Consider the following 62,973-nt stretch of genomic DNA (forward strand, 5'->3'; position numbering starts at 1 on the left):
CCTTAAGCCATTTGCCAAAACTTTGGATGTATGCTTGGGGTCAGTGTCCATTTGGAAGACCCATTTGCGACCAAGCCTTAACTTCCTGACTGATGTCTTGAGATGTTACTTCAATATATATATCCACATAATTTTCCTTCCTCATGTAGCCATCTATTTTGTGAAGTGCACCAGTCTCTCCTGCGGCAAAGCACCCCCACAACATGATGCTGCCACCCCCGTGCTTCACAGTTGGGATGGTGTTCTTCGGGCTTGCAAGCTACCCCTTTTTCCTCCAAACATAACGATGGTCATTATGGCCTAACAGTTCTATTTTTGTTCTATCAGACCAGAAGACATGTCCCCATGTGCAGTTGCCAACCGTAGTCTGGCTTTCGTATGGCGATTTTGGAGCAGTGGCTTCTTCCTTGCTGAGCGGCCTTTCAAGTTATGTCGATATGGGACTAGTTTTACTGTGGATATAGATACTTTTGTACCTGTTTCCCCCAGCATCTTCACAAGGTCCTTTGCTGTTGTTCTGGGATTGATTTGCACTTTTTGCACCAAAGTACGTTCATCTCTAGGAGACAGAACGTGTTTCATACCTGAGCGGTATGATAGCTGCGTGGTCCCATTGTGTTTATACTTGCGCACTATTATTTGTACAGATGAACGTGGTATCTTCAGGCGTTTGGAAATTGCTCCCAAGGATGAACCAGACTTGCGGAGGTCTACAATGTTTTTTCTGAGGTCTTGGCTGATTCCTTTTGATTTTCCTGCAATGTCAAGAAAAGAGGCACTGAGTTTGAAGGTAGGCCTTGAAATACATCCACAGGTACACCTCCAATTGACTCAAATTATGTCAATTAGCCTATCAGAGGCTTCTAAAGCCATGACATAATTTTCTGGAATTTTCCAAGCTGTTTAAAGGCACAGTCAACTTAGTGTATGTAAACTTCTGACCCACTGGAATTGTGATACAGTGATAGTCATTTTGCACAAAGTAGATGTCCTAACCGAATTGTCAAAACTAAAGTTGGTTAACAAGGAATTTGCGGAGTGGTTGAAAAACAAGTTTTAAGACTCCAACCTAAGTGTTTGTAAACTTCCGACTTCAACTGTATATTATATTTGAAGTAATATTGTTATTATGTTATGATACAATGACCAAAAAGACGCCTGGATTACTATCTTGTAGATCGGTATTGATAATAACTAAAACATCACCAGTAAAATATTGAAGGTCTCACATTCAAGCATTTATAGCCTATTGTTACTTATATCTTGCAGAAATAACTGTACTCTAGCTCTGCTAATTTCCTTCTGGATACAGTATCATATTGCTTCCAGTAAACCCAGAATTTTGAATCAGGTTCATTTTAGGTGTGTTATACGGACATTGAAAATATGTAACTTACTGATGTTAAAGATACGTATTTTACAGACATTGAAAATAGGTATTTTACAGATGTTGAAAGACGTCCTTTTTTGGTCATTGTTCCTATGACAATCTTTAAATCATACATACATTCACTTACATTTATACTGAACAAAAAAATAACGCAACATGTAAAGTGTTGGTCCCATGTTTCATGAGGTGAAATAAAAGATACCAGAAATATTTCAGACGCACAAACAAAAAAATTGTCTCAAATTTGGTGCATACAAATTTGTTTACATCCTTGTTAGTGAGCATTTCCTGCCAAGATAATCCATCCACCTGACAGGTGTGGAATATCACAAAGTTGATTAAACAGCATGATCATTACACAGGTGCACCTTGTGCTTGGGGACAATAAAAGGCCCCTCTTTTGTCACACAGCACAATGCCACAGATGTCTCAAGTTTTGAGGGAGCGTGCAATTGGCATGCTGACTGCACGAATGTCCACCAGAGCTGTTGCCAGAGAATTTGATGTTAATTTCTCGACCATAAGCTGCCTCCAAAGTCGTTTTAGAGAATTTGACAGTACATCCAACTGGCCTCCCAACCACAGACCACGTGCAACCATGTCAGCTCAGGGCCTCCACATCCAGCTCAGGACCTCCACATTCTTCACCTGTGGGATCGTCTGAGACCAGCCACCCAAACAGCTGATGAAACTGAGGAGTATTCCTGTCTGTAATAAAGCCCTTGGTGGGGGGAAACTTATTCTGATTGGCTGGGCCTGGCTCCCCAGTGAGTGAAATCAAGACCAAATTTGAACCAAAAATGGATGTCTATAATTGGTTCAGATTCGGTCCTGTCCGGAAGTCTGTGGACTTTGAAATCAATACCGGTCTGGACAAAAAAAAAACTACATTTGTGGACGTTAAAATCAAGGCCAGGGCCAATTGACCAAACGCATATGTCTTTTCAACGTCCATGGACTTCTGTACTCACTGGGTGTAATATCTTTGGTTTCACCATGCTCAACATGATGGTGGACGGCTGCGATTTACGATGTGTTTCCATGACCAAGTTTGATTTCATTCACTTCTGGGCGTCATCGATTCATATTCTATAGCTTGTGTTTAAACTTCACTTTGATCAAAAAGACGGGGAAATGTCAGATGACAACAGCACACACGTTCTCAACATGACCGCATGTGAAGGAATTAACCTTCGTTTTACGCACAGATTTTTACCTGCTGTGTTCATGCTGGTGTTTGTCGTCGGGACATTTGCAAACTTCTGTGGGTTAAAAACTGTTTGTACAAGCTGGAAGAAAATTGGGAGTATAAACATATTCATTCTCAACCTTGGAATAGCTGACTTGCTGTACTTATTTACCTTACCATTTTTGGTTGTCTATTACGCGCTAAACAGTAAATGGATATTTGGACAAACATTCTGCAAGATCACCAGATTCTGCTTCAATTTGAATCTCTATGGCAGCATTGGGTTCCTGACATGCATTAGTATCTATCGATACCTCGGTATTGTGCACCCAATGAAAGTGATGGGGAAAATCCACACTCGCCACTCAGTGGCAATGAGTTTTCTTGTCTGGATTTTGGTTTTCATTCAGATACTTCCCGATATGTTATTTGACAAGACAGCGCAAAATTCTTCATATTCGTGCTATGACTCAACAGCCGACGACTTTATCAAGGATTACCTTCCGTACAGTATTGGCTGGACCATTACCGGATTCGTTATACCATTACTGATCATTCTGGCTTGCTATGGACATATAGTAGTGGTCCTTGCCACCAAAGCCAATGTAAATACTTTGTTGAAACAACGATGTCTAAAACTAGTCATCATCTTGACTGTGTTGTTCTCAATTTGCTTTATCCCTTATCATGTTTTGAGAAATCTAAATTTGAAAATAAGGATTTTGAAAATGGAAGGCACCTGCAAAGCAAGCTTCGATGATATTTATGTTGCTCATCAAATCAGCCGCGGTCTGGTTTGCATGAATAGCGCAATCAATCCGTTAATTTATTTAGTTGGAAATGATGATTTCATCATGCGTTTTCATAATCTCAGCAAACAAGCCAGGATGTCTCTTGTTCAATGGACTGGTGCTGTGATTTACCGCAATACACCCGAGGCAGATCCAGCAACAGAAGAATCTTAACCAGTAAACTTTGACCAGCTAGTTATTTAAAACCTAAACTTGACTGTCAGCTATTCTAGTATTTGATGTTGTCTACGCCATTATTGTACCAAAGGCCTGTAAGTATGTACATATGCTATTCTTTACACTTTATGTATCATTCTCAGAGTATTTTATTGTGTAAACGTGAGATCCTTTTTGTGGTTGAATGCCCTTGTGTAAAGTGAAATCATGTGCCATGCATTTAGTCAGTGATATGCAGAGCTAACTACTGGTTTCCATAACTATCTTAGATAAAAATGTGTAAATACCCTTGTGTAAAGTGAAATACTGTTCCATTCGATTAGTCAGTGATATGCAGGGATATGTCACTGAAATAAACATAAACTCAATATGCATTTCAGATATTGCATAATAATTCCATGCATTCCAGCAGTTTATTACACATAGCCTACCAGATGGATTATTCATCTCTGTTGTCCATAAATAATAAAAAGGTATCAAGCTCAAAGGACTGTCCATCCTACCTTGTGCTTGAGATAATATCTACTCCTCCACAAGTATTGTCTTCCCAGGGGAAACAGAAGATTTGAACTCATTCCCTTAAGGGGAACAATCCCTCAACACAAACATGCACTGGAAATGTATGTCCTATATGTTTATTCATGTCATATGACTGGTCAGGTGCTTTTCAGGTGCGGGTTACAGAATGGGGCCTTGAGGCTCACTTCATTGAGAGGAATGAGCAAACATAGTGTTAAAAAATAAAATAATAATTAAAACCTAATGGCAAATAGAGCAGTGAAAATAAGAGAACAACTACTAGTTTCCAGAGCTATCTTATATAAAAATGTGTCTACTCTCTCTTAGCAGACACAGACATTTTTTCTCTCATCCTTACATAAAAGAGGGAGACTGTTTGACTGGCTAGGATGATAGCAGTTTATACCCTGGATAAATAACTTTCATGTAAGAACAGTTAATAAAAACAAAACAAACCACAAGTATGCTAGCATTCGAGTACAAGGAGTGGCTTGTCAGCACAAAACAAGTCTGTTTTTTAGGCTAATGTTAGTGGCATTGTCCACTTAGACTTATGAGCAGGAGTAATAGTAAATAGTGAATGACTGAATCCTCCAAGTCAAAGTTAGAGATTGATGATAAATAATCTAATTTAATCCACCCAGGCGTATTCAGAAGTCTCATTCTCCAGCAGCAAAAGCATGCAGTGATATTTCTCTCCACTCTGTCACTTTCACAGACCACTGAGAGAATTTCTGAGGACGCTGGGGTTGACATTAGTGCAGGCCTAGTGGATGACTGTTTGTGTTATGAGAAAACGGTGCCAAAATAAGTCTAATTTAATTTGAAGTCTGCAGTGCAATGTCTGGAATCTACGGCATAGATCATTTATAGCTAGGGAATGACCTCACCAGGTCAGCAGGTTAAGAAAACCATCAACCTACGATTTGCTATTAAATCAGATCAAAGTTTATTGGTTGTGTACTCAGTTTAGCAGGTGTTATCGTGGGTGCAGCAAAGTGGTTATGTTACTAACTTCTAACAATCTAGTCAAATGTCAAACAATTCAAATGAAGGGGGCAGAAAATCAAAAACGGAAGTACCAATCTGATTAACTACCCAAATACACTGTAGCAGTAATCAAATGCAATCTACATGTACAGAACCAAACAAAAGTTTGAACACACCTACTCCTTCCAGGTTTTTAAAAATATTATTCTTACTGTTTTCTACATTGTAGAATAATAGTGAAGACATCAAAAATACGAAATAACACATGTGGAATCATTTAGTAACCAAAAAAGTGTCAAACAAATCAAAACAGATGTTATATTTGAGATTCTTCAAAAGCAGCCACCCTTTGCCTTGATGACAGCTTTGCACACTCTCTGTCCAAACTTTTGACTGGTAATGTATGTACACCGAGGGAATTTACACAAGATCAGCTAAGAATAACAGTATGACAATGAGTGAAAAGGAGTTGACATGATAGCACAAACAGATCTGTGACCAGGCTAAGGAACTTCTATCAGTCACACATACTGTACAACAGAGTTCAATGTACTCATTTATCTAAAAAACACTTGTTAAAGTGGCGATCAGCAGTAGAAACAATAACAAAGTGTACTCCACGCCCATATTTTGGTAAAAAGCTGAGGGATGTTGCTGTAGAACATTTCGTTTGTCACATGCTTCGTAAACAACAGGTGTAGACTAAGCCAATAGCTTCATTTAATGTAATCACTCTTAAATTCATAGACATAGCTATGGATGCAAGGACTGACCATCCATTATATAAAACCTGTCTTTTTAACCATGTTTGAGGCTATATTGTGTTTGTTTACATTTACTTGGTGTAAACATTGGAGTAAGAAGCTTATATTTGGGGTTTTGACGGGGTTCGATAGTTGAACTATGCTCATGAGGCATTTATACGTTATATTCTTCAAGAATCGGTGGCTACAAATCGTTAATTTAAGTCCAGAAATGTATGTAGCAACTGCTGATTGCCCTTTTAAAGCCTTACCACAATACACCAATTTCAATAATACACTGGACAAGTGCCAAGGACAGAGGCATGCTGTAGAGTGTGTACAGTGTACAGACTCTATGTGTTTCTTGATCAGGGCTGGCCATGCAAGACAAGGGAAACTCCAAACACCTGCTTGTCTCCAGCGGTGACTGTAAATAAAAGTCTAAATGGTATTTTCATTTCATCTGAAATTAAAATGTCCACCATTTACAAGAACAGACCTGATAAAATCTGTTCCCCTCACAACAGCTGTTCTGGTAAATAAAACAAGCAACCCCACCCTTCCCTCCAAAACACATTAATCACACAAAGTAAAACAGGAAAGTGTGTGGAGATAATGAGGGGGGGAAACCCATAATGACTGCAAAATTGTCATTCATTCTTTTTTACTTCTACAGCATCTCTGTCATATAATTTGTCCTGTCCAGTAGACCTGGGTTCAAATGCTTTTTGAAAATCAAGTTAAAGTATTTGAAAGTTTTTGAATGATTTCAAAAAGCATTTGAACCCAGGTCTGATGTCAAAGCCATGGCAGTTTTGACTACAGATGTAGGATCTTACTTTGTTCACTATTTTGTTGCTGAGAATGTTCCTGCACAGCAGGAAATGCAAATTTATAGTGTATAGATAGATACACACATGGCGAGGCGTGACTTAACGTCATTCTATAAAAAAATGTGGATATGCTTGGTTGGTAATTTTTATTCAGCATAGCTAGCAACATGATTCACATCTCTTGCTAGCTAGCCAAATGACACCTGCATCTCTAGCTGTAGTCACCAAAAAAAACGATATGAGGGGAAAAAGTCGGTTGCTTACCCACTCCTCCAATGACATGACATCCTCCCAGCAGATATCTAGCTCGCTAACGTTAGGCCCCGTGTTTCTAGCTTGCTAAATAAATAGCTAGATACATAAATATATACGCTAGCCCAGGGGTGTCAAACACAATCAGTGCAATGGCCATATTGAAAGCCTATTTGGTTTTACAAAATAACGTGCAACTACGACACAAACTGGCCATTGTTTTATTAGAAACAATATGTTCCTTTATAAAGTCCACTTACTGTACCTAGACCAGCGTCACCAACCTTTTCTGATTTAAGATCACTTTCTGGGTCAAAATGCAACCCAAGATCTACCGCTCAGATTTTCTTAAAAAGAGGACTTAAGAGGACTTAAACATTGCAACATTAACCAATTAAAAATAGTTCTGCAGAAATGTGGTTTGCGTAGTAGGCTATCACTACATTATCACTGCATATTGGCTATGCTTGAATTGCCCTTACCAATGTTGTTATTCTCAGACCATTTTGAAATTATATTTACAAATGTTAGGTATATGATCACACTGGAAATAGATCATTTGTTGTATTTTTTACTGGACTGATGGCCTGCATCTGCTGGTCAGTCTGAGGGGAGGGTGCAGTGGTGAGGCTGCCTCTCATCCCACTCACCATCCCTCCTCTCTCCCTCTCTCTCTCTCTCTCTCTCTCTCTCTCCTCTCTCTCTCTCTCTCTCTCCTCTCTCTCTCTCTCTCTCTCTCTCTCTCTCTCTCTCTCTCTCTCTCTCTCTCTCTCTCCTCTCTGCCTCTCATCCCATTCAGCATCCCTCCTCTCGTCCTCTCTGCCTCTCATCCCACTCACCATCCCTCCTCTCCCCCTCCCTCTGCTGAGGGGACACAGTCTTCCAGCTGATGGAGAAACTTAGTCACACTGCATTATTTCTGCCTCGTGCACCAATTTATGTTGTTACTCCTATGACCAGAGAAAGTAAAATATTCCTTGATATAAAAAAAAGACATGACACAAATTATAACAACACAAGTTTATTGAAACACTTTGCTATCATTCATAGCACCTGCTGTTCTAGTTGTAGCGTGAATGGAAGTAGGGAGAACACGCATTTTATGGCATATAAAACTGTTGAACAAAGTGCTGACAGTGCTGAATAACAAGTTAAATATTAGCTTACTCATATAAACAGCAGCTCATTGCCGTATTCATTGAGTCTCTCTCTATTCATGGTTTTAAAAGTGTCCTGTGTGTTCAAGACTTATTTTCAAAGTCTATGGCGTGACGAAACTGTGCAGACAGCTATCTGATTGGCCAGCGGTAGACCTATAGGGGCACTTGATTAGTCCTCTTGGCCTGCCGGGTAGGAAGAGTTCTACCTTCAGACACTCAGCTGGCCCATCCCTGGATTTGTGTTAAATGCTCTACAACAAAGCTTTCTTAGTGTCCAACAAGTTTTCTCTGCCCTTAACCTTGTTCTGAACACCTCCAAAACAAAGGTCATGTGGTGTCATGTACATAAACGGTTTCTATCCACTGGATGTGTACCAAACTCACTAAAAGTGGCAGTAATAAAGCCTCTCTTGAAAAAGCCAAACCTTGACCCAGAAAATATAAAAACTATCGGCCTATATCGAATCTTCCATTCCTCTCAAAGATTTTAGAAAGGCTGTTGCGCAATCACTGCCTTCCTGAAGACAAACAATGTTTCTTATGCTTCAGTCTGGTTTTCACCCCATCAAAGCACTGAGACGGCACTTGTGAAGGTGGTAAATGACATTTTAATGGCATCGGACCGATTCTGCATCTGTCCTCGTGCTCCTAGACCTTAGTGCTGCTTTTGATACCATCGATCACCACATTCTTTTGGAGAAAAGATGGGCCCAAATTGGTTCACTACACGGACAAGTTCTGGCCTGGTTTAGATCTTATCTGTCGGAAAGATATCAGTTTGTCTCTGTGAATGGTTTGTCCTCTGACAAATCAACTGTACATTCGGTGTTCCTCAAGGTTCTGTTTTAGGACCACTATTGTTTTCACTATATATTTTACCTCTTAACTTGTTATTCGAAAACATAATGTAAACTTTCACTGCTATATGGATGACACACAGCTGTACATTTCAATGAAACATGGTGAAGCCCCAAAATTGCCCTCAATGCTAGAAGCATGTGTTTCAGACATAAGGAAGTGGATGGCTGCAAACTTTCTACTATTAAACTCGGACAAAATAGAGATGCTTGTTCTAGGTCCCAAGAAACAAAGAGATCTTCTGTTGAATCTGACAATTAATCTTAATGGTTGTACAGTCGTCTCAAATAAAACTGTGAAGGACCTCGGCGTTACTCTGGACCCTGATCTCTCTTTTTGAAGAACATATCAAGACCATTTCGAGGACAGCGGGGGAGGAAACGGGCGAACTTTTTTCCATCTACGTAACATTGCAAAAATCAGAAACTTTCTGTCCAAAAAATGATGCAGAAAAATTAATCCATGCTTTTGTCACTTCTAGGTTAGACTACTGCAATGCTCTATTTTCCGGCTACCCGGATAAAGTACTAAATAAACTTCAGTTAGTGCTAAATACGGCTGCTAGAATCCTGACTAGAACCAAAAAATTTGATCATATTACTCCAGTGCTAGCCTCTTTTACACTGGCTTCCTGTCAAAGCAAGGGCTGATTTCAGAGGTTTTACTGCTAACCTACAAAGCATTACATGGGCTTGCTCCTACCTACCTCTCTGATTTGGTCCTGCAGAAAATACCTTCACACGTACGCTACGGTCACAAGACGTGTTGGCCTCCCTAATTGTCCCTAGAATTTCTAAGCAAACAGCTGGAGGCAGGGCTTTCTCCTATAGAGCTCCATTTTTATGGAACGGTCTGCCTACCCATGTCAGAGACGCAAACTCGGTCTCAACCTTTAAGCTCGAAACATCTTTGAAGCACCTTTCCTGATCTTTACTGAAGACTCATCTCTTCAGTGGGTCATATGATTGAGTGTAGTCTGGCCCAGGAGTGGGAAGGTGAACGGAAAGGCTCTGGAGCATGATACAATGCCCTTGCTGTCTCTGCCTGGCCGGTTCCCCTCTTTCCACTGGGATTCTCTGCCTCTAACCCTGTTACGGGGCTGAGTCACTGGCTTGCTGGGGCTCTCTCGTGCCGTCCCTGGGGGTGCGTCACCTGGGTGGGTTGATTCACTGTTGTGGTCGGCCTGTCTACAAATCATGCCCCCCCCTAGGTTGTGCCGTGGCGGAGGTCTTTGTGGGCTATAAACTCGGCCTTGTCTCAGGATGGTAAGTTGGTGGTTGAAGATATCCCTCTGTGGTGTGGGGGATGTGCTTTGGCAAAGTGGGTGGGGTTATATCCTTCCTGTTTGGCCCTGTCCGGGGTGTCCTCGGATGGGGCCACAGTGTCTCCTGACCCCTCCTGTCTCAGCCTCCAGTATTTATGCTGCAGTAGTTATGTGTCGGGGCTAGGGTCAGTTTGTTATATCTGCAGTACTTCTCCTGTCCTATTCGGTGTCCTGTGTGAATCTAAGTGTGCGTTCTCTAAAATAAAACTCCTTCTCTCTTTCTTTCTCTCTCTCAGGAGCCTGTCGAGCCCTTTGAGGACCTTGTCCCAGGACTACCTGACATGAGGACTCCTTGCTGTCCCCAGTCCACCTGGCCATTTTTGCTCCTGCTCCAGTTTCATAATGACCTGAGATTATACTCCGTGCCCCAGGACTACCACACATGAAGGCTCCTTGCTGTCCCCAGTCCACCTGAACAAATGCTGCTGCTCCAGTTTCAACTGTTCTGCCTTATTATTATTCACCATGCTGGTCATTTTTGATGAACATTTGAACATCTTGGTCATTTCTGTTATAATCTCTACAACTGCACAGCCAGAAATACTGACCCCAATAGCCCGGTTCCTCTCTAGGTTTCTTCCTAGGTTTTGGCCTTTCTAGGGAGTTTTTCCTAGCCACCGTGCTTTTACACCTGCATTGTTTGCTGTTTGGGGTTTTAGGCTGGGTTTCTGTACAGCACTTTGAGATATCAGCTGATGTACGAAGGGCTATATAAATAAATTTGATTTGATTTGATTTGATGTGGTGTGATTACCTCTTAGGGTTTAGAGCTTGAGCTTGTCACCTCATACAAGTACATGGGAGTGTGGCTAGAAGGTACACTGTCCTCTCAGCACATATCAAAGCTACAGGCTGAAGTTAAACCTAGACTTGGTTTCCTCTATTGTAATTGCTCCTCTTTCACGCCACATGATTCAGATGACCATCCTACCCATGCTAGATTACGGAGACGTAATTTATAGGTCGGCAGGTAAGGGTGCTCTCGAGCAGCTAGATGTTCTGTCATGCCCTGGCCTTATTTATCTTTGTTTTCTTTATTATTTTGGTTAGGTCAGGTTGTGACATGGGGGATTTATTTTTTTGTCTGGTCTAGGGGTTTTGTATGTTTATGGGGCGGTTCTCCTGTGTAGGTAGTTTTGTATGTCTATGGTTGCCTAGATTGGTTCTCAAATAGAGGCAGTTGTCTATCGTTGTCTCTGATTGGGAACCATATTTAGGCAGCCATATTCTGTGGGTACTTTGTGGGTGATTGTTTCCTGTCTTTGTGTTCTCTGCACCAGATAGGACTGTTTCGGGTTTTGCCACGTTTGTTATTTTGTATTTGTGTAGTGTTCACGTTATCGTCTTTCATTAAACATGTTGAACACGAACTACGCTGCATTTTGGTCCTCCTCTCCTTCGACGGAAGAAAACCGTTACATGTTCTTTACCATTCGGCCATCAGATTTGCCACCAATGCTCCTTATAGGACACATCACTACACTCTATACTCTGTAAATCAAATCAAATTGTATTTGTCACATACACATGGTTAGCAGATGTTAATGCGAGTGTAGTGAAATGTTTGTGCTTCTAGTTCCGAAAATGCAGTAATAACCAACGAGTAATCTAACCTAACAATTTCACAACACCTACCTTATACACACAAGTGTAAAGGGATGAAGAATATGTACATAAAAATATATGAATGAGTGATGGTACAGAGCGGCATAGGCAAGATACAGTAGATGGTATTGAGTACAGTATATACATATGAGATGAGTAATGTAGGGTATGTAAACATATAAAAGTGGCATCTCTGTATACCCGTCACAAAACCCACTGGTTGATGCTTATTTATAAAACACTCTTAGGCCTCACTCCCCCCTATCTGAGATATCTACAGCAGCCCTCATCCTCCACATACAACACCGGTTCTGCCAGTAACATTCTGTTAAAGGTCCCCAAAGCACACACATCCCTGGGTCGCTCATCTTTTCAGTTTGCTGCAACTAGTGACTGGAATGATCTGCAACAAACACTCAAACTGGACAGTTTTATCTCAATCTTCACTCAAAGACTCAATCATGGACACTCTTACTGACAGTTGTGGCTGCTTTGCGTGATGTATTGTTCTCTATCTTCTTGCCCTTTGTGCTGTTGTCTGTGCCCAATAATGTTTTGTGCTGCTACCATGTTGTGTTGCTGCCTTGCTATGTTGTTGTCTTTGGTCTCTCTTTATGTAGTGCTGTGTTGTCTCTCTTGTCGTGATGTGTGTTTTGCCCCCCACAGCAGGCCTTTTGTTAGGCCGTCATTGTAAATAAGAATTTGTTCTTAACTAACTTCCCTAGTTAATTAAAGGTTAAATAAAATAAATGAAAAGACACGTGGTTAAAAATGGGAATACTTCACCTTCCCAGCACTATGGCTGCTGAATCAAGTGCCCCTACCACCAACAGCAGAAAACATTTGAATAAATAGGAACGCAAGGTTTTATCATTGTTGTTTTTTACAGAAATGTTTGATGAGTCACTAGGAATGGCTTGGAGATCGACCAGTTGATCGAGATCGAAGTAGTTACACTAATTAGAACCTGATTAACTTCTCTAACTAATGTCAACTAATTGGCAAAAAAGCTGGAGGTGAACAAACAGTGACGTCAGTTTAATGCGACAGCTTTACTAGTTTTACTGTCAGTGTTAGCAGGTCAGGTAACAAATTAGTGTCATCCAAATCATTTGTTGTTGTAACATCCAAGTATGTAAATAATGACACGTGAGGCAGCTGAAAGCTTTTATTGAAACAACAAAAAAAGTGTCAGTTTAGGATGATGCCAAATTTACGCAGCAGGTTAGGAGAATTAACATGGCAGGTTAGGATAATTAACATGGCAGGTTAGGAGAATTAACATGGCAGGTTAAGAGAATTTACGCAGCAGGTTAGGAGAATTAACATGGCAGGTTAGGATAATTAACATGGCAGGTTAGGAGAATTAACATGGCAGGTTAAGAGAATTTACGCAGCAGGTTAGGAGAATTAACATGGCAGGTTAAGATAATTAACATGTCAGGTTAGGAGAATTAACATGGCAGGTTAAGATAATTTACGCAGCAGGTTAGGAGAATTAACATGGCAGGTTAAGAGAATTAACATGTCAGGTTAGGATAATTAACATGGCAGGTTAAGAGAATTTACGCAGCAGGTTAGGAGAATTAACATGGCAGGTTAAGATAATTAACATGTCAGGTTAGGAGAATTAACATGGCAGGTTAAGAGAATTTACGCAGCAGGTTAGGAGAATTAACATGGCAGGTTAAGATAATTAACATGTCAGGTTAGGATAATTAACATGTCAGGTTAAGAGAATTTACGCAGCAGGTTAGGAGAATTAACATGGCAGGTTAGGATAATTAACATGTCAGGTTAGGATAATTAACATGGCAGGTTAAGAGAATTAACATGTCAGGTTAGGATAATTAACATGGCAGGTTAAGAGAATTTACGCAGCAGGTTAGGAGAATTAACATGGCAGGTTAAGATAATTAACATGTCAGGTTAGGATAATTAACATGTCAGGTTAAGAGAATTTACGCAGCAGGTTAGGAGAATTAACATGGCAGGTTAGGATAATTAACATGTCAGGTTAGGAGAATTAACATGGCAGGTTAAGATAATTAACATGTCAGGTTAGGATAATTAACATGGCAGGTTAAGATAATTAACATGGCAGGTTAGGATAATTAACATGGCAGGTTAAGAGAATTTACGCAGCAGGTTAGGAGAATTAACATGGCAGGTTAAGATAATTAACATGTCAGGTTAGGATAATTAACATGGCAGGTTAAGAGAATTTACGCAGCAGGTTAGGAGAATTAACATGGCAGGTTAAGATAATTTACATGTCAGGTTAGGATAATTAACATGGCAGGTTAAGATAATTAACATGGCAGGTTAGGATAATTAACATGGCAGGTTAAGAGAATTTACGCAGCAGGTTAGGAGAATTAACATGGCAGGTTAAGATAATTTACATGTCAGGTTAGGATAATTAACATGGCAGGTTAAGATAATTTACGCAGCAGGTTAGGAGAATTAACATGGCAGGTTAAGATAATTAACATGTCAGGTTAGGATAATTAACATGGCAGGTTAAGAGAATTTACGCAGCAGGTTAGGAGAATTAACATGGCAGGTTGAAGGGAATTAGGGTTAGGACTAGTTCAAATGGTCTCCTAACCTGCTACATAAATGTAATTCTAGTCTTGGCTATACTCCATCTAGTCACAAACAGCTCTGGCCCCTTGTGGTCAACGTGTCCTGTCTTTGCAGTGATCAACAGGATCTGGAAGCTGCTCATTCATTAATCTGCAGTCCATGACACACAGCACTTCCTCTCTGGTTTGCATTTTGGCTCATGACACGGCAGTAAACAGGATTACACAGTTGAAGAGGAGGATGTGATATGATAGCACAAACAGATATGGGACCAGACTAGGGAAAGACAGAGTAACCCCCTGGACTCAAGAACTTGAACTTGAAATGAACTGGAGAAATTTCCGCACAATAATGCTGCACTTTAGTGCCCAGTGCCCTTCTGGTGAAATAATTGACACATAGCCAACATGACACAATGTAAAAACTAGGAAGTATGGGTGTGTTCTTGGGCTTAATGCTGCAAGGTTCTTATGCACTATGTTCTGTTATAATCTCCTCCCGGCACAGCCAGAAGAGGACTGGCCACCACACATAGCCTGGTTCCTCTCGGTTTCTTCCTAGGTTTTGGCCTTTCTAGGGAGTTTTTCCTAGCCACCGTGCTTCTACACCTGCATTGCTTGCTGTTTGGGGTTTTAGGCTGGGTTTCTGTACAGCACTTTGAGATATCAGCTGATGTACGAAGGACTATATAAATACATTTGATTTGAAATTTGATTTGACTATAAACATGCACATATTTCACAATACCCTCTTAGCTGTCTGGTACGTGGGAGGCCGGATATGAGATTGACTGTGAAAGAATGGAGAGGACGACAATTGAAACTTTACTTCAACTTCTTTAATGTCATGATGTACACTGGAGAACATGACAGAGTATTATAAACCCATAGATTTAGGAGAAGGTCGTAGAGAGTTCCTCCTTTTATTGTCACACAAGACTGCTACTTGAACGGTTAATATAGAATGGTGGATAGACAGTATGCAAAATAGAAATGACGTTTTTACATAGACAGGAGAAGATTAATCATGTCTGGAAAATGAATCATTGAAACATATCAATCTTACATCTGCCTGATAACAGGCAGGCTAAACCATGGGATTTGTCGAATAAAACGAAAAGCAGTTTGCAGCTGTCTGATAACAGGCAGGCTAAACCATGGGATTTGTCGAATAAAACGAAAAGCAGTTTGCAGCTGCGTGATAATAATGAACAATGGAGTATTTTAAAGGATCTTCAAAACAAGTCTGTTCGCTCTGGGAAATATACAGTATGTGAAGAGATACATTCTCTGAGACTCACCAGTGTGAGTGAAATGCATATCAATGATCTGTCATCACATTTATGTTACTTTCTGCCTATTTTAGACAATTTGCTCTTCTGTCTCAGCATACCTGTACATGTTGCTTTTGTTTCTAAGTGTTAGTGTTTTCTGTATTATGCTGGTTATGAAAGTTTGGGTTCTTAAGGCCTCATAACAATTGTTATTGGTTGGTTATCATTGGTCATAGTCATTAGTTACCCAATTAATATAGGTCATTCTTAGTACAATAATGGCATGTTCAGCTTAAGGGTGCGTTCGTAAATTCAATCTGGAGTGCCAGAGTGGGAATAGTATAGGGAATAGAGTGCTATAGGGAATAGTATAGGGAATAGAGTGCTATAGGGAATAGTATAGGGAATAGAGTGCTATAGGGAATAGTATAGGGAATAGAGTGCTATAGGGAATAGAGTGCTATAGGGAATAGAGTGCTATAGGGAATAGAGTGCTATAGGGAATAGTATAGGGAATAGAGTGCTATAGGGAATAGAGTGCTATAGGGAATAGTATAGGGAATAGAGTGCTATATGGAATAGGGTGCCATTTGGGATGCATACATTGTTTTGTCTAGGGCTTACTAAGGCCCCACACGTGTTTTCGTAGATAAACACATTATGAATATTAGCATTTTCCATTTGTTAGCGGAGAATCAATCCCTACTGCTCATTTTTTTTCTCTCCTTCATTTAACCAGGTAGGCTAGTTGAGAACAAGTTCTCATTTACAACTGCGACCTGGCCAAGATAAAGCAAAGCAGTGCGACACATACAACAACACACAGTTACACATGGAATAAACAAACATGCAGTCAATTATACAATAGGAAAAGTCTACTGTATATACAGTGTGTGGAAATGAGGTACGATAAGGGAGGCAATAAATAGGCCATAGTGGCAAAATAATTACAATATAGCAATTAAACACTGGAGTGATAGATGTGCAGAAGATGAGTGTGCAAGTAGAGATACTGGGGTGCAAAGGAGCAAAATAAATAACAGTATGGGGATGAGGTAGTTGGATGGACTATTTACAGATGGGCTATGTACAGGTGCAGTGATCTGTGAGCTGCTCTGACAGCTGGTGCTTAAAGCTAGTGAAGAAGATATGAGTCTCCAGCTTCATTGATTTTTGCAGTTCGTTCCAGTCATTGGCAGCAGAGAACTGGAAGGAAAGGTGGCCAAATTACAAATTGGCTTTGGGGGTGACCAGTGAGATATACCTGCTGGAGCGCGAGCGCATGATTTATCGGTGGTGACAGTGTTTCCTAGCCTCAGTACAGTGGGCAACTGGGAGGAGGTGCTCTTATTCTCCATGGACTTTACAATGTCCCAGAACTTTTTGTAGTTTGTGCTACAGGATGCACATTTCTATTTGAAAAAGCTAGCCTTTACTTTCCTAACTGCCTGTGTATATTGCTCCGTAGCTTCCCTGAAAAGTTGCATATCGCGGGGGCTATTCAATGCTAATGCAGAAAGCCACAGGGTGTTTTTGTGCTGGTCAAGGGCAGTCAGGTCTGGAGTGTTCCTGGTTCCTAATTTTTTGAATGGGGCATGTTTATTTAAGATGGTGAGGAAAGCACTTTTAAAGAATAACCAGGCATCCTCTACTGACGGAATGAGGTCAATATCCTTCCAGGATACCTGGGCCAGGTCGATTTGAAAGGCCTGCAAGCTGAAGTGTTTTAGGGAGCGTTTGACAGTGATGAGGGGTGGTCGTTTGACCGCAGACCCATTACGGACACAGGCAATGAGGCAGTGATCGCTGAGATCCTGATTGAAGACAGCTAGGATGTATTTGGAGGGCAGGTTTGTTAGGATGATATCTATGAGGGTGCCTGTGTTTACAGATTTGGGGTTATACCTAGTAGGTTCATTGATAATTTGTGTGAGATTGAGTGCATCAAGCTTACATTGTAGGACGGCCGGGGTGTTAAGAATGTCCCATTTTAGGTCATCTAACAGTACAAACTCTGAAGATAGATGGGGGGGGGGCAATAAATTCACATATGGTGTCCAGGGCACAGCTGGGGGCTGAGGGGGTCTATAACAAGCGGCAACGGTGAGAGACTTGTTTCTGGAAAGGTGGCTTTTTAAAAGTAGAAGCTCAAATTGTTTGAGCACAGACCTGGATAGTAAGACAGAACTCTGTATGCTATCTCTGCAGTAGATTGCAACTCCGCCCCCTTTGGCAGTTCTATCTTGTTGGAAAATTTTATAGTTAGGAATGTAAATTTCAGGGTTTTTGGTGGTCTTCCTAAACCAGGATTCAGACACGGCTAGGACATCCGGGTTGGCAGAGTGTGCTAAGGCAGTGAATAAAACAAACTTAGGGAGGAGGCTTCTAATGTAAACATTCATGAAATCAAGGCTTTTACGGTTACAGAAGTCAACAAATGAGAGCGCCTGGGGAATGGGAGTGGAGCTAGGCACTGCAGGGCCTGGATTAACCTATACATAACCAGAGGGACAGAGGAGGAGTAGGATAAGGGTACAGCTAAAGGCAATAAGAACTGGTCATCTAGTACGTTCGGAACAGAGAGTAAAAGGAGCAGGGTTCTGGGCACGGTAGAATAGATTCAAGGCATAATGTACAGACAAAAGTATGGTAGGATGTGAATACAGTGGAGGTAAACCTATGCATTGGGTGACGATGAGAGAGATATTGTCTCTAGAAACATAATTTAAACCAGGTGAGGTCACCGCATGTGTGGGAGGTGGAACTAAAGGGTTAGCTAAGGAGTATTGAGCAGGGCTAGAAGCCCTACAGTGAAAGAAGGCAATAATTACTAACCAAAACAGCAATGGACAAGGCATATTGACATTAGGGAGAGGCATACGTAACCAAGTTATCATTGGGTCCAGTGAGTAGCTGGGCGAGCTGGTCATAGTCATTAGTTACCCAATTAATATAGGTCATTGTTAGTACAATAATAACCTATATGATTGCATAAGCACAGTGTATTACGTGAAACAGCAGTGTATTAAGTTAAACAGTGTATTAAGTTAAACAGCAGTGTATTACGTTAAACATCAGTGTATTAAGTTAAACATCAGATTGTTTGATTGTGAGTAATCCTGACCACAGAGATGCTATACCACACAAAGTGCACAAAAAAATGTGTTTTCTTCACCGTCAAAGCACTGCTCGAACGCAAAGTATCAACAATGTATTTCATCTGCAATGGCAAAATTGCGTAAAGATAGTGGGATTCAGATATGACTTCATTGTTTTAGCATAATCCACACAGTTATGAAACTACGGTGCACAACATGGTTCAATACGCCAATATACTGTATAGTTTTTTTATTTAATTCCACGGTCTTGGAGCTAAAATTGGGATCATGTACAGTTTACTCTGCTAAAGACAATGCAAAGAAAAAAAGAGATCAATGTACAATACGGCGAACAAGGCATTTGTGACAAGTGCATGAGAGCCGCCATAATTATGGACATCCGCTATTATATTGAAATGTCCATGTTTATGCTGCTATTGGAAATGAAAAACCTTCTTCACTCTCTCCACAGTTATGTCTGGTATGGCCATATGGCTAGGTGGCAGACATAACAATGCCATAACAACATATCAGACACATTCTCAAGGACAATATTTGTTTTGCTCTGTATCATGATTAAAGGACTAGGCTCGAATCCCCAAAATCTTGACAATGTCTTTTATTAGAGAGATTAAAAAAATTAAAATGTCTTTATTTTCATATTGCTATGCACTCATGCCACGCTAGCCCTTTACCAGGGGAACAGCCTCCTCCTCTTCTCCTGGCTCCCGGTGAAGCCCCCTGGGGATAGTGGCATGGTTCTGAGCACCATGGTGTCATTCCAGAACCCGTAGACCAGGCAGCAGGCGTCAGCCCGCTTCACTGTGAACTCGTAGCACCTTTGCGGCAACAGGTTGTTGACCTGTATGCAGTAGGAGTTGCAGGTCACCGTTCCTAGCTGGTTCCCTTCCTCCGTGTTGGTCGGCTGGAGGAGCTTGTAGCGGATCTCAAACTGTTCCCCAGGCTCCTGCTGCTCCTGCCCGGCCATTTCCCAGTGCAGCCGGGCGCAGTCGGCCAGAGCCTCCGAGCGTGATGTGTCGAACATCACGGGCATTTTGACGGACAACCTCAAATGGATCTGGGGTACCTTGGCGTTTCCCGTCTCGGAGATGAGCCGGTGCTTTGTGTGCAGCTCCCCGGGCATCAGTGTCGAGTCAAAGTCCGTGAATGCCTTAATGAGATGCGCTATCCTCCCATTTATGTGGGCGACCTCTTGATCGCCATAGTCACTCTGGCTGGCTATAGCCTCCATTTCCACTTTGCCCTTACAGAACTGCTCGTAGAGCTCTTCCAGCAGGCTCAGCTGGATCTGCACCTGGCTGTGGCCCAGTTTCTTCATCCGCTGGAACTTCCAGGGATCGATGAGGTGGAGGATGGTGGAGTTGGACAGGTAGTTCTGCTGCGGGTCTGGTTGGTGGAGAGTGTCCTGGCGCATGACCTCCAGGTAATAGGAGCACTTATTGAGGATGTCCAGTTTGGACTTGCACTGCTTGATGTTACAGGGGTTGAGCTTAGTGGAGAGCAGCTGCGTGACCCGGTCATGGAGGTCTTTGAAGGTAATCCATTTTTTTGGGTCCATGCCGGGGCTGTCTCCTCCCTGGCCACCAGCGCAGCGTGTCTTCATGGGGTGGCGCTGATCGCTTACGTCACAGTCATCGCTCGGGGGGGTCATCATTCTTTTCATGTCAGCTGCAAAACACACAAGGAGATTTTCCTTCGTCATATAATTAAACATCTCGGTCTGTATTACTTTGGCGAGCTACATGTTTTCTCTCTTATGTAAAGATTAAACTGAATGAAAAAAAACATTCTGTTTTATTGTCATACACACCGGATAGGTGCAGTGAAATGTGTTGTTTTACAAGTTCAGCTATAATAGTACGGCGCCGCTGGAGCAAATGAGGGTTAAATGCCTTGCTCAAGGGCGCATTGACCAATTTTCCACCCTGTACACTCTAACCTATGGGTGAAATTTGTATATATAATTGTGTATGTGAGCACTCAGCCCGTTTGACCTGTAGAAGATTTCTGTGGATGGAAACATCGTCAATAAAGGTGGTAATTGGACGCATACACAGTGTGCAGGACTTTCTGTTATTTTTAAGTATACCTCATTAGCCAGGCGCCTAGTTTTTTTTAAGGATGAGCATATGACCACAAACTTTTCTTTACAGTGAATGTACTCTGAAGATTGATAAGCAACAACAAACTTGGCTAGTTATTTCTTTGTTCAGGCTTTCCATTGAAGACAGATTTGAGACTTCTTCTTTCAAGAGAAAAGCCACAAACTGTCAACCTGTAAAGAAAAATATTGTGGTTCACCACTTGACAGTTGAAATGATGCAACATTAAGGGAAAAACGAATAGGCTAGAGATCCACTGTCTTCCGGCAGATGGTGTTATTCTAACGTGAAAGCTGTCGTGCCATCTGACCTAAGACAATGCTAGAGGTCATGAAATAGGCCTAAGTACAGGGCCTTCAGAAAGTATTCATACCCCTGGACACTTTCCACATTTTGTTGTGTTACAGCCTGAATTTTAAATAGATTAAATTAATGTTTTTTTGTCACTGGCCTACACACAATACCCCATAATGTCAAAGTGGAATTTCTACAAATGAATTAAAAAAATGGAAAACAAATTAAATGTCTTGCATCAGTAAGTATTCAACCCCTATGTTAGGACAAACCTAAATAAGTTCAGGAGTAAAAATGTGCTTAACACGTCACATAATAAGTTACATGGACTCACTCTGTGTGCAATAATAATTTTTATCATGATTTTTGAATGACTACCTCATCTCTGTACCCCACACAATTAAATGTAAGGTCCCTCAGTAGAGCAGTGAATTTCAAACACAGATTCAACCACAAAGACCAGGGAGGTTTTCCAATGCGTCCCAAGAAGGGCACCTATTGGTAGATGGGTAAAAACAAAAATCAGACATTGAATATCCCTTTGAGCATGGTGAAGTTATCAATTACACATTGGATCATGTGCCAACACACCCAGTCACAACAAAGATACAGGCAGCATTCCCAGTGGTGGAAAAAGTACCCAATAGTCATAATTGAGTAAAAGTAATAGAAAATGACTTGAATAAAAGTGAAAGTCACCCAGTAAAATACTACTTGAGTAAAAGTCTAAAAGTATTTGGTTTAAAATATAGTTAAGTATCAAAAGTAAATGTATAAAATTCCTTATATTAAGCAAATCCGACAGCACAATGTTCATGTTATTTTAATTTACAGATAGTCAGGGGCACACTCCACCACTCAGACATACTTTACAGATAGCAAGGGGCACACTCCACCACTCAGACATACTTTACAGATAGCCAGGGGCACACTCCACCACTCAGACATACTTTACAGATAGCCAGGGGCACACTCCACCACTCAGACATACTTTACAGATAGCCAGAGGCACACTCCACCACTCAGACATACTTTACAGATAGCCAGGGGCACACTCCACCACTCAGACATACTTTACAGATAGCCAGGGGCACACTCCACCACTCAGACATACTTTACAGATAGCCAGGGGCACACTCCACCACTCAGACATACTTTACAGATAGCCAGGGGCACACTCCACCACTCAGGCATACTACAGATAGCCAGGGGCACACTCCACCACTCAGACATACTTTACAGATAGCCAGGGGCACACTCCACCACTCAGACATACTTTACAGATAGCCAGGGGCACACTCCACCACTCAGACATACTTTACAGATAGCCAGGGGCACACTCCACCACTCAGACATACTTTACAGATAGCCAGGGGCACACTCCACCACTCAGACATACTTTACAGATAGCCAGGGGCACACTCCACCACTCAGACATACAGATAGCCAGGGCACACTCCACCACTCAGACATACTTTAGATAGCCACCACTCAGGATAGCCAGGGGCACACTCCACCACTCAGACACACTCCACCACTCAGACATACTTTACAGATAGCCAGGGGCACACTCCACCACTCAGACATACTTTACAGATAGCCAGGGCACACTCCACCACTCAGACATACTTTACAGATAGCCAGGGGCACACTCCACCACTCAGACATACTTTACAGATAGCCAGGGGCACACTCCACCACACACTCAGACATACTTTACAGATAGCCAGGGGCACACTCCACCACTCAGACACTTTACCACCACTCCACCACTCAGACATACTTTACAGATAGCCAGGGGCACACTCCACCACTCAGACATACTTTACAGATAGCCAGGGGCACACTCCACCACTCAGACATACTTTACAGATAGCCAGGTGCACACTCCACCACTCATACATACTTTACAGATAGCCAGGGGCACACTCCACCACTCAGACATACTTTACAGATAGCCAGGTGCACACTCCACCACTCAGACATACTTTACAGATAGCCAGGGGCACACTCCACCACTCAGACATACTTTACAGATAGCCAGGGGCACACTCCACCACTCAGACATACTTTACAGATAGCCAGGGGCACACTCCACCACTCAGACATACTTTACAGATTAAGCATTTGTGTTTAATGAGTCTGGCAGATCAGAGGCAGTAAGGATGACCATGGATGTTCTCTTGATAAGTATGCAAATTGGACCATTTTTAAGCATTCCAAATGTAACAAGTACTTTTGGGTGTCAGGGAAAATGTGTGGAGTAAAAAGTAAATATTTTTCTTTAGGAATGTAGTGAAGTAAAAGTTTTCAAAAATATAAATAGTCAAGTAAAGTACAGATACTCCCCAAAGCTACTTAAGTAGAACTTTAAAGTATTTTTACTTAAGTACTTTACACCACTGATCCTTCCTAACTCAGTTGCCAGAGAGGAAGGAAACCGCTCAGGGATTTCACCATGAGGCCAATGGTGACTTTAAAACAGTTACAGAGTTTAATGGCTTTGATAGGAGAAAACAGGATGGATCAACTATATTATAATTACTCGCAATACTAACCTAACTTGACATGGGGAAAATAGGGAAAAGAAGGAAACCTGTAAAGAATAAAAATATTCCAAAACATGCATCCCATTTGCAAAAAGGCACTAAAGTAATACTGCAAAAGAAATGTGGCAAAGCAATTCACTTTTTGTCCTGAATACAAAGTGTTATGTTTGGGATAAATCCAATACAGCACATTACTGAGTACCACTCTCCATATTTTCAAGCATAGTGGTCGCTGCGTCATGTTATGTGTATGCTTGTAATTGTTGAGGACTGGGGAGATTTTCAGGATAAAAAAGAAATGGAATGGAGATAAGCACAGGCAAATTCCTAGAGGGAAACCTGGTTCAGTCTGCTTTCCACCAGACACTGGGAGACACTGGGAGATTAATTCACCTTTCAGGAGGACAATAACCTAAAACACAAGACCAAATCTACACTGGAGTTGCTTACCAATAACAGTGAATGTGTCTGAGTGGCCGAGTTACAGTTGACTGTAATCTGATTTTAAATCTATAAAAACACCTGAAAATGGTTCTCTAGCAATGATCAACAACCAATTAGACAAAACTTGAACAATTAAAAAAAAATTATGGGCAAATGTTGCACAATCCAGGTGTGGAAAACTCTTCGAGACGTACCTAGAAAGACTCACAACTGTGATCCCTGCCAAAGGTGATTCTAACATGTATTGACTCAGGGAGTTGAAAGTCAGTAAGTAAGTAAGTAAGAATGCTTATCTTATCGAGATATATTAGTGTTTTCTTTTTCATGATTTTTTTGTACAAATGGTAGAAGTTCTTTCCCTTTAACATGATCATTTCCATCACAATTGCAGTGCCAGCATGTTTCACATTCAAAATATTGGAGAGCTCCAGTTGTATAGAAGGAGTGGGAAAAATTCCAGATCCAAAGGTCAGACTGAGATATAGGCTAGACCAAACAGAACACATTAACACATGTACAGCAGGTAAGAAGTAGGCCTAGCCAATGATCAACGTTAATGTTTTTCCGCCCTCAAAACAAATACAGCAAGACCGAAAGTAAGTTGGCCAACGTTTGGCCTTTTTATAAAAAAAACAATTGGCTACCTGCTTGAACAAAAAATCCTAAATGAAATCCAAAATGAAATTAAATAATACATTGATAGCTTGTTGGTTAAAATATGTCTGAATAAATTAAATATACAATGAAATCGCTATTTACAGATCGATGCGGTCAAATATATTGGCACAGTTGAATGGAGCAGAATGTTCTGTTTACTCTTTTCAAAACTGGTTGAATTGTTATTTTCCCCCTGTAGGCACCTGCAACTTACCATACGTGAGATAAATTATAAGTAAATGAGAATAACTGCCTCCAAGTAAATTCATCAGAATTTTTTATCATTTAGTCCAGGACATTTTTGACTTTGAAGTGAAAAATCTAAATTTCTGTTGAGATTTTTTGATGCTTGGTCCTGTGCAGTTGTATGTCAAATCAAATCAAATGTTATTTGTCACATGCTTCGTAAACAACAGGTGTAGACTAACAGTGAAATGTTTACTTTTGGGCCCTTCCCAACAATGCTTTGAGAAAGAAAATAGAGAAATAACAGATTCAGATTATTTAACAGTCACATGTACAGGGTTGCAGGTGTGATTGCAGGGTACGTTGAAAAAGTAAATATGTAATATAATATAATAATAATATAATAAATAATAATAATATGTAATAATAAATAAACAAAGAGTAACAATAACTTATATACAGGGTACCAGTACTGAGTCAATGTGCAAGGGCACAAGGGAATTGAAATAGAAATGTACAGTACATATAACTAGAAGTTTAACAAATACACATATAAACACCAAAAGATTTTTCAATTTCAATGTACAGTACCAGTCAAAAGTTTGGACACACCTACTCATTCAAGGGGTTTTCTTATTTTTTAAAACTATTTTCTACATTGTAGAATAAAAGTGAAGACATCAAAACTATGAAATAACACATATGGAATCATGTAGTAACAAAAAAAGTGTTAAACAAATGAAACCATTTTTTATTTGAGATTCTTCAAAGTAACCACCCTTTGCCTTGATGACAACTTTGCACACTCTTGGCATTCTCTCAACCACATTCAAGAGGTAGTCACCTGGAATGCATTTCAACTAACAGGTTTGCCTCGTTAAAAGTTCATTTCTGGAATTTCTTAATGTGTTTGAGCCAATCAGTTGTGTTGTGACCAAGTAGGGGTGGTATACAAAATATAGCCCTGTAAAAGACAAGTCCATACTATGGCAACAACAACTCAAATAAGCAAAGAGAAACGACAGTCCATCATTAATTTAAGACATGAAGGTCAGTTAATTTGGAAAATTTCAAAAACTTTGAAAGTTTCTTCAAATGCAGTCACAAAAAGCATCAAGTGCTATGATGAAACTGGCTCTCGTGAGGACCGCCACAGGAAAGGAAGACCCAGACTTAAATCTGCTGCAGAGGATACATTCATTAGAGTTAACTGCACCTCAGATTGCAGCCCAAAAAATGCTTCAGAGTTCAAGTAACAGACACACCTCAACATCAACTGTTCAGAGGAGACTGTGTGAATCAGGCATTTGTGGTCGAATTGCTGCAAATAAACCACTACTGAAGGACATCAATAAGAAGAAGAGACTTGCTTGGGCCAAGAAACATGAGCAATGGACGGACATTAGACTGGTGGAACTCTGTCCTTTGGTCTGATGAGTCCAAATTTGAGATTTTTGGTTCCAACCACTGTCTTTGTGAGATGCAGAGTCGGTGAATGCATGAGTGGTTCCCACTGTGAAGCATGGAGGAGGAGGTGTGATGGGGCTTTGCTGGTGACACTGTCAGTGATTTACTTAGAATTCAGGGAACACATTCTGCAGCGATACACTATCCCACCTGGTTTGCGCTTAGTGGGACTATCATTTGTTTTTCAACAGGACAATGACCCAAAACACCTCCAGGTGTATAAGGGCTATTTGACCAGGAAGGAGAGTGATGGAGTGCTGCATCAGATGACCTGGCCTCCACAATCACCCGACCTCAAACCAATTGAGATGGTTTGGGATGAGTTGGACCGCAGAGTGAAGGAAAAGCAACCAACAAGTGCTTAGCATATGTGGGAACTCCTTCAAGATTGTTAGAAAAGCATTCCTCATGAAGCTGGTTGAGAGAATCCCAAGACTGTGCAAAGCTGTCAATCAAGGGAAAGCGTGACTACTTTAAAGAATCTAAAATATATTCTAATCTAATAGTCATGATTAATTCTTACCAGGAAATTCTCCCAGTTGAAAATATATTAATCTTCACTCCTCAAATGATTGAGACGGTATCCAGACAATTCATATCTGATAGGTTGCTGGAAGCAGAAGATGATCCTTTATATTGTAATGAAACAGCAGGGAGCAGGTCTCGAACCCGCGACCTTCTAGCCCGAGGTCCAGTGCGTTATCGACTGTGCCGCAAAAGCATGCTCGTGCGGCGGGGCTGATTTCCGCGCTCATAAACCCAGGGTCGTTACACTATTGACCAGATACTCAAATGGCTGCTCTAACAATTAAAATAAATGCCTTAGAAAATGGGAGGCAGTCAGGAGTCGAGATCAGGTGGGACCCTTCTAGCCAATGAAAGGGCAAATACGCATGTGAACAATAGGCACAACTCCAATAAAAAATATTTTTTTCTCAAAGTAACCAGGATGTCACGTGTCCTACTTAGCTAGCTGTCCCGTACACTCGTAACAACGTAAGCAGTACCGCACTTCTATTTGATCAAATACGCCGCACGTAGCAAATAAGCCATTACATTTTTTGTGGACCAAATTCGACACTAATCGGTTGTTGAGCGAAAAAAACAACAACTAAAAACCGCAACCTGCTGGACAAGACAGATTTTGGGCCCAGTTATCACTCTCGCTTCGCCTCTTCCTCTACTAAAAACATTGTGCAAATGTACAGAAGGGCTAGGCTTTCGATGCAGTGTTGAAAACATGCACGACGAAGCTCATTTCACAGAAGCTCAACTCTCTTTGACCAACCGACGGTGTTCATTAGGCCTACTGTATTCAAGCATAATGTCTTACCTGCTCGGTCTAATGCATTGCCGTTTTGCACCACGAATAGTTTGAAAATAAATGTTGTTTTTAATTGGTGCTTTTAAAAGTTACCATAGCTACGAACTCAAATGGCACAGGTGCAACATTGTGAGGTCATACTTGTATACATGTTGAGACGATAACAGTAGCCAGAGGTCTTGGTTTAATTTCTAGGCACAACTCCAGACCTGCTCACTGCCGTTTCATTACAATATAATGGATCATCTTCTGCTTCCAGTAACCTATCAGATTGTAAACGATTTTTTATTTACATATATATATATTTGACATATTATACCTCTTTATAATGCGTTTGCAAACTGAATGTTCGATAACATTGATTATTAGCCTATTAATCATTTGCGAGATCATGCGTCTTTTCGAATGACTTTGCACTTACTAGCCTATTTTTACACCCGTTAGGCCTACCCCAATACCATGAAATGCAAGACATTTTCATTCCAAAATCTATGTTTTCCAGTAGATAATACAACACATTTTTATTAGAGAGAAAAGGACGTAATCCGACATTTAAACCTATGATGGAGAGATTATTGAGAGCTGCACCATCTATTGACGACCACAAAGTGGCAGTAAAGACCATCTGTTGCTTTATACAATTGTCACTGGAACTGCAGTAATGACTTGTTAATCACATCATCTGATTGTACAATAGATTTATAGGATTGAACCTTCAAAACAATTGTTAGGACTATGATCTAAAGCCGTATACACGCACAAATATAGCCTAACATTGGAAAACCAGTCCCAAGTCATTTCACTTGTGTGTTCATTAGGCTAATCATACCATGTGCACTCGGGAAGATCAAATCAAATGTTATTGGTCACATACACATATTTGGCAGAGGTTATTGTGGGTGTAGTGAAATGCTTGGACTTAGGAGCGAGCTTCCATGTCTGTCAGCGTCATCTTGTACCAAAAACTTCTCAAAGAAGAAATGTACTTTTAATACATGTAATTATAAAATGAATAACAAACTTATGAGGTAAAGTAGCCTACTGAAAAATCAGCTGAAGGAAATTGTCATTTTCAAGGGTGCCCAGGTTCCAAATCAAAAGGCTAGCTGCATTTCAGTTGGAAATTAATTGTTGTTTCACAATGTAAGACCAAGAATTATGGTCTATATTCATTTAAATGATCATAAATGACCATAGGCCTATACTGTTTCGATTGCAAAGCATTTCTATAAGGCCTCTTCTGGCACAACAGGGGTAGGCCTGATTACCAACAGCGATGAGACAGCCTACACGGAGGAGGTGAGAGCCCTGGCGGACTGGTGCCAGGAGAATAACCCCTAAACACAAGTATTTTCGCTGCACGTGCAATAACATCTGCAAATCTGTGTAGCCTACACGACCAATAAACATTGATTTGAGATAATGGTTCACCCCTGACATTATTGGATGGACATGACATTAAGGAGATGACATTATGACAGAGATGACATTATCAACCTCTAATGCATTCATTCCAATCTGTGACTAATAGTCCAGTGAGTAATGTAATAACTTTGATGTACTCATAATATGAGTATATCAGAGTTATCAAGTGTAGATCTACTACATTACTGATCACTGTCTGTTCAATTGAAGATAGTTGTATTTGCACAGCACAGCTGAGTGAGATAGCGTTAAAAGCTGGGGTTGCGTCCCAAATGGCATCCTATTCCCTGGCCTATATAGTGCACTACTTTTGACCAGGACCTATGGTCAAAAGTAGTGCATTATGTAGGGAATAAAGTACAATTTGGGACACATTCTAAATCATCATTACATAGGCTTGTTTCAACAATTATATTCAATCATATGACTGGATTTGTCAAGAGAATATTCCAAATGTTTATTCTAGCTACATGATTAAGTCTTCTGTCACCAGTGTTTTTCATATTGAAATGACAACATCTCTGACATCTTATAAGGCTATAATTGGATGAATTGTTATATAAGCTCTATTCTATAATGGTATTACCATCACTTTGTCAACATAGTTGTTTTGCTTCGCCTTAACTTATAAATCCGTCATTTCTATTGGATTCCACATTGCATTTCATCCAACACCCAATTTAAAATATTTGTTTTATCCAATTCGGTTGAGATTTGTTTATAAACCATAGATAGCATGAATATGGCAATGTACAGATTCTACTATTAGGGGGCAGCGTCTATTATGTTTTACATTGTTTATGTGGGAGGTATTTCAGTAAAAGTCTATGCAGTCTGTTATCAGCAACACCATTGCTTTCCAGGACTGATCTGTGATGATGGACCTCTCCACCCAATGACCTTCTATTCAGACCAAAAAACACCATAGAGAGAATCTGTTACTAAGAAACCAATAAAGGTTCTTCAGATCATACAGTGATTACAAGGGGGAAATTCCCCCAAAGCGCACCAGTTTTGCCTCTGCTTGTCAGCACATGGTCACATTTTGCCCATTCATGGCAAGCCTGATAAGGCGAAATATGAGCATCAGGCCTACATGTCGACAGACTGTCTGTCTCTGTCTCTGGTTGCGTCCCAAATTACACCCTATCCCTACATAGACAGTGCACTACTTTTGACCAGACCCCTATGGCCAGACCACTCAGTAAACATTTAATTGTACAGTTTACACACCACTGTATCCTGTGCATAAGACAAAACTCTGATATGATTTTAGATTTTGATGGGCCCTGGTCAAAAGTAGCGGGTTATAGAGGTAAGAGGGTGCCATTTGTGAGGTAACCTTTGTCTCTGTACAATGTGTACCTCTCCATTGGTTGTGAGGCCCAGGACCCCCCCCCACCACCTCCTCATTCACTGTTTATTTCTTAAGGGTACAGTAGCCTTCTCTTCATTCACTGTTACTCTTTTAAAGGTACAGTAGTCCTCTCTTCATTCACTGTTACTCTTTTAAAGGTACAGTAGTCCTCTCTTCATTCACTGTTACTCTTTTAAAGGTGCAGAAGTCCACTCGCTATTCGCTCTTTCTGTTCTAGGAAGAAGAACCAGGTTAAATCCTAAATGGCACACTTTTTCCCATTTAGAGCTCTACATCAGTAGTGCACTATATAGGGAATAGTATTCCATTTGAGAAGCAGTCATAACCCTTTTTGAACTCAACCCTTTTGGTGACTGACACACACACACACCCTCCATCTTAGGTGACCTAATTTCCTTTGGTAGCAGCCGTGGGAACGCAACATCTGAATACAAACTGACCAGAATGTTTTTTTTTAGTGCGTCCATGAAATCATTGAACTAATCAATTACTGTAAAAAGATTACTGAAGATTTGGATATAAATGATTGGCAGCACGACCGTGAGAAGTACTCTTGTTTGCTAGGTCTAAAAGACAATTTAAGATAAAATATGTATGTTTAGTTTCAAACACTTTGAATTGTTTTATTTATTATTGTTGTCTGACAAATATCATGAGATTTGACAAATCAATTCCTATCAGTTCCATTCTTTCCCTTGGGTGGGGAGAAGGCCACCTGGTTCAATAATCCAATTTTAACCATGACTCTCTGCTCAAGCAACGGAACTGCACTCTGCCGAGTGATAATCCTCATGAGGTCAAACTAACATTGCAGCAGTAGAGATTAACTTAAATTCAGATAATGACTTTACATGGCCTTACCTGGTTATACAATACGGGTGTAGGGTGAGGTTGCCCCTAGATGCTGATCTGGGATCAGTTTTTCATTTTCAGTTTTGCATGGCCTGGCACATTGACGTAAACATGTTGCTTTAGACCCCTCAATTGGTTTGATATCAGTCACCACTTTGAATTTGCACAAACTGTGAATCATCACTATCATAACTAGTGTGATGTCTCAACATGTTCCATAACCTATGGTCTAAGGAACATACACCTCCATGCCTATTGGATCTGCTCAAATATATCTGTCAGTATACATTTACATTTACATTTAAGTCATTTAGCAGACGCTCTTATCCAGAGCGACTTACAAATTGGTGCATTCACCTTATGACATCCAGTGGAACAGCCACTTTACAATAGTGCATCTAAATCTTTTAAGGGGGGGGGGTGAGAAGGATTACTTATTAAGTATAGGACTTAACTTATTTAGTGGGCTTGTGGTTAAAGTTTGGAAGGTTGGGAGTTCGATCCCTGGCTAAGTCGTACAAAACGACTGGGGCCAGATGCATCTCTGTTTGGCACTTAGTATTAACTAAATAGATGAAGGGTAAGGCTCTGCGATAGACTAGCGTCCTGTCCAGGTGGTGTACATGTACATCAATATTTATGCCATTTAGAAGACATTTTTATCCAAAGCTGCCATTAAGATGCCTCACGCCATAGAAACAGGATATAGGCTCCTGCTCCTACGAGCTGCTCTGGCGTGCACAAGCCAAGGCTACGTATAGGCCCAATATATGAAGACATTAATCACTGCTCCAATCAGTGTCCCTATTCATCCAATGATCCTTACCCACCAATTTCACTACGAACTTGAATCCTAGCCCTGCCATGTTATAATAGGACCAATGAGATTAGGATTAACCTGGTTTGAGTGGCAAGAAGAAAATAAATTATATTGTGCCTCTCTCTATGGCCCCAGGGTAAAGTTTCCCCAAGGTACTTCCTCTCCCCCAATCCTAACCTTAACCATTAGTGTGGGAAATGCAAAACTGACCCAAGATCACCGTCTAGGAGCAACTTCACCCTGTCTGTACACTGAAACAGGAAACTCAACAGTGCCACAGACACTAGGAGAGGAAGTACGGGCAAGTGTCCATATCCTGGTGTTACAACATCTGAGGGACACATACATGCAGTACCAGTCAAATGTTTAGACACACATACTCATTCAAGGGGTTTTCTTTATTTTTTACTGTTTTCTACATTGTGAAATAATAGTGAAGACATCTAAACTATGAAATAACACATTTGGAATCATATAGTAACCAAAAAAGCATTCAACAAATCAAAATATATTATATTTTTGAGATTGTTCAAAGTAGCCACCCTTTGCCTTGATGACATTCTCTCAACCAGCTTAATGAGGTAGTCACCTGGAATGCATTTTAATTAACAGGTGTGCCTTGTTGAAAGTTAAGTTGTGGAATGTATTTCATTAGTTTTTATTTTATCTTTATTTAACTAGGCAAGTCAGTTAAGAACAAATTCTTATTTTCAATGACAGCCTAGGAACAGTGGGTTAACTGCCTGTTCAGGGGCAGAACAACAGATTTGTACCTTGTCAGCTCAGGGGTTTGAACTTGCAACCTTCCGGTTACTAGTCCAACGCTCTAACCACTAGGCTACCCTGCCGCACTTAACGAGCAAGGCTACCATAGCATTCTACAGCGACACGCCATCCCATCTAGTTTGCGCTTAGTTGGACTATCATTTGTTTTTCAACAGGACAATGATCCAAAACACAACTTCAGGCTGTGTAAGGGCTATTTGACCAGGAAGGAGAGTGATTGAGTGCTGCATCAGATAACCTGACCTCCACAATCACCCGACCTCAATCCAATTGAGATAGTTTGGGATGAGTTGGACCGCAGAGTGAAGAAAAAGCAGCCAATAAGTGGTCAGCATATCTGGGAACTCCTTCAAGCCTGTTGGAAAAGCATTCCTTATGAAGCTGGTTAAGAGAATGGCAAGAGTGTGCAAAGCTGTCATCAAGGCAAATGGTGGCTTCTTTGAAGAATCTAAAATCTAAAATATATTTAGATTTGTTTTACACTTTTTTGGGTACTACATGATTCCATCTGTTATTTCATAGTGTTGATGTCTTCACTAATATTCTACAATGTAGAAAATAGTAAAAACCCTTGAATGAGTAAGTGTGTCCAAACCTTTGACTGGTACTGTACTTTCAGTCAAGTGACACAACTATAAAGAGATTCCTCAAAATCAAAAGGGAAGTAAATGGATGATAGTCGGAAAATCTGAGCATTTCAACAATGGAACCAGTGTTCTGATATATACTCACGTGTTGGTAGATCACACCTGCAGGTGGGTTGTGCCAGAAAATATTTTAGCCATGATTGTAATTGTAATGACAGGCTTGTCACTGTGGGTGACAGATTGTGTGAGCAATTACAAGGTTAAATCGTTTCCATAATTGAACTCACAAAATCCCACTGTCACATTCCAAGATTCCATCTGTCCGTCCTGTATAGATAGACTCCCAGGAAAATAAATAAAGTATTTTTTCATGTAATTACACAGAACGTCTCTCCTTTCCAATCACCGTCAGATATTCACTCCAGCAGTAAATGGTCCTGTCACGAACAGTCAAGGCAACCATCTTCTCACCTTAGCTTTGCTCCACACACCATGGCATAGACTGACCAGGTAAATCCAGGTGAAAGCTTTGATGCCTTACAGTTAATTCCACTTCAATCAGTGTAGATGAAGGTGAGGAGAGGTTAAAGAAGACAAAATATTGAAGTGCCTTTCAACGGGGTATGGTAGTAGGTGCCAGGCGCACCGGTTTGAGTGTGTCAAGAACTGCAACACTGCTGGGTTTTTCACTCTCAACAGTTTCCCATGTGTATCAAAAATGGTCCACCACCCAACGGACATCCAGCCAACTTGACACAACAGTGGGAAGCATTGGAGTCAACATGGGCCATCATCCCTTTGGAATGCTTGACACCTTGTAGAGTCCATGCCCTGACGAATTGAGGCTGTTCTAAGGGCAAAAGGGGGTGCAACTCAATATTAGGACAGTGTTCCTAATGTTTTGTACACTCAGTGTATACACATGGATGTCATAAAATAAAGATCCACAAACTATGAATGGGTTTTAATGAAATAGTCTGTTAACTTTACTCCACTGACCAGGTTTACATTGCATGTCGACTTCCTGAAATAGAAGAGGACTGTGCCTTCCAACCACCTGCTGCTGTTAAAGCTGTAAGACTGCAGTGAGAGGAAATGGAAAAGCTAAACTAACCATGTATGAGATCATGAGGAAGGCCCCAGTCACGTGGTTTGGATTGACACTGTGGTGTTATGGCTCTAGGATTTACACTGAGGAAAGGAAGCCTTTTGTGGATTATACTAGAGGTCACAGGGTTCAAATTGAGCGTCTGGAGGGAAGTGAATGTAAAAGTGGTTTGTTTTGAGTGCCTGAGTTGTTTGGCACTGTCCAGAGACATAGCCCCTGACTAGCCCTAACGTACATTCAGATCAGAAAGATGGAATTGGTATGAAGCAATATGGCAACATTTCCACATAGGGGAAGGTGGAGTTACCACCATTTCCCTTTTACCTATCCAACTCTTTCAGATCTACATGACAGGCCTAGGCCCTTGGGGGTAGGGGGTAGGGGACAAAGTGCACTTGTCTGAGTATGTTTCCTGTCGTAGCACAGGAATCGAATGCATGAATCACACGTTGGCCTGCCCCAAATCGTACCGTGCTGGCTCTGATATTTTTCTTTTCATATTGTCCCTTCCAGTGCGGTTCCATCAGTAGGGATGGATGCCTTGCCAGCCCAGGACAGCGCTGCCTTGTTTGGCTCAGTAGTGATGGATGCCTTGCCAGCCCTGGACAGCTCTGCCTTGTTTGGCTCAGTAGTGATGGATGCATCGCCAGCCCAGGACAGCTCTGCCTTGTTTGGCTCAGTAGTGATGGATGCATAGCCAGCCCAGGACAGCTCTGCCTTGTTTGGCTCAGTAGTGATGGATGCATAGCCAGCCCAGGACAGCTCTGCCTTGTTTGGCTCAGTAGTGATGGATGCGTAGCCAGCCCAGGACAGCTCTGCTTGGCTTGGCTCAGTAGTGATGGATGCATAGCCAGCCCAGGACAGCTCTGCCTTGTTTGGCTCAGTAGTGATGGATGCATAGCCAGCCCAGGACAACTTGGCTTGGCTCAGTAGTGATGGATGCGTAGCCAGCCCAGGACAGCTCTGCTTGGCTTGGCTCAGTAGTGATGGATGCATAGCCAGCCCAGGACAACTTGGTTTGGCTCAGTAGTGATGGATGCGTAGCCAGCCCAGGACAGCTCTGCTTGGCTTGGCTCAGTAGTGATGGATGCATAGCCAGCCCAGGACAACTTGGTTTGGCTCAGTAGTGATGGATTCGTAGCCAGCCCAGGACAGCTCTGCTTGGCTTGGCTCAGTAGTGATGGATGCATAGCCAGCCCAGGACAACTTGGCTTGGCTCAGTAGTGATGGATGCGTAACCAGCTCAAGATAGCTTGACTTGGCACGGTAGAGATGGATGCGTAGCCAGCCCAGAAATGGCTCACTAGTGATGTATGCATAGCCTGCCCAGGAATAGCTCAGTAGTGATGGATGTGTAGCCTGCCCAGGAATAGCTCAGTAGTGATGGATGCGTAGCCAGCCCAGGAATAGTACAGTAGCGATGGATGCGTAGCCAGCCCAGAAATGGCTCCTTAGCAATGGATGCGTAGCCAGCCCAGAAATGGCTCCCTAGCGATGGATGCGTAGCCAGCCCAGAAATGGCTCCCTAGCGATGGATGCGTAGCCAGCCCAGGAATAGTACAGTAGTGATGGATGTGTAGCCAGCCCAGGAATAGTACAGTAGCGATGGATGCGTAGCCAGCCCAGGAATAGTACAGTAGTGATGGATGTGTAGCCAGCCCAGGAATAGTACAGTAGTGATGGATGTTTAGCCAGCCCAGGAATAGTACAGTAGTGATGGATGTGTAGCCAGCCCAGGAATAGTACAGTAGTGATGGATGTGTAGCCAGCCCAGGAATAGTACAGTAGTGATGGGTGTGTAGCCAGCCCAGGAATAGTACAGTAGTGATGGATGCGTAGCCAGTCCAGGAATAGCTCAGTAGCGATGGATGCATAGCCAGCCCAGGAATAGTACAGTAGTGATGGATGTGTAGCCAGCCCAGGAATAGTACAGTAGTGATGGATGTGTAGCCAGCCCAGGAATAGTACAGTAGTGATGGATGTGTAGCCAGCCCAGGAATAGTACAGTAGTGATGGATGTGTAGCCAGCCCATGAATAGTACAGTAGTGATGGATGTGTAGCCAGCCCAGGAATAGTACAGTAGTGATGGATGTGTAGCCAGCCCAGAAATAATAGAGTTGTGATGGATGTGTAGCCAGCCCAGGAATAGTACAGTAGTGATGGATGTGTAGCCAGCCCAGGAATAGCTCAGTAGTGTGAAAAAAAAGTATAAGGTTAGGGGTTTGGGGTTACGTGCTCCTGCTAAATGGGATTATACTGGTGCGCTCTGTCAGGCTGTTTTGTTTTGATCAATAGCCACAGAAATCTGTCATACCATATCAGCCTAAATCACCTGTTAAACACATTTGACAGCTTCAAAGGCCCAATCGGCTGTGCTCATGAATTAGTGGAAGTTTTGTTTGTTTTTCTATGAGCGTTGAGGCATGTAATGTGAGAGAAGTAGATATTTGATGGCCGTGTGCCTAGTGAGTTTACCTGACAGGTTATTGGCAGAGAAAATATATTTGAATACCTGTACTTGGAAACGGTCTCTGGCTTTGTAATATGATAATGCTTACATCAGTATGTGTTTGCGTATTATCACGCAACTGTACTGTGTGTTGGCCATTGTGGCGATCAAGACACATCCATACAATCGAATAATCTGTCAAACAAACAAACATGTCATACGTCAGAAAATGAGCTACAGCGTTTGGTTTAATTCCCCATTACAGTAGTACTATTGCCCCTCTATTTTGCCTCTAGACCTATTAGTCTAGGTGTGGCGTAAACAATACAACACATTTACATTGAAAGTACTACTCAGTCACAATAAGCACTACTAAGCTCTAACACACTGGGCTATCAGTTACTGTCTATCAGACTTGCCTTCCACACACCAGTGTTTGTCAGTCAGCTGACATAACATCATCAGCAACTGACTCCATTCACACACAAGGCTGCAAACCCACCCTCGTGATCCTGCCATTCCCTCGGTGCCTCCCTCTGCCCGGTCATTGAGTGCAGACACACAGATGTATGTGCAGGCACACACACACCCAGACATAGAAACGCACACACGCACACACACACACACACACACACACACACACACACACACACACACACACACACACACACACACACACACACACACACACACACACACACACACACACACACACACACACACACACACACACACACACACACACACACACATGCTCTTCCTCTTCCCCCTAGCAGCCTTTCTCCACTCACCCTCTCATTTTCATAGATGCTACCCCTCCCCCATGTTCAGTGAGCAAATACCTAACTTTGTCCACACTCTCCCCCTGTTAGCGAAATCCCCTTCCACCATATTCTTGCTGTAGCTTCCTGTTTTTGTCTTTGTCTCCCATGTTTAGCTGTATTGTGTGGTTGTTGGCTGGCTGTTGTGTAGTCCTTACTTACTACCACATGTCAGTCTGGTCCTCTTAAAGGAAAATTCCACTCAAAAACTATATTTTGGTATTTTTTTCATTAGTCCACTGTTGACACAGTCCCAAAATATTTTGCATGTTAGCGGTCAAGTTTTCAAGATAGTGGACTTTCAAGAAGCAAAGTGTCACTTGCCACATCATCATGATGATGCGTTTTGAATCATATGATGACGCGTTTTACATCATCATGATGATGTGGCAAGTGACACTTCGCTTCTTGAAAGGCCAATATCGTGTCCAATATCGTGACTGCTGACATGCAAAACATTTTGGGACTGTATTAAAGGTGCAATATGCAGAAGGCGCTCCGCCAGTTCCTGGTTGCAAGTACAAATAGTTTGCCTAATTTCAGATTATGTGACAAAACAAGCCATGGATTATGTAGAGCACCTTTACCCTACAAGGTCCGTTGCCTGCTGGTATTCTGTTCTACCTGAAAATGAATTAAACACACCCGGTGTCCCAGTTCTAAGTCAGTCCCTGATTAGAGGGGAACAATGACAAAATGCAGTGAAACTGGCTTCGAGGTCCCGAGTTGAGTTTGAAAGGTGTAGAGAAACATTGTACCATTTAAACCGCTGTGAAATATATTTTCATTAAACCAAAATATTGTAATTTCAGCTGTTTGAAACTGGTGTAGAAAACTGAAAGTAAAAGATGCAAAAACTTATGAATGGGAAGCATAGAAATAGAGCACATAGAACCGATGTACCACTCCTTACACTTGTGTTCAATGAGAATGGCAATTCTATGTGAATTTGGTCAGGTCACCCAAAAAATTACATATTGCAGCTTTAACAGTGGACTAATGAAGAAAAACATGAAAAATGTTTTTGAGTGGATATGCATATGACACCAAAAAAACAAACATGTATTGGTCACATACATGTGTTTAGCAGATGTTATTATGGGTGTAGCAAAATGATTGTAAATGCACCACCAACTGAACACCTGGTTTGATTGCTCCTCACAAACAAGGGCATCTATATCAGTAACCCCTGAGAAAAGTGGGTCTAGAACTTGGAATAGAACTTGTGTGAATTGTTATGTAATATTCTGTACCTATTTATTCATTAATTAACAGCCATCCGGACGAGAAAACAACAATAAAATGAGGAAAATGTGTTAATTGAAGTCTTTTTCGGTCCTTTGTTTTCAGTTGGAACGTTACCCTTCCTCATGTCAGTTTTCTAGACCAGGAAATTCTTCAGGGATTTCAGCAAATGGGAAAGAAACATGCCCTCTCCTTTATCTCCTTTCGTCACCGTTGACCTTAAAACAACATCAATGTCAATAGCGCTTTGTCATAGAGCACATAATGTTTCTTATTACTCATCTTGAAGTCGACAGACCATTCCATCATGTATCTAATGACCCTTTTGTTGATAAAGTGAAAAATATATTTTTACGAGAGGTCAGCAGCTCTTTGGTGGGCTGTTGTGGGTTTTTTGACCCTGGCTTTCATGGCCATGTTAGTACACTGTTAGGTGACATGTTGTTGGAGCTCTTACTGGAGGGAGGGGGGTGGTTCTTAGACAACCCTCCCCGCGGTGCCTTGCCTGTACTGGGAGGAGTGACACAATTAGAGGGGCACCGAATGTGGTGCTCTGGTGCCAGGGTGAGCAGTGAGCACAACCCTCCATTTTCTCACACTGTCTTTATTATCTAGAACAGAACTGTGCAGAGGCATGCATGGTTAGGACATTATGCTTATGTCATCTACACAGGTGACTATGTGTTGCACTACTAATGCTCCTCAATGACAATGGGCTGGGAAATGACTTGTAAGGACGTTTCACAAAGAACAATGGAAGAAATCCTTTGTTTTTGTCATTTTGCCACTGGTGTCACACCCCAGGGTACCCCAGGAGACTGGTGCTCTGCCAGACTCATATATGTAGTCAGTAAGGCAGAAACCTTTGTAGCCTTTCCCATAATTAAGATTCTATCTCTAGAAATCAACAGAAATGGCCACTTGCAGAAACTATTAGCAACTAGTAAACTCAGTTACGGTGGACAAAGTACCAATATAAAGTTGTCATTGTGTTTACCATGCGTCACAAGGCAAAATTGTGGTGTAGATATTGGGGGGCGAACAAGGTCCTACCCGGAATGTTTTTTTACATTTTAAAACACAGATCCTGCAATTCTACACTGTTAGAGATGACAAATTATTATTCTCTTGAGGGGTTTATGGAGGAGTATCTGGAGGGGGTTATGTGGAGGGATATCTGGAGGAGTATCTGGAGGGGGTATGGAGGGGTATCTGGAGAGGTATCTGGAGGGGTATCTGGAGGGGGGTATATGGATGGATATCTGGAGAGGTATCTGGAGGGGTATCTGGAGGGGGTATGGAGGGGTATCTGGAGGGATATCTGGAGGGGGTATGGAGGGGTATCTGGAGAGGTATCTGGAGGGGTATCTGGAGGGGGGTATATGGATGGATATCTGGAGAAGTATCTGGAGGGGTATCTGGAGGGGGATATATGGATGGATATCTGGGAGAGTATCTGGATGGGGTATGGAGGGGGTATGGAGGGGTATCTGGAGGGGGTATGGAGGGGTATCTGGAGGAGTATCTGGAGGGGGTATGGAGGGGTATCTGGAGGGGGTATATGGAGGGGTATCTGGATGGGGTATGGAGGGGGTATGGATGGGGAATCTGGAGGGGGTATATGGAGGGGTATCTGGGAGGGAATCTGGAGGGGTGTAAGGAGGGGTATCTGGAGGGGTATCTGGAGGGGGTATGGAGTGGTATCTGGAGGGGTGTAAGGAGGGTATATGGAGGGGGTATTTTGAGGGAGTATGGAGGGGAATCTGGAGGGGGGTATATGAAGGGGTATCTGGAGGGGTATCTGGAGGGGTGTATATGGAGTGGTATTTTGAAAATGCAGTATAAGTGGAACTCACGGATTTTGTAATTAACTATAGGACATATTTATTCAAAATCTGGAAACGCTGGACAGTTACTTTAAAGCAAATTCTCTGCAATTCTTCACATTTCGACACAATGACGTGTTCATATACAATCTGTGGCCCTCCGCCCTCCAGACCCCCCACCAATTTTTTTTTTTTGAGGCAGTGGCCCATGGCAATTTCACCTACACCATGTATTATTTTTACAGTTGTATTTTCTTCATTATATATGACCTTTTCTTTTCAGTTGCCAGGATGGAGAGTTCTTAAGACCGTTGGAGAGCGGTTTCCTCTTCCTGACACAAAACGTCAGTTGTGTTATTCTGTCTTGTTTTTCCTCCTGTTCATATGAATACAGCATCACCCCTGAGGGGAATTCACCTGGTGTGACTTGGGATGTGTTGTGACATGTTACCCGTGTTCTTTACGAGATGATTTTCATGAGGTGATTCTAATTACGCGTAATATGAGTGGGCTTGTTGACATCATTACTGGCAGTCTGGCACCTTCTAACATCTCTTTGAAATCCGCAGATCCACTGCGCCCTATCATATCTTTTTAATGTTACATTTTTTTAGGGTGTTAGATTCTGAGAAGACTCTCTGGGTTCGCTGCATTTAATTTTGAATTGTGCAGTCAGAGGTGCCAATAGCACGTTTGGATAGCTACATACTGTACTTCTGTTGTGTGAATGCAGTGTTTGTGGAAGTCACACAAGACTCCCTCTGTTGAACTTGCTTAGAGGGAGACGGCCATTTGACATCGCAGCTCCAAAGGCCCATCTGTTGTGATGGGGGGTTATTCTAGAATGAACAAAACCAGAATCAACCAATCAATGTTGATGACTCAACACTATACACACCAGCTATCACAGCAGGTGAAACCACTACAACACTAAAGAGCTGCATTCAGAATGGGTAAGTTAGGACTAACTTTACCCCTACTTACATGTATAAATTACCTTGACTAACCTGTACCCCTGCACATTGACTTGGTACCGGTACCCCCATGTAAAGCCTCGTTATTATTTTATTGGGTTACTTTTTATTGTATTTTTTACTTTAGTTTATTTAGTAAATATTTTCTTAAATCTATTTCTTGAACTGCATTGTTGGTCAAGTGCTTGTAACTAAGCATTTCACAGTAAGGTCTACACCTGCTATTTTCAGCGCATGTGACAATTAAATTTTGATTTGAATATTTCCAAAACTAAAAGCATTTTATTTGGGACAAATCATTCATTCAACTAAATCTTGTAATGAATAATTTGGTAATTGAGCAAGTTGAGACTCAACAGCTTGGAGTAACCCTGGATTGTAAACTGTCATGGCCAAAACATATTGATACAACAGTAGCTATGATGGGGAGAAGTCTGTCCATAATAAAGCACTGTCTAAACAGCACTAACAAGGCAGGTCCTACCGGCCCTTGTTTTGTCACACCTGGACTACTACTGTTCAGTCATGTGGTTAGCTGCCACAGAGGGACTTAGAAAAAGTACAATTTGCCCAGGACAGGGCAGAATGGCTGGCCCTTAAATGTATACGAAGAGCTAACAATAATATGCATGTCAATCTCTCCTGGCTCAAAGTATAGGAGAGATAGACTTCATCACTACTTGTATTTTTGAGAGGTATTGACATGTTGAATGCACTAAGCTGTTTGTTTAAACGAATAGCACACAGCTCGGACACCCATAAATGGTCCTTCTGTAGCTCAGTTGGTAGAGCATGGCGCTTGTAACGCCAGGGTAGTGGGTTCGATTCCCGGGACCACCCATACGTAGAATGTATGCACACATGACTGTAAGTCGCTTTGGATAAAAGCGTCTGCTAAATGGCATATATATATATATAAATACCACACAAGACATGCCACCAGGGGTCTCTTCACAGTCCAGAACAAACTATGGGAGATGCAGAGTACTACATAGAGCCATGACTACATGGAGCTCTATTCCAAGTCAAGTAACTCATGCAAGCAGTAAAAATAAAAAACACTTTATGGAACAGCGAGGACTGTGGAGACACGTGCACAGACAGACACATGCACACACACACATGGGTTTTGGTAGTAGATATGTGGTAGAGTAGTGGCCTGAGGGGGCACAATGTGTTGTGAAATGTTTTTTAAATTGTATAACTGTCTTAATTTCACTGGATCGCAGGAAGAGTAGCTGGTGCCTTGGCAGGAACCAATGGGGATCCATAATAAATAAAAAGACAAGCCTCAAGGGAGACAGCTTCTCTTTGTAAAAGACTTGCCCCTTCCCAGCTAATTTTATATTTACTTAACTAGGCGATAATGTGAAAATATCCTTTGGGTATTGGGCTTAAGGCATGTTTAAACAAGCACAGGCATCATCTAACCATTATAAAAACCAATGCCAAAGTGCTTTGGTAGGAACTGTTTTACTGCAGTCTCACTAGGCAGACTACACACTTCCTAGAACTCTTACAGAAAGGACAAAAAAAACCAATGTTCTTTTTGTTCATAGACTTTATTGGAAGAGAAACCAAAAGATGCACAACAATACCAAAGAGAAGTCTTCACTGAAGCTAACATATCTAGTACGCTCTAAGACCAGACCAAGGACAGTGAATTCCATTGAAATGATAGGAAGCATAATTCACATCAAGATAATATGGAGATTCCTCCTCTAAACCCTCAGAGAAAGATGACAAGCAATTAAAATAGCAAAAAAATAAAACAGGTCAAACCTGCTTCGTTACACAGTGTTTTTAGTGAGGGAAGGTTGCATAGAAGCTTGTTGTGTGAATCACCAAATGGAACTATAAAATACTCCATCTCTGCATGATTGAGAAAGTAAAGAACATGAGACGAAAGTGCGTCTCTAATCAGCAGCAAACCACACGTTACTAAACATCGACAGGTAGATCTGTAATTGACCAAACCCAGCAGCAAAAGAAGAGTTAGTTTTACTGTACATCTGAGACTATTGGGATATTTGGTGTCACCTCTTGTACAGAAAACCTGCCACAGTACACTACAGGAATATTTTCAGTTGAGTAAAAAGATTGCATGAAGAGCTTGAAATAAACTGAATTAAAGTAGTATAAATAAGATTCTTAAATTTAAAAAATAAAAATACAGTCTCTTATACTTGTCTCCATGGTCCCTTTCGTTAAATTAGGTATCTCAAAAAACAACAATTCTGACTGTGAGCTTGCTTACAGGTCATAGTTTACCAACCCCGGGCAGAAAACAAGTAGTGGAACATGAGGTATATTTCTCAAGGGAAGGGTGATCAAAACATGGCAGAAACCATAAGAGAAAGATGACCATTGTATTAGAAAGACAATTGCCTGCCCTAAAAGTAAGCTTCAGCTAAATGCAAACCAAACTCAAAATGGGTACAGACAAAAGAAAACCCAACTGACCCGTTCCACTTGTGTAAAATGACTGAAGTTGTGTAATTTGGATAACCCTTTAGATCTTAAGGTTAAACAAGAAATTACCCATTTTCTTTGCTTAAATGAAAACTAAGCAACAAATATGAAAAATACTGTTAAATAGAACAGACAACTTACATAAACTTAGTTCTGATAGCAATGGGATTCGCAACCTTGCACTTCCCAAAGAATCAGAAAAATATATATACACAGACAAACATGATGGCTCAGTTGAGGAAAGTCTCTGCAAACGTGCAGGCAAATGAGGTAGCATAATACAAAGGAGGATTGGAAACAAGTCTATACGGCTGCTTAGTGACTAAACCACAAAAGAGGAAAACACTTCCATGCAGAACTAAAAGTGATCTCAATTAATTGCAACGATTTTACAAAGAAACAACAAAAATCTGAGATTGTAGTTTTGTTACGTAGTTAAAATTAACTTTGAACTAAAACAATTGTGAATTTCAGTCGATATTTCCTCCGATCAAAAGGTTACATTTCTCTAAATGTGATCAAGATTCTCAGTAATAGTCAACAATCACTATCCCGAATAGAAAACCGTGCCATCCCGTGTTTGTCACACATTTGCGATATGTAAGATCCTCCCAGGTGTTTGGGAAGCTCAAAGATAAAATACCCTTCAACAAAATGGCTCAAAAAGAAAATCATTAAAAACATTTTTTTTTTATAGAACAAACAATCTTAAAACAGAATCAAATAGATCAATATGCTGCTCTTATGTAAAGTGTGAGATGGCAAAAACACATGACCAGTCAATATACTGAGTTGAGAGGAGAGGTGATGTAGGTGGTAGCCAGTCTCTTAGGGGCAATCCAACACAGTACACCTTAAACAGATTTTTTCTTTTAACCAAAGACTGGGCTGAGTCTAAATCAAAGAATATCCCTATGGGTGATATCACCATATCCACAGCATCGATCTCATCACATCTCAAATGGCACCCATCGGCTTTAAATGCACACTTTCCAAACCCTCCCCCCAAAAAAGTCAAAATTCAAATGAAAGAAAACAAGTGTCAAATGAAAGAAAACAATTAAAATGGTAATTTCAATCCCACTTTCAGATGATTATCAAGGCACGGTGGGGCATAATAAAAAAGGCTACTTGGATTTAAATCATTTAAGCAAAGGTGCACAGACCATCTGTAAGAAATATATATTTTCAGTCCACTGGTTTCAAATCAACAATTTGCTCACCATTTTATGTAATGCCTTCAAGTGATGGACAAGCTAAAGGGAAACTGGATGAAAAGCTGTCAGTAGGATCATGTAGTTTGTCAATGGAAGATGGGGCAAGATGGTGGGGTGTCAGTGAAGCATGCACACAAAGTGGCCGAGGTGTTGAACATATATCAAACGTGTCTTGATACACAGTGCCACCGGTTGAACCCAAAACAGACACATTCAGGACAAACAAACAAACATGGCCATCCTACTACAAAGCAGCAGATATAACAGGTATATCAATACAAATGGAGTACATGTGTAATCATTATTGTACAATTAATTTCAGGCCAAGTAAAACATTCCCTGTAACAATATAGGTTGAGAACTGTACTGAAAGAATACTAATTCCATTTGCGGTATCAATTAGCAGTTGGCTCGAATGCTTCCTTTTTCTTTTCTCACGGTAGATATTTCACAGTCTTCCAAAGTAAAGTGTACTTTCACTGATTCATTGGGTCCAGGAAGTTTGAAAGTGGTACCTGAGGAGACAAGGGGGAAAATATAAATAAATGCATAATTTAAGTCAGAGCTAACATGCAAAGAATGTTCAGTTAAAACAAAAAAGTGGATATATTCAATCAAAAAAACCCACACAAAAAACCCAAAGGGGCGCAGGAAAAAGAGATGTAGCCTTGTAGCTAGGCCTTCCAACCTCTCCATCACAAGGTTGTGTGGGTGGCAGGAGGAGGAGTTCAGGGCCAAGACAAAATAACACAATCTAAAACCACAATTGAGAGCATTCACACCTAACCATAAACAACTTAATCTCAATGACTAAGCTATTAAAAAACCTACTGTTATGTCAAGCCAGCTGACTTTTTCAGTTGCATAACCTAAATGGGTTGCGTGACCTAAATGTGTGGCTTAAGCGCAAATGGGTCAGCGGCAGCTAGCGTGAGACATTAAAACACTAGAGGCTCTTAACACTGCACACAGAAATCCTTCTCTGAATGCGGGCCAGGGTAAACAAACACTCAGGTCTTTCACACTGGCCATACGGAGGACATTGGAACTGGTCAAACCACCAGCTAGTCTGAGGGGCTCTACACTCACCAGTGTGTTTACATAGTCTGAAAGACAGGCATGGAGTGTGTAAAAACAGATTGACAAACAGCCATATTCACTACAATAAATACATTAATCTTACTATAGCCTACAAAACCAGACTTGTGGCCTAGGTCAGTGTTTAGTATTGCTGAGTCAATGCAGCAGTCCTGCTGCAGACCATTACCAGGCTATGACCTACATGTCCCACTCCCTGCAGCAGCCACTGCAGTGGGACCATTGTCTGGGTCTGAGCCACAAACCCCAGCTGACTGAAACTTGGCCCTAACATGACACGAAGACGCAATAGCACTGTTTATCATATCATTACTCAGCAAGAACACAACCCAGTAATAGGGTCATATTTGGGTTGTATGTGACATCACCTTAAATATGAAGAAGCTAGTTTGTGACAGTGTGACTTAGTTCGTTAGGCACTGCACTGGAATTTTTATTAACTTGATTACAGACACCATTTTCCAGATATGACAACCTTGCTTCTTCTAAAGCCTGGCTTCCTGATAGAAGGTACTATAAAAGGGATAAGGAACGGGTTAAAGTTAAACCTTTTTCTGAAGAAAACCTCTATTTTGTTATAGAAGGGTCCAGACTCTTTTTTGTGTGTTTTTTTTGCGTGGAAACTTTGCCAAGCTGCAATTCACTTCATCATTGCTTGTTGTGAGGTATCGGGACACACAAAAGACATGGAACAAAAAAACACCCACCCTCCTTTACGAAAAGGACACACTCTTAGTATAGTGATGCAAGTCTTTAGATGTTGTAAACATTAAATTATGTCATTACAAACTTTATCCGCAACGTTATAATCAATTTTGGTTGAGTCGTTTCCCCCACGCAGTTGTGGAGGCCGAGTGTGTCTTTATAGCACAGACACAGCACAGCTGGTAGAGGAATCGGCTTGTGATGCACAAAATGGAATATAGCGGATAAAGTTTGGAATGACAATTTCATGTATAATACATCTAAAGACCACCACTATACTGAGTGTGTCCGTTTCTAAAAGGACGTATTTGGGTGTTTTTTGTTCATGTATTTTACGTGCCTTGATACTACACGAGTAAGTTAATTGTTTCTGAAAAACGAGACCCCCCCCCCCAAAAATGGAAAAGTCTGAACCCTTCTATAAAACATGACATTTACATCAAAAAGGAATAGGAAAATTCTACTTGAACTTTAGTGACAGTAGCTCCACCGGGTCACATTTGACAATTAGGCGGATGGGGAGGGTAGATTTATATACTGGCCGAATTCTACAGTCGGAGTACAGTCGCTTGTATGTGAATTATTAAGACTCATGAGAGATTTAAATCCACATGGTCCTTTGTTGAAGGAAGGCCTGGGTTCTATAATATTTTATTAGGATCCCCATGAATCAATCCAGAGTAATTTTAGTATTCCATATATTCTGCAGTTATTTGAAATCCATTGAGTCTACCACTGAGGACTGTATGCAGATTGTCATTGTTTGGCTGCCAGTGGCAGATTCTTGCCTACTGATGCCGTCCCATTTCTCACCAACCTGTTATGTAACTGGTTTAAAGGGGATTTAAAGCCTCAGCTCTCTGTCCATGGAGATTTTTTAATTGAACCTGTATTTAACTAGGCAAGTCAGTTAAGAACAAATTCTTATTTACAATGGTGGATTACTGGGGAACAGTGGATTAACTGCCTTGTTCAGGGGCAGAATGACAGATTTTTACCTTGTCAGCTCGGGTTTCGATCCAGCAACCTTTCGGTTACTGGCCCAACACTAACCATTAGGCTACCTGCGCTCAATGCTACTATGAACTTCATATGTTGGTGGTCATGGAAATGACCCTCACACAAACAGTCTATATCTACTGAGAACAGCGCTCTTCTCTACACATGGATACACCTATAGAGGACATACAGTACACGCTGTTCAGTCAAGCCCTGACATAACCCAAGCCGTTTCCCATAAGGAGCGTTGACTGAACAGCAGTTTGTGTTTCCTGTTCTGATAAGTTTTTCCTAAGTGGTGTTATGAACAAAACAAATCAAGGATGCAGTTATATGCAAGACGTGCCTTGATTATAAAAAATGTATTACATTTTCCATTAATTAATCTCTTTGCACATATGTTTTCACTAGTGTCTCTCTACATAGAAATAACTCTGCCCTTCAGCTGGGATGAGGAAGAAATCCCTGGACTCCTCAACCAGTTTAAACTTCTGGAGCTAAAGGAATTCAGTTGAAAACATCTGGGGAGCAGGCAGCACAAACATTTGGAACTTATGAGCCGATGCCCTGACCAGAACCTTCTGTCACTAAGCATACCTCTACTGGGCTACGGAGACATCTTTCAAAGCCAATCTGTCAACAGAACAGTGCTTGTGGATAATAAAGTACATCTAGACAAAACAACCAGCGTGAAACAACCATTGATTGTAGACAATGCAAAAACAAGACAAAAGATTAAATGTATGGATAAGTACCTGGGGAAGAGTTCTAGTTCCGATGCTCGGGGGGGTCACGCAGCACATGTGAGCTGGTTCATCCTGTTGTGTAGCTCAAGCGCATCGGGCCGGTCCTGCGGGTTGACCGACAGCATGTCCTGCAAAAGTTTCTTCACCCCATCTGACATGGAGGACTTGCGCTTCTGCGGGATGTTCAGTACCATCTTTGGGTTCTCTAGCAGTGCCTCGCCAACTGGCACGATGTCGGTGCCCTGCCTCACGTAAGTTCCCAGCAGCTCGCGCTTGGACTCAGCGTCGATAAAGGTGATCCGCTCCAGCATTGCCCAGATGATGATGCCAAGGGCGAAGATGTCCGCCTTGGCCGTGTAGTGGCCCTCCCACACCTCGGGTGCCATGTAGAAGTCTGAGCCGCATGCCGACGACAACCAGAACTTGTTGACGTTGACAACGTTTTTGTTCTTGTCTTCGCCCTCGTCGTCCTTCCCAGCGCCCCCTAGGCCAGCACACACCTTGCTGAGGCCGAAATCGGCGACTTTGAGAACTGGTGTCCCCGACTTTTCAGAGATGAGGATGTTGTCAGGCTTGAGGTCTCGGTGAACAATGTTGTTTTCATGCAGGAAGGCCACGGCACTGGTGAGCTGGAGCATGAAACTGTTGTTGGTCAGCGGGTTGGGTCGTCGCGACAGGATGAACTGGTTCAGGTCTCCACCTTCACAGAACTCCATGACGAACCAAAGGTAGCAGGGCTCCTCTGGGTGGCTCAGCACTCGCTCACCTGCAATGGATGGACATGAATAAAAAAAAGTGCAGCAGTACTAAACAGTAAAACGAACCCCTACCTTACAGAACCATGGATACCAAATGAGCCAATACTGTGAAAAATAAAGGAAATTATAAACAGATGAACGATTAGCCTGACAAAATAACAATCATGACTAGGCTCTTTTCTGATCACAGTTTAATACCCAAACTGGATAATATTCCAAAATGTACACATAAGATGCTTTAATTACAAAATCCATCGCCGCAGCACTGCCAAGGAAGTCATATTGGACATTTCAGTCTATAACCTCAGTTAATCCAACTCCCATTATCTAGGGTGTGTGTGTTCCAGGAAAAAAGGTTGTGACAAGCTGCAAAATTTTGGAATTACAAGTGGGCTAGGCTGTTAAAAAAAACAGGTTTGGAGTAGCTTTAATGTTCTCTTGTTTGTATACTGTCAACACAATGCCGTCTAACAGGTACAGATATGACTATGGTGCTACACAAACTTCTTATAAGCCTAATATTACCTAGGCCTACATTAATACATATAAACCATAGTCCTACATTAATACATATTAACCTAGGCCTACATTAATACATATTAACCTAGGCTATATTATAGACAGTGATATCTGCAAATGCTTTCTTCACTATGCCTCCGTTACTTGAACAACAATCTAACCTTGAGCAACTTCATGCAAAGCTTTGTAACAAAGCATGACCTCAAGAAATCAGAAGAATGTTTATCAAATGGATCCCCATTTAAAGACAAACGGGCTAAAGGGTTAAACACAACATTAATGAGGCAATCAAATCAGGCAAACTTTGATCCTATCATAGGTACTAATTTGAATACAAACAAGAGAAACTACTTCACATGACAAGGCAGTTTAACTTGTGAGTGGAAAGAGTGGTAAAGAATGCACTCATAGCAAACTGTTAAGACCTTGACCCACTATAAAATACAGCAATTATGCCTACCAGAAACTAGGCTGTGACAATAGCCTTATTGCGATATTCTTTCCATGGCAAAAATGAAAACACGAAGCAGACCTTATTCTTCAGTCCTTTAAAACATGATACATGCTAAATATTGTGTGCCCTACCTGGGGACAATACATAAATGTGACTAGATGACACCATAATTAATGTTTGTTTACAACATTAGGGCGGTTGTTAAAACCTGTTCATGTTTAATTCCTTACCACAATACTAATGAGTATCGCGATTACTGATATCGTCCTGGTCCTACCTGAAAACAGGATACAATCTACGTGCGAAGAATGAGAACCTCAATCATTATCTGTCCTCTGTGGATAAATTATCCCACTCGAATAAGTATTTTAAATACTGATTCCATCACCAAATCAAGTGGTATAAAACTGTACGCAAGTAAACGTAACGCTTCAAAACAAAAAGCAAATCGACATTCTATACTGTAATGAAAACAAATATTTCAGGGTGAACCCTAGGGCTTACAGAGTATGGTATGGCCTGGCTAATAGCACTTGCATAACAGAGAGGGCCAGCATTGTGACAAGAGGGCGACAACCATTTAAGAGGCTTCCATTCAGTGAGCCAAGATGACGACACTCACAAAGACCCCCAATGAGAGCTGGTACGTGACACCAACTCACGTATCTCAAATGACTTTGCTCAAAAGCATTCCGATTGAAGTATTCACGTAAAAAACAGCTCCCAAGACCGGACAATAACTGATGCAATTGCTGCTTCATTGTAACATCGTTTCCAAGCATTTCACTTCAACCTGACCTAGGCTATACCGTCTCGAATGATCTTGAAAATTACCGGTGAGCGTCAAAATCTACGGTGTTCATACTACTAGAATATTAAAAACGTCCCAGTCTAGTGGATATGATAATCAATGGCTTGACAAAAAGAGGCCACTATAATACATCTAAATTAGGTTACATCATCACTGGAGGACAAAAAATAAATAATCGCTTCCACGCATTGGTTTCATTTGACACTTTCGTTGAACTGACTAGACAATGGAACCGACACAAAATGCCCACCATATACCACAAGACAGCTGCCGGCATAGAGAAATGACGTAACGTGAATTGATATATCTAACTATATGGAACTGTGATTTCCACACAATCATCATAGGCAGCATACCTTTTAATGACGTCTCCACCAACCGCAAGTATTGTTTGGATCGCTTGTTCCCATGACTCATTTTCTGAGCCATACCGTTTCTTTGTAGCACACATTCTTCCAATTGCACCACATTCTCGTGTCGTTTCTCAAGGCTAGCCAGGGCCCAGAATTCTGCCAAGGCAAGCTCGACATTTTCTGGTGCATCGCATCGAAGTTTCTTTACTGCAACGCTTGCACCCGACCTCCGTGCAATCGCTTCATAGACCACGCCATAGCTGCCCCTTCCGACCTCACGGAGTAAACTGTACCGCGGAGCCATGACCTTTCGCTCCAAACTCCAATTTTTGATAAAGCCAGCGTCATCCTCCATGGCATAATTGTCGTCTGTATTCCCAACACTCAAAGATCTTAGGACGTTTGCATTTTCCCTTTTCGCAGACGCATCTTGCGTACCAGTTATTTTGGCTCTCACACTCCTCGCCCGTCTACGTCTGTTGTCACCTGTATCCATGGATGTCTTCACGTTAAAAGCGAATACACGAGGAAATGAGGTATACACTGCTTTCCTTTCATACCTTTCGACTAAAAAGCAAACGAGCGCTTGTTATTTATACACCTTCCAATGTTTGTGAGGATGATTTGATTACACTGCTCAATGGCGTTCTCACACAATCAATATTTGAGCCTAGCGGTGCAAAAATTCAAGAAGGGGAGGGCAAATCTCAAGACTATACCATTCTCTTAAAGTAGGGGTGTAGGAATGAGGTTATGGGAAATTAAAACAACAATGCTTTCTCTACTTTTGCTGGTTTAAACATTTGCCAGTGAATGCATTTCCAGTATAAAACCTCCAATAAACTAGGCCTACATAACAAATTGGTGCAACAGCAAACGTTATTTATAATTGATAAGAATGATGCTGGCATTGTTAACAGGAGGACCTTCTTCAATTCGGCTTCTTGAAATATGTCCAATGCCTTTAAAACAGCCTACTTTTATCAACAATTAAATTACGCAATAGAACTCATACTTTGGATGAAAATTGCGTGCACATCCGGGACAATCTTACAAGTGTCCTGGACACATGTATGTACTTTTCTCCCCCCCTCATGTTTTCCCCATATGGCTTCTTCCTTCCAGCATGGTCTTCAACGTGGGTGCGTCTCCTTGTAGGAGAACACGTGAGGGAGCACACGCAGCCCTGCCCCAGGATAGCTGGACAGGAAATCAAATCAAATTTGAGTCGTGACGTACAGTGCAGTTGATCAATATCAATAATAAGTAAAATACAAAATAACAAGTAGGCCTAATATAAGTAAATATAAGAGGTAGTATACATATAATAATGGGATGTATTTACAAATATAAAGTGGGTTGTTTTTTTTAACCTTTATTTAACTAAGCAAGTCAGTTAAGAACAAATTCTTATTTACAATGACGGTCAAACCCTAACGACGCAGGGCCAATTGTGCTCCACCCTATGGGACTCCCAATCACAGCTGGTTGTGATACAGCCTGGAATCGAACCAGGGTCTGTAGTGACACCTCTAGCTCTGAGAGGCAGTGCCTTAGGCTGCTGCATCACTCTGGAGCCTGGTAGTGACAAATGTTATTTGTTACATGCTTCTTAGATTGTAGACTAACAGTGAAACGCTTACTTATGGGTCCCTTTTCAACAATGCAGAGTTAAAGATAAGACAAAAAGCCCCCCCCAAAAAAAATATTAGCCAATAAAAAAAAGAATAATCATTGAAATAGTGATACAAGGAATATATACATAGTGAATAACGAATAAAAATAATTAGCAAAAATAACATGGCTACATACTGTATAGGGAGTAGAAAACAACATGCTATATACTGTATAGGGAGTAGAAAACAACATGGCTACATACTGTATAGGGAGTAGAAAACAACATGCTATATACTGCATAGGGAGTAGAAAACAACATGCTATATACTGTATAGGGAGTAGAAAACAACATGGCTATATACTGTATAGGGAGTAGAAAACAACATGGCCACATACTGTAAAGGGAGTAGAAAACAACATGGCTACAATGCCTTCAGATAACTTTTTCCAAATGTTGTTGTGTTAGACTGAATTTATAATGGATTCAATTTAGATTTTTTTGTCACTGACCTACACACAATACCCCATACTGTTAAAGCTGAAATGTCTTGAGTTAATAAGTATTCAACCGGCACTTTCACTGAAACGTTGATTAATGTGAACTGTCCCTGTAAAAATAAACTCAACTCAACCCCTTTTGTTATGGCAAGCCTAAATACGTTCAGGAGTAGAAATGTGCTTAACAACTCACATAATAAGTTGCATGGACTCACTCTGTGTGCAATAATAGTGTTTAACATGATTTTTGAATGACTTCCTCATCTCTGTACCCCACACATACAATTATCTGTAAGGTCCCTCAGTCAAGCAGTACATTTCAAACACAGATTCAACCACAAAGACCTGGGAGGTTTTCCAATTAAACACAAAGATGGCCACCTATTGGTGGATGGGTAAAAAAACGCAGATATTTAATATCCCTTTGAGCATGGGAAAGTTATGAATTACACTTTGGATAGTATATCAATACACGCAGTCACTACAAAGACACAGGCATCCTTCCTTACTCAGTTCCCGAAGAGGATATTATATGCTGTATCAGCAGGATAGAACAGCAGCGTCTGGTAAGACAAGGGGGGCGGACTATGTATATTTGTAAACAACAGCTGGTTCACGATATCTAAGGAAGTCTCAAGGTTTTGCTTGCCTGAGGTAGAGCATCTCATGATAAGCTGTAGACCACACTATCTACCTAGAGAGTTTATCTGTATTTTTCGTAGCTGTCTACACACCACCACAGATCGATGTTGGCACTAAGACTGCACTCAATGAGCTGTATTCCACCATAAGCAAACAGGAAAACGCTCATCCAGAGGCGGCACTCCTAGTGGCTGGGGACTTTAATTCGGGGAACCTTAAATGAGTTTTACCAAATTTCTATCAGCATGTTAAATGTGCAACCAGAGGGAAAAGAACTCTGGACCACCTTTACTCCACCCACAGAGATGCGTACAAAGCTCTCCCTTGCCCTCCATTTGTCAAATCTGACTATAATTCTACCCTCCTGATTCCTGCCTACAAGCAAAAATTGACGCAGGAAGCATCAGTGAACAAAAAAGTGGTCAGATGAAGCAGAGGCTAATCTACAGGACTTTTTTGCTAGCACAAACTGGCATATGTTCCGGGATTCTTCCGATGGCATTGAGGAGTACACCACATCAGTCATTGGCTTCATCAATAAGTGCATCGATGACGTCATCCCCACAGTGACCATATGTTCATACCCCAACCAGATGCCATGGATTACAGGCAACATCCGCACTGAGATACTTTCAAGGTGAGGGACTCTAACCTGGAAAATTATAAGAAATCCCGCTATGCCCTCCGATGAACCATCAAACAGGCAATACAAGACTAAGATCAAATCGTACTACAACGGCTCCGAAGCTCGTTGGATGTGGCAGGGCTTGCAAACTATTACAGACTACAAAGGGAAGCACAGGCAAGAGCTGCCCAGTGACATGAGCCTACCATATGAGCTAAACGACATCTATGCTCGCTTTGAGGCAAACAACACTAAAACGTACATGATTGTACCAGCTATTCCGGACGACTGTGTGATCAAGCTCTCTGCAGCCGATGTGAGTAAGACCTTTAAACAGGTAACATTCACAAGCCCGCAGGGCCAGATGTATTACCAGGATGTGTACTGTGAGCATGCACTGACCAACTGGCAAGTGTCTTCACTGACATTTTTAAATTTGATTTATTATTTAAACTTTATTTGAAGTGCTTTGAAAGGCTGGTAATGGCTCGCATAACACCATTATCCCGGAAACTCTAGACCCGCTCTAATTTGCATACCGCTCAAACAGATCCACAGATGATGACATCTCTACTGCACACCACACTGCCCTTTCCCACCTGGACAAAAGGAACACATATGTGAGAAGGCTATTCATTGAGTACAGCTCAGCGTTCAACACCATAGTACCCTCAAAGCTCATCACTAAGCTAACGATCCTGGGACTAAGCACCTCCCTCTGCAACTGGATCCTGGACTTCCTGATGGGCCACCCCCAGGTGGTGAGGGTAGGTAGGAACACATCTTCCACGCTGATCCTCAACACTTGAGCCCCTCAGGGGTGTGTGCTCAGTCCCCTCCTGTATTCCCTGTTCACCCGCAACTGCATGGCCAGGTACAACTCCAACACCATCATTAAGTTTGCAGATGACGCAACAGTGGTAGGCCTGATCACAGACAACAACGAGACAGCTTGTAGGGAGGAGGTCAGAGACCTGGTTGGGTGGTGCCAGAATAACAACCTCTCCCACAACGTAATCAAGACAAAGGAGATGATTGTGGACTACAGGAAAAGGAGGACAGAGCATGCCCCCATTCTCATCGATGGGGCTGTAGTGGAGCAGGTTGAGCGAACACGTTGGTGTCCACATCACCAACAAACTAACATGATCCAACCACACCAAGACAGTCATGAAGAGGGCACGACAAAACCTATTCCCCCTCAGGAGACTGAAAAGACTTGGCATGGGTCCTCAGATCCTCAAAAGTTTCGACAGCTGCACCATGGAGAGCATCACTGCCTGGTATGGCAATTGCTCGGCCTCCGACCGCAAGGCACTACAGAGGGTAGTGCGTAGGGCCCAGTACATCACTGTGGCCAAGCTTTCTGCCATCCAGGACCTCTATTCCAGGCGGTGTCAGAGTAAGGCCCTAAAAATGGTGAAAGACTCCAGCCACCCTAGTCATAGACTGTTATTTCTGCTATTGCACGGCAAGCGGTACTGGAGTGCCAAGTCTAGGTCCAAAAGGCTTCTTAACAGATTACAGATACTTTTGAAAAACTAGATGATTACTTTGAGGATTACTTTTAAATTCAGAAAGGATGTTTGCAAAAAAAGTATTTGACACTATGTTTTCTCAATGACATTCAAATCAGCATTGAAAAAAGGCACACATTTAAGTTTGTTCCACCTGAATGAGTCTGACCACAAGTCAGACCACTATGACGACACACCAAATGTGTTTGATGGATCGTGGAAAAAGAGGAGGAATGGGCTTTTGTAGGCTACAGTCCAAGCCATGTCTTCCAATGGTGCGACTGCTGTCGGCATTCCAAAGATTGTCCAACTTGAAAAAACGCTTGCAGATAAGGATGACAGCAGTGGTGTAGTCTATGGCAATAAGGATATCACTTATTATTGAGATCTACAAAGCACATTGATGTGAATCACACTGCTGCTCTCTCATTTAGCTATTTACTCATTACGGATTGTGTTGTTGTGGATGTCTGTTCACAAATCTAAATGTATATTTGAACCCAATAATGGTTGATTTCAAGAAGTATAAGCTGCCTATCAATCATTGTTTTTGAAACCAGTGGACAGCCAGTGAAAAATCCTCTCTTGCAACACTTGTATAGTGCCTATGGAATTAAAGTAGGGCTTTTATTTCTCAATCTAATTCATGTTGATAAAAAAATACATCCATAGACCTAATGGACACATGCTCAAACACACACACTTTTGATAGACTTAAAGGGGCAATCTGTAGTTGCTTCATCCATTTTTGGATTTCTAAATTATAGAATAATTAATTAATTTAAAGATACATTTAATAATACAATTAAATTATATTAGAAAGTGATGGTTTAGAAGAAGCCTACATAACAAACCCATAAAGTAAAATTGAACATCCATGTATGGCCAGCTATGTAAACTTTAACATTGATTTATCCTGCAATATATAGATTTATCATTTGGCAACATACATTTGTGTCTTCTTCTAATGCCTTTTAAGGGGAAAGTAATCTAGAAGTAACTAAATGTAATCAGATTACTTTGGCGAGTTTAAGTAATCCAAAAGTTACGTTACGGATTACAATTTTGGACAGGTAACTAGTAAATGTAACGGATTACATTCAGAAAGTAACATGCCCAACCCTGTGGCTGTGATAGGGGAAAACTGTGGATTGATGAACAACATTGTAGTTACTCCACAATACTAACCTAATTGACAGAGTAAAAAGAAGGAAGCCTGTACAGAATAAAAATATTCCAAAACATACATCCTGTTTGGAACAAGGCACTAAAGTAATACTGCAAAAAACAAATGTGGCAAAGAAATTCACTTTTTGTCCTGAATACAAAGTACTATGTTTGGGGCAAATCCAATACATCCCATTACTGTGTACCACTCTCCATATTTTCAAGCAAAGTGGTGGCTGTATCATGTTATGGGTATGCTTGTAATCATTATTGACTGGGGAGTTTTTCAGGATAAAAAATAAACAGAATGGAGCTAACCACAGGCAAAGTCCTAGAGGAAAATCTGGTTCTGTCTGCTTTCCACCAGACACTGGGTGATGACCTTTCAGCAGGACAAAATCCAAAACAAGGCCAAGTCTGCACTTACCAAGAAGACAGTGAATGTTCCTGAGTGGCCGAGTTAAAGTTTTGACTTAAATCTGTTTGAAAATCTATGGCAAGACTTGTAAATGGTTGTCTAGCAATGATCAACAACCAATTTGACAGAGCTTGAAGAATTTTGAAAAGAATAATGGGGAAATATTGTACATTCCAGGTGTGCAAAGCTTACATTTACCCAGAAAGACTCACAGCCGTAATCCTTGCCAAAGGTGATTCTAACATGTATTGACTCTGTCACGGTCGTCGTAAGAAGTGGACCAAAGCGCAGCGTGGTGTGAATGCATGATTTAATGAAGACGGGAAAAAAATAATAATAATAATAATACACTAAACCAAACAAACGTGACCACTATAGCAACAGAGTGCTAACATGCAACATCCCATAGACAACAACCCACAAAATACCCAAAGCAGATGGCTGCCTAAATATAGTTCCCAATCAGAGACAACGATAAACAGCTGCCTCTAATTGAGAACCAATCTAGGCAACCATAGACATACATAAACACCTAGATGGTATACAACCCCATAAACCTACAAAACCCCTAGACAGTACAAAACACATACATCACCCATCACCCATCACCCTGACCTAACCAAAATATATAAAGAAAACAAAGAATACTCAGGTCAGGGCGTGACAGACTCAGGGGTGTGAATACTTATGTAAATTAGATATTTCTGCATTTCACATTCAATAAGTTAGTAAAAATGTCTAAAAACAGATTTTTACCCTGTCATTATGGGATGTTGTGTGTAGATGAGTGAAAACAATTTTTATTCCATCCATTTTGAATTCAGGATGTAACACAACAAGATAAGGAATCATTTGAGGGGTAGGGATACTTTCTGAAAGCACTGTATATACAGGGAGTACCAGTATCGAGTCAATGTGCAGGGGGTACGAGGTAATTGAGGCAGATATGTGCTGTACATATAGGTAGGAGTAAAGTGACTAGGCAACAGGATATATAATAGACTGTAGGTAGGAGTAAAGTGACTAGGCAAGAGGATAGATAATAGACTGTAGGTAGGAGTAAAGTGACTAGGCAACAGGATAGATAATAGACTGTAGGTAGGAGTAAAGTGACTAGGCAACAGGATAGATAATAGACTGTAGGTAGGAGTAAAGTGACTAGGCAACAGGATAGATAAGACTGTAGGTAGGAGTAAAGTGACTAGACAACAGGATAGATAATAGACTGTAGGTAGGAGTAAAGTGACTAGGCAACAGGATAGATAATAGACTGTAGGTAGGAGTAAAGTGACTAGGCAACAGGATAGATAATAGACTGTAGGTAGGAGTAAAGTGACTAGGAAACAGGGTAGATAATAGACTGTAGGTAGAAGTAAAGTGACTAGGCAACAGGATAGATAATAGACTGTAGCAGCAGTATACTGTAGGTAGGAGTAAAGTGACTAGGCAACAGGATAGATAATAGACTGTAGGTAGGAGTAAAGTGACTCGGCAACAGGATAGATAATAGACTGTAGGTAGGAGTAAAGTGACTAGGCAACAGGGTAGATAATAGACTGTAAGTATGTTTGTGTCTGTGTTATGATACAGAAATAATAGGCGATTTTGGAAAGACCGTTTTGAAAACCATGACTTTTTGTTGTTGTTATGTGCAATAAATACAGTACAAATCAAATCAAAGTTTATTTGTCACGTGGGCCAAATACAACAGGTAGACCTTACAGTGAAACGCTTACTTACAGGCTCTAACCAATAGTGCAAAAAAGTATTGGGTGAACAATAGGTAAGTAAAGAAATAAAACAACAGTTAAAAGACAGGCTATATACAGAGCGAGGCTATATACAGAGCGAGGCTATAAAAAGACACCGGTTAGTCAGGCTGATTGAGGTAGTATGTTCATGTAGATATGGTTAATGTGACTATGCATATATGATGAACAGAGAGTAGCAGTAGTGTAAAAGAGGGGTTGGTGGGTGGCGGGACACAATGCAGATAGCCCGGTTAGCCAATGTGCAGGAGCACCGGTTGGTCGGCCCAATTGAGGAAGTATGTACATGAATGTATAGTTAAAGCGACTATGCATATAGGATAAACAGAGAGTAGCAGCAGCGTAAAAAGAGGGGTTGGGGGGGGACACAATGCAAATAGTCCGGGTAGCCATTGGATTACCTGTTCAGGAGTCTTATGGCTTGGGGGTAAAAACTGTTGAGAAGCCTTCTTGTCCTAGACTTGGCACTCCGGTACCGCTTGCCATGCGGTAGTAGAGAGAACAGTCTATGACAGGGGTGGCTGGAGTCTTTGACAATTTTTAGGGCCTTCTTCCCAAACCGCCTGATGTAGAGGTCCAGAATGGCAGGCAGCTTAGCCCCAGTGATATACTGGGCCGTACGCACTACCCTCTGTAGTGCCTTTCGGTCAGAGGCCGAGCAATTGCCATACCAGGCAGTGATGTAACCAGTCAGGATGCTCTCGATGTTGCCAAATCTTTTTAGTTTCCTGAGGGGGAATAGTCTTTGTTGTGCCCTCTTCACAACTGTCTTGGTGTGTTTGGACCATTCTAGTTTGTTGTTGATGTGGACACCAAGGAACTTGAAGCTCTCAATCTGCTCCACTACAGCCCCGTCGATGAGAATGGGGGCGTGCTCGGTCCTCCTTTTCCTGTAGTCAACAATCATCTCCTTAGTCTTGGTTACGTTGAGGGATAGGTTGTTATTCTGGCACCACATGACCAGGTCTCTGACCTCCTCCATATAGGCTGTCTCGTCCTTGTCGGTGATCAGGCCTACCACTGTTGTCATCTGCAAACTTAATGATGGTGTTGGAGTCGTGCCTGGCCATGCAGTCGTGGGTGAACAGAGAGTACAGGAGGGGGCTGAGCACGCACCCCTGGGGTGCTCCAGTGTTGAGGATCAGCGTGGCAGATGTGTTACTACCTATCCTCACTACCTGGGAGCGGCCCATCAGGAAGCCCAGGATCCAGTTGCAGAGGGAGGTGTTTAGTCCCAGGATCCTTAGCTTAGTGATGAGCTTTGAGGGTACTATGGTGTTGAAAGCTGAGCTGTACTCAATGAATAGCCTTCTCACATATGTGTGTGTTCCTTTTGTACAGGTGGGAAAGGGCAGTGTGGGAGTGCAATAGAGATTGCATCACCTGTGAATCTGTTTGGGCGGTATGCAAATTGAATGGGTCTAGGGTTTCTGGGATGATTGTGTTGATGTGAGCCATTTACCAACCTTTCAAAGCACTTCATGGCTACGGACGTGAGTGCTACGGGTCTGTAGTCATTTAGGCAGTGGAAAGGGTTCTAAGTGGAACCTAAAATTGTTCTTCCTGGAACCAAAAAGGGTTCTCTAAGGGGACAGCCAAATAACCTTTTTGGAACCCTTTTTCTAAGAGTGTACCTGTGTATAGTGACAAACTGGCCAAAGTACAGTTGCGCGTCAGATACACATTCAATTTCCAGAAACCAAGGTTGAGTTATATCACAGCTATATGATAGCATGTTGGGGAAACCTTTAACTGGGAACGCTTCTTCCATATGGACCAATGAAGCCATTAGGTACTATCCTGCTAAAATCAAACCTGCACTGACTTTTAAAATAAGGCAACAGTACATTTTAGGGAAATGATTAAAAATGGTAAGCTGACATTTCAATACTGTTTTGGATTAGAACTATTCATTCATAATAATACAGCCATCCTGTAGGTTGAAGGCAGAACTGTGGTTAGTCAACCCATCCCATTTCCCATGTGCCTCTTCGTGTCTGCAATAACTCCATGTGGGTTGCTGAAGTAATTCATTAGAAAACAGCCTTGCCTTATACACTGCTGACATCAGCCTCTATAAAACAAAAATAAGATGGCCACAGATGACCACAACCCTCCACCCTGATGAGTCTCTGGTGAGAGAATGTCTCGGGGGGACAAACTACCCATTATTCCCAGAATAAGGAGCCATTTATTTGAACTGGCCCAATTTTGGTTAAATTTCAATTCACATAACATTGTTCCTGCAATCACTAATTATTAGTAGTTATTAGGAAATATGCAAAGTCATGTTGACATGGTGATACAAAGCGACGTAACCTACATTTTATTGCACTAAACATAGCAAATTATTTTGATTGTAGACAGGCCCTGGAGTTCATTCTTGTCTACTACACTAATTTGTGTTCTTGCTCGCAATTGGACAGATATACAAATGATAAAATATCATTAGTCTTCAAATATATCCTCATTAAACATGAC

At 41.4% G+C, this 62,973-nt stretch overlaps 3 protein-coding genes across 5 annotated transcripts; 1 reads left to right on the forward strand and 2 right to left on the reverse strand.

The window, feature by feature from the left end:
- Positions 1 to 2,281: 2,281 nt before the first annotated feature.
- On the forward strand, positions 2,282 to 4,536 carry LOC118399817 (P2Y purinoceptor 1-like). Its single transcript, XM_035796050.2, has one exon. The coding sequence runs from the start codon at positions 2,525 to 2,527 to the stop codon at positions 3,542 to 3,544; it is 1,020 nt and encodes a 339-aa protein (XP_035651943.1). The 5' UTR covers positions 2,282 to 2,524; the 3' UTR covers positions 3,545 to 4,536.
- A 14,490-nt stretch (positions 4,537 to 19,026) lies between these two features.
- Positions 19,027 to 28,004, reverse strand: LOC118400593 (fibronectin type III domain-containing protein 11-like). Of its 3 annotated transcripts, none has more exons than XM_035797594.2 (2): positions 27,845 to 28,004; positions 19,027 to 20,480 (listed from the first exon to the last, which is right to left on the reverse strand). In XM_035797594.2, exon 2 carries the CDS (start codon positions 20,473 to 20,475, stop codon positions 19,483 to 19,485), a length of 993 nt encoding a protein of 330 aa, XP_035653487.1. In that variant the 5' UTR covers positions 20,476 to 20,480; positions 27,845 to 28,004; the 3' UTR covers positions 19,027 to 19,482. The 3 variants fall into 3 exon arrangements, with proteins under 3 accessions (XP_035653487.1, XP_035653486.1, XP_052329928.1); XM_035797593.2 differs by lacking the exon at positions 27,845 to 28,004 and adding an exon at positions 27,035 to 27,687; XM_052473968.1 differs by lacking the exon at positions 27,845 to 28,004 and adding an exon at positions 21,587 to 22,646.
- Positions 28,005 to 43,650: 15,646 nt separating this feature from the next.
- LOC118400594 (serine/threonine-protein kinase 35-like) lies at positions 43,651 to 52,920 on the reverse strand. The gene is made up of 3 exons (XM_035797595.2): positions 52,243 to 52,920; positions 49,354 to 50,110; positions 43,651 to 46,311 (listed from the first exon to the last, which is right to left on the reverse strand). Exons 1-2 carry the CDS (start codon positions 52,733 to 52,735, stop codon positions 49,389 to 49,391), a joined length of 1,215 nt encoding a protein of 404 aa, XP_035653488.1. The 5' UTR covers positions 52,736 to 52,920; the 3' UTR covers positions 43,651 to 46,311; positions 49,354 to 49,388.
- Between the last annotated feature and the right edge of the window lie 10,053 nt (positions 52,921 to 62,973).

Source organism: Oncorhynchus keta, chromosome 21, assembly GCF_023373465.1.
Source record: "Oncorhynchus keta strain PuntledgeMale-10-30-2019 chromosome 21, Oket_V2, whole genome shotgun sequence".
Taxonomy (NCBI): Eukaryota; Metazoa; Chordata; class Actinopteri; order Salmoniformes; family Salmonidae; genus Oncorhynchus; species Oncorhynchus keta.

Coding starts and splice junctions, on each gene's coding strand:
- LOC118399817 (XM_035796050.2), top strand. CDS start 2,525: ATGTCAGATGACAACAGCACACACGTTCTCAACATGACCGCATGTGAA.
- LOC118400593 (XM_035797594.2), bottom strand. CDS start 20,475: ATGAAAAGAATGATGACCCCCCCGAGCGATGACTGTGACGTAAGCGAT.
- LOC118400594 (XM_035797595.2), bottom strand. CDS start 52,735: ATGGATACAGGTGACAACAGACGTAGACGGGCGAGGAGTGTGAGAGCC. Junction 50,111..52,242: donor GGTGGAGACGTCATTAAAAG/GTATGCTGCCTA, acceptor CATCCATTGCAG/GTGAGCGAGTGCTGAGCCAC.